Source organism: Salmo trutta, chromosome 36 (assembly GCF_901001165.1).
Source record: "Salmo trutta chromosome 36, fSalTru1.1, whole genome shotgun sequence".
NCBI lineage: Eukaryota > Metazoa > Chordata > Actinopteri > Salmoniformes > Salmonidae > Salmo > Salmo trutta.
Window position 1 is genome coordinate 24,554,841 of NC_042992.1, and position 69,995 is coordinate 24,624,835.

The 69,995-nt window shown below is 45.6% G+C and overlaps 3 protein-coding genes, 1 long non-coding RNA gene and 4 other non-coding genes across 19 annotated transcripts; 4 read left to right on the top strand and 4 right to left on the bottom strand.

The window, feature by feature from the left end:
* The first annotated feature begins 13,953 nt into the window (after positions 1-13,953).
* Positions 13,954-29,919, top strand: LOC115175706 (CTP synthase 1). 2 transcript variants are annotated; one of them, XM_029735152.1, is made up of 17 exons: positions 13,954-14,176; positions 15,052-15,240; positions 19,697-19,867; positions 20,227-20,327; positions 20,487-20,687; positions 20,827-20,907; positions 21,161-21,312; positions 25,444-25,576; positions 26,028-26,116; positions 26,420-26,514; positions 27,840-27,946; positions 28,029-28,125; positions 28,209-28,264; positions 28,361-28,457; positions 28,594-28,738; positions 28,997-29,092; positions 29,289-29,919. In XM_029735152.1, exons 2-16 carry the CDS (start codon positions 15,075-15,077, stop codon positions 29,070-29,072), a joined length of 1,767 nt encoding a protein of 588 aa, XP_029591012.1. In that variant the 5' UTR covers positions 13,954-14,176; positions 15,052-15,074; the 3' UTR covers positions 29,073-29,092; positions 29,289-29,919. The 2 variants fall into 2 exon arrangements, with proteins under 2 accessions (XP_029591012.1, XP_029591013.1); XM_029735153.1 differs by lacking the exons at positions 13,954-14,176; positions 15,052-15,240; positions 19,697-19,867 and adding an exon at positions 19,976-20,003.
* A 764-nt stretch (positions 29,920-30,683) lies between these two features.
* LOC115175707 (uncharacterized) lies at positions 30,684-33,704 on the bottom strand. Of its 2 annotated transcripts, XR_003872087.1 has the most exons (9): positions 33,657-33,704; positions 33,001-33,052; positions 32,675-32,733; positions 32,396-32,466; positions 32,153-32,210; positions 31,894-31,947; positions 31,558-31,618; positions 31,335-31,414; positions 30,684-31,144 (listed from the first exon to the last, which is right to left on the bottom strand). It is a non-coding gene; the product is annotated as an uncharacterized LOC115175707 (long non-coding RNA). The 2 variants fall into 2 exon arrangements; XR_003872088.1 differs by lacking the exon at positions 33,001-33,052 and having other exon boundaries at positions 33,657-33,703.
* On the bottom strand, positions 31,218-31,290 carry LOC115176333 (small nucleolar RNA SNORD99). The gene has a single exon (XR_003872228.1). It is a non-coding gene; the product is annotated as a small nucleolar RNA SNORD99 (small nucleolar RNA).
* Positions 32,553-32,630, bottom strand: LOC115176335 (small nucleolar RNA SNORD103/SNORD85). Its single transcript, XR_003872230.1, has one exon. It is a non-coding gene; the product is annotated as a small nucleolar RNA SNORD103/SNORD85 (small nucleolar RNA).
* On the bottom strand, positions 32,821-32,956 carry LOC115176336 (small nucleolar RNA SNORA16B/SNORA16A family). Its single transcript, XR_003872231.1, has one exon. It is a non-coding gene; the product is annotated as a small nucleolar RNA SNORA16B/SNORA16A family (small nucleolar RNA).
* A 1,175-nt stretch (positions 33,705-34,879) lies between the features above and the next one.
* LOC115175708 (ras-related protein Rab-39B) lies at positions 34,880-36,899 on the top strand. The gene is made up of 2 exons (XM_029735155.1): positions 34,880-35,209; positions 36,274-36,899. Exons 1-2 carry the CDS (start codon positions 34,995-34,997, stop codon positions 36,707-36,709), a joined length of 651 nt encoding a protein of 216 aa, XP_029591015.1. The 5' UTR covers positions 34,880-34,994; the 3' UTR covers positions 36,710-36,899.
* A 13,910-nt stretch (positions 36,900-50,809) lies between these two features.
* On the top strand, positions 50,810-58,478 carry LOC115175709 (glucocorticoid modulatory element-binding protein 1). Of its 10 annotated transcripts, none has more exons than XM_029735162.1 (10): positions 50,810-51,594; positions 52,405-52,561; positions 52,783-52,838; positions 52,940-53,058; positions 53,388-53,491; positions 53,777-53,925; positions 54,272-54,412; positions 54,816-54,953; positions 55,365-55,502; positions 55,848-58,478. In XM_029735162.1, exons 2-10 carry the CDS (start codon positions 52,431-52,433, stop codon positions 56,819-56,821), a joined length of 1,950 nt encoding a protein of 649 aa, XP_029591022.1. In that variant the 5' UTR covers positions 50,810-51,594; positions 52,405-52,430; the 3' UTR covers positions 56,822-58,478. The 10 variants fall into 10 exon arrangements, with proteins under 10 accessions (XP_029591022.1, XP_029591023.1, XP_029591020.1 ...); XM_029735163.1 differs by having other exon boundaries at positions 52,408-52,561; XM_029735160.1 differs by having other exon boundaries at positions 50,810-51,368.
* On the top strand, positions 50,827-50,962 carry LOC115176330 (U11 spliceosomal RNA). Its single transcript, XR_003872225.1, has one exon. It is a non-coding gene; the product is annotated as a U11 spliceosomal RNA (small nuclear RNA).
* Positions 58,479-69,995: the final 11,517 nt, after the last annotated feature.

The following is a 69,995-nucleotide window of genomic DNA, read 5'->3' on the forward strand; positions in this document are numbered from 1 at the left end:
TGCTAAATGACGTAAATGTAAAGAATTCCAAAGCTGTCATCAAGGTAAAGGGTGGCTACTTTGAAGAATCTCAAATATAAAATATACTTTCATTTGTTTAACACTTTTTTGGTTACTACATGATTCCAGATGTGTTATTTCATAGTTCTGATGTCTTCACTGTTATTCTACAATGTAGAAAATAGTACAAATAAAGAAAAACCCTGAAATGAGTAGGTGTGCCCAAACTTTTGACTGGCACTGTATATGAATGATAGGAATGGAATTCTCTCAGTCTGTACAATATCAGGGTGGAAGGAGGTGACAGGCGCAGACAGAGGAGGTAGAGGAAAACACAATAGACTGAATGGCTGAGGGTGTGTGTGTGTGTGTGTGTGTTCGTGCAGGCATCTGTGTTTGTGTCTGTGTGAACTTGCGTGCATGTGTGTGGGTGCGTTTGTAGTGCATGCCAGCGTATGTGTGTGTGTGTGTGTGTGCATCCCGCCCCCTCTCTTGAATCCATCATATTGTTGTGATGGGGCTGTCCTGAGCAGTGTGCCGTTGCTGTAGACCCACTCTTAATCGCTTCCCTGCATCGTATGTCCTTGCTGAAGGAAGGGGATGGAGAAAGATAGCATTTCCTTTCAACACAACCGTCGCCTGGTGGCTTTCTGTTTAGAAGTGTCTTTTCGGAGGTAGTTGCTGGGGGTTTGTTGTGTACTGTATGGATGTGGTCAGGGAGGGAGGGAGGGAGGGAGGGAGGGAGGGAGGGAGGGAGGGAGGGAGGGAGGGAGGGAGGATTAGTAACCTGAGAAGGAGGAGATGAGCAGTGGAACATCCCAAGGGTGTCTAGTTCAGGGAGAGGACAGACAATGAGATGGGGAGAGAGACAAATAGGATTAAGAGGTCGAATGTGAAGAGGGGTGAGAGAGGGAAGAGAGGTGAGAGGGGGGAGAGGGGAGAGGGGTGAGAGGGGTGAGAGGGAGAGAGGAGGGAGAGGGAGAGAGGAGTGAGAGGGGTGAGATGAGGGGGAGAGGGTGAGAGGGGGAAGAGAGGTGAGAGGGAGAGAGGAGTGAGAGGGGTGAGAGGGGGAAGAGAGGTGAGAGGGAGAGAGGAGTGAGAGGGGTGAGAGGGGGAAGAGAGGGGGAGAGAGGAGTGAGAGGGGAGAGAGGAGTGAGAGGGGTGAGAGGGGGAAGAGAGGGGAGAGGGGTGAGAGGGGGGAGAGGGGTGAGAGAGGGAAGAGAGGTGAGAGGGAGAGAGGAGTGAGGGGGGAGAGGAGTGAGAGGGGGAAGAGACGGGGAGAGGGGTGAGAGGGGGAAGAGAGGGGGGAGAGATGGCATATGATGATGGAGGATGACAGGTCTGGACGTTGTGTCCTTGTATCGAGGTTAACACAAGCTGTAGTTCTGACTGAAGCATGCAGAATGGAGATGTCTGTCTGTCTGTCTGTCTGCTTCTCTCTGTTTGAAGGGAACACACCGCACAACGGACATAGATTCAAATACAGTACTACAAATCTTTCAAAGAAACATGCGCTGTGCTTGATTGAGCTTGTCTGAACCAAAGGAGCCAATGGAATAGTACCAAAAGTGCAAACCCAGCTCATATGGCTCACCAGGGCAGGTTCAAGAAAACACGTCTTCCTTTCCCTGACACCCAAGATTAAGTAATTATGTAGCTTTGAGGGTTTCTCCCTTTGGGGATTCAAAACTCTTTCAATATCCTTTGAAAAGGACTTCACTTGCAGGATGAGAAGCAGACTGTGTGCATGTCTCTCCATCTTTCAGTTTCTCTCTGTTACATCTGAGCTGGGGTTTGACTGTTTGACAGGTTTGATCTTTGAAAGGGGTCATGGCTGTGTTTTGATGCTGCCTTCCTGCATGCAGCCTCACGCTGCTACGGCTTCAGACCATCACCAGTGAGACTCCTGCTGTATTTCTACAGCAGGCAGCTTTTCTGTTGGGGCCATTGAGCAGCCTAAAGCTGGAGATCTGCTGGTAGGAAAATAGCCTTGTAGAAAGCAGCACACTGAGGATGTTCAATGTGTGCCTTCCTTTCCTGTCTCTCTTTCTCTTGTGCAACAAGGTTAGCAGTAATTTCCTCCCCCCAATACCACAGAGCCTGGGGCTGAGACAGAGAATTTAGCAAAACGTTTTGCTCCATTTTTTCTTTCTTCAATATTTGCTTGCCCTACTGAACACAATCATGCTCTATTTGGTAGCAGGACTGAGGTAGAGCACCTTCAGCCTAACCCAGGTCTGAAGCGCATCAGTAATGACCTCCCTCCCTTCCTCAGCCTGGCCAAGGCCTGGCCCTGGAGCCTGGGGGAAGGGAGCTGGGAGCTGACTGAGGCAATCTGTCGCTTGTTTGTGCCTGTGACATCTGCTCCCATGGGGACCAGGATTAGTGTTCTCTCCCCGAGAGAGAGAGAGAGAGAGAGAGAGAGAGAGAGAGAGAGAGAGAGAGAGAGAGAGAGAGAGAGAGAGAGAGAGAGAGAGAGAGAGAATAAACAGGAATACAGAAACACTGGCATATGGATGCGTATGTGTTCATTTGGGAGGTTGATATTTTTATGGCCTCTGTAAAGGTCTTGTGGAGACCTGATCATTTATAACAAGGCACAACACCACACAGGGACAGTGCAGTGTGCCATGTATAGCAGCTCTGAGAGAGAGGAGTAGAGAGAAGTAGAGAGAGAGAAGGAGAAAGGGAGAGAATGAGAGGAGGAGAAGAGTGAGTTCCACAGGCAGGGGAAGATGCCATTTCCTGAGTGAAAAAAAGATAGCGTGCATATTGGTTTTTCAGTATTCATCACACGTCGACACAGCAGTTCTATGGCCTTAATCACGACTTACACACAGTCAGCTAACACACTCACGACTAACCATCCATAGAGAGAGAGGTGGAGAAAGTGGGGGGGAGAGACAGAGGGAGAAAGAGAGGAGGAGAGAGGGGGAGGGTTTGAGAGAGTAAGAGGAGGGAAGGAGAGAGGGAGAGAGAAAGAGATGGCTGGAGAGAGGGGGGGGTTTGAGAGAGTAAGAGGGGGGAAGGAGAGAGGGAGAGAGAAAGAGATGGCTGGAGAGGGGGAGGGTTTGAGAGAGTAAGAGGAGAGAGGGAGAGAGGGAGAGAGAAAGAGATGGCTGGAGAGAGGGGGAGGGTTTGAGAGAGTAAGAGGAGGGAGGGAGAGAGGGAGAGAGAAAGAGATGGCTGGAGAGAGGGGGAGGGTTTGAGAGAGTAAGAGGAGGGAGGGAGAGAGGGAGAGAGAAAGAGATGGCTGGAGAGAGGGGGAGGGTTTGAGAGAGTAAGAGGAGAGAGGGAGAGAGAAAGAGATGGCTGGAGAGAGGGGGAGGGTTTGAGAGAGTAAGAGGAGGGAGGGAGAGAGAAAGAGATGGCTGGAGAGAGGGGGGAGGGTTTGAGAGAGTAAGAGGAGAGAGGGAGAGAGGGAGAGAGAAAGAGATGGCTGGAGAGAGGGGGAGGGTTTGAGAGAGTAAGAGGAGGGAGGGAGAGAGGGAGAGAGAAAGAGATGGCTGGAGAGAGGGGGAGGGTTTGAGAGAGTAAGAGGAGAGAGGGAGAGAGGGAGAGAGAAAGAGATGGCTGGAGAGAGGGGGAGGGTTTGAGAGAGTAAAAGAGAAACAGGGGGCTTGAACAACATTGAGTCACTGAGGATTAAAACCAATTGTCTTATTCTCACCTAAGCAATGAAGACAAAATTAGAAGGAGAGAGAGAAAATGATAGAAATGAAAAAACAAGACAATGAGAGGGTTAGCCTATCCATTTTTTATATTTAATAGTTTTGTTGAAGTGTCATGCTATCATAGGACGACCCTACCCTACCGTTGCCTCACTTTCCATTGATGTGACACACATCAGCTCTCCAAACACACAGGCCAGTTCTGGAGCTCTCCAGTGTCCTGTGGCCTGCATGCTGAGTCCCAGCCTGCTGGGTGCATGCTATGCTGCTCAGAACAGCTCTGACAACAAAGAGATACAGGATTGTGTTATGGTGGTGAGGGGGAGTTGAGTAAGGAGCATGAGTAACTAATGTCTCTCTCACACGCACATACACACACACCCACACATACACATAAAGGACGTCACGCTGCTTGCTTAGCAAATACAACTTCCTCCTGGTTCAGCTCACATCGAGGCTCAAACCCAGGACCCCTGCTTTGCTAGCACACGTGACAGCCATCTTACCAGTTGCACCATGCGAAAAGCTAGCTACTTGCTGGCGCTAGTGGGGACACTTCAGGCTGAGGAGTAAGTCGCACACATCCCCATATGCAATACACACACACTTATCTCTCTCTCTCACCAGTTCTTGGAACGGAAACAAACAGACTTAGGACATAGATATCGTTGTTCTCCCTTCTTCCTCTCCTCCTCCCCTCCTCTCATTCTGTTTTCTCTTGCAGTGAGCTCTGAGAAAAACAGAACATTCCAAACGTTCTGATTGTACAGTGTGGACGTAGCTGGCCGCCCTTGAGCTGAGGTCACTGCCTTGGCCCTGGGACTCATTCACAACTATCGCCATCTTCATCTTCATCACAAGTATCATTATCATTTCCTGGACAGGACACCCTGAACTCAAAACACATGACTCAACTGAACACACCCTACTAACCATAGCGGGTCTGGAACTATAAACAATAACAGGTTGTTGTGTGTCTCAATGTCCTCAATAACCTTCACTGACCAGTTATTTTATTTGGAATATGACATTATAATAACGGAAAAAAGAGACTGCTAGGTGACAAAAAAAGTGAGTCACTGAATCTTTATTCCATGTACACAAAGGTCTACAGAAGGTTGACTTTTTCTTTGTCACAAACGAGATACAAGTTAGGCAACATGGCATACCCGTGAAGTGCATAGCCTACATGCTTACTAGGTACTACACCCCTGTCCCACACCGTCAACCGATTACTGTAGAAAGGCATGTGGGTTGTGAACTGCAACTAGCTTAGACCGTATGCAAGAACAAAGCATTCAATTAAATGTTTTGTGTTGTTACACATGTACTAAGGCGTAAAGTGTTAAAGAATCTGTCAGATAGTTCATGTTTCATGGGGCTTCTAAGGATTCATGTCACTTGTCCTTCAGCACAGTCGTGACTCATATTGTTACCATTGTGCCTACGCAAACATCCCTCCCTGTCTCTCCTGCCCACTCTTCCTAACACACACACACAGTGAAGCTAGAACACTCCCACCGCTGTGTGCCACCAATCCCCACTGCTGCCCTAGAACACTCCCATTGCTGTGCACCACCAATCCCCACTGCTGCCCTAGAACACTCCCATTGCTGTGCACCACCAATCCCCACTGCTGCCCTAGAACACTCCCACCGCTGTGCGCCACCAATCCCCACTGCTGCCCTAGAACACTCCCACCGCTGTGTGCCACCAATCCCCACTGCTGCCCTAGAACACTCCCACCGCTGTGTGCCACCAATCCCCACTGCTGCCCTAGAACACTCCCACCGCCGTGTGCCACCAATCCCCACTGCTGCCCTAGAACACTCCCACCGCTGTGCGCCACCAATCCCCACTGCTGCCCTAGAACACTCCCACCGCCGTGTGCCACCAATCCCCACTGCTCCCCTAGAACACTCCCACCGCCGTGTGCCACCAATCCCCACTGCTGCCCTAGAACACTCCCACCGCCGTGAGCCACCAATCCCCACTGCTGCCCTAGAACACTCCCACCGCCGTGTGCCACCAATCCCCACTGCTGCCCTAGAACACTCCCACCGCCGTGTGCCACCAATCCCCACTGCTGCCCTAGAACACTCCCACCGCCGTGCGCCACCAATCCCCACTGCTGCCCTAGAACACTCCCACCGCCGTGCGCCACCAATCCCCACTGCTGCCCTAGAACACTCCCACCGCCGTGCGCCACCAATCCCCACTGCTGCCCTAGAACACTCCCACCGCCGTGCGCCACCAATCCCCACTGCTGCCCTAGAACACTCCCACCGCCGTGCGCCACCAATCCCCACTGCTGCCCTAGAACACTCCCACCGCCGTGCGCCACCAATCCCCACTGCTGCCCTAGAACACTCCCACCGCCGTGTGCCACCAATCCCCACTGCTGCCCTAGAACACTCCCACCGCTGTGCGCCACCAATCCCCACTGCTGCCCTAGAACACTCCCACCGCCGTGTGCCACCAATCCCCACTGCTCCCCTAGAACACTCCCACCGCCGTGTGCCACCAATCCCCACTGCTGCCCTAGAACACTCCCACCGCCGTGAGCCACCAATCCCCACTGCTGCCCTAGAACACTCCCACCGCCGTGTGCCACCAATCCCCACTGCTGCCCTAGAACACTCCCACCGCCGTGTGCCACCAATCCCCACTGCTGCCCTAGAACACTCCCACCGCCGTGCGCCACCAATCCCCACTGCTGCCCTAGAACACTCCCACCGCCGTGCGCCACCAATCCCCACTGCTGCCCTAGAACACTCCCACCGCCGTGCGCCACCAATCCCCACTGCTGCCCTAGAACACTCCCACCGCCGTGTGCCACCAATCCCCACTGCTGCCCTAGAACACTCCCACCGCCGTGTGCCACCAATCCCCACTGCTGCCCTAGAACACTCCCACCGCCGTGCGCCACCAATCCCCACTGCTGCCCTAGAACACTCCCACCGCCGTGCGCCACCAATCCCCACTGCTGCCCTAGAACACTCCCACCGCCGTGCGCCACCAATCCCCACTGCTGCCCTAGAACACTCCCACCGCCGTGCGCCACCAATCCCCACTGCTGCCCTAGAAACACTCCCACCGCCGTGTGCCACCAATCCCCACTGCTGCCCTAGAACACTCCCACCGCCGTGCGCCACCAATCCCCACTGCTGCCCTAGAACACTCCCACCGCCGTGCGCCACCAATCCCCACTGCTGCCCTAGAACACTCCCACCGCCGTGCGCCACCAATCCCCACTGCTGCCCTAGAACACTCCCACCGCCCTGCGCCACCAATCCCCACTGCTGCCCCTAGAACACTCCCACCGCCGTGTGCCACCAATCCCCACTGCTGCCCTAGAACACTCCCACCGCCGTGCGCCACCAATCCCCACTGCTGCCCTAGAACACTCCCACCGCCGTGTGCCACCAATCCCCACTGCTGCCCTAGAACACTCCCACCGCCGTGCGCCACCAATCCCCACTGCTGCCCTAGAACACTCCCACCGCCGTGCGCCACCAATCCCCACTGCTGCCCTAGAACACTCCCACCGCCGTGTGCCACCAATCCCCACTGCTGCCCTAGAACACTCCCACCGCCGTGCGCCACCAATCCCCACTGCTGCCCTAGAACACTCCCACCGCCGTGTGCCACCAATCCCCACTGCTGCCATCGTATTAAACATATTTCCTGCTTAATTCACTGTTACATAAGAGACAATTATACAACAAATTCACTGGGCTCCTCAAAGACTGCGCCTGCCTGGCATCACAAGGGCACTTCAAACAGATAGAAGGGAAAGGAAGGGGGCAGGGGTGAGAGAGTGAGAGGAGGAGGAAGAGAGAGAGAGAGAGAGAGAGAGAGACAGGGAGGGCAGGAGAGAGAGAGAGAATGAGCAAGAGAGAGAGAGAGTGAGAGCAAGAGAGAGAGCAAGAGAGAGAGAGCAAGAGAGAGAGAGCAAAAGAGCAAGAGAGAGAGCAAAAGAGCAAGAGAGAGAGAGAGCAAAAGAGCAAGAGAGAGAGAGAGTGTGGGGTATAGCTACATTGAGAAAAAGATGGAGGGGAAAGGTGGTGATTAAATCCAGTAAAGAAGACGAATAGATCTTTTCCCTCACAGAGAAATGGGAATGAAGGGGGACAGAGAGAAGGGGGGAGAAGAAGGAGAGATAGGGTGCTTGACTAGTCACCATTAACCGTTACAGTCTGTGGAAGACCTTCTCTATTTATCTCACTGTTTCATTCCTCTCCTGCCCCTCCAGATAATAGTGTGGACATAGTGTGTTAAAACATGGCCAGCGATGCTGTGCATAAAAGCCATTTGCTTCCTCTTTGCAATTCTGTACACTGATGACTGTGTCCGGCCTTTTCACACCAGCCTAACATTCCAGTAAACATGTGACTGATCCTCCTCTCCATAGTACCCTCCTACACCAGACCACGTGACTTCAAGCCTCAACTAGCCATCGACAAAGTTGATAAGGTTTTGGATATAAGCAAGTTGGGACAGTGCCAAAGGTATTATAATGAATCATCACCATCACCATCACCCCCCCCTCCCCCACACACACACCATCCCCCAGGTGGACAGACATTGATTTGCATCTCTCTACCACTAAAGACAGCGAATCAAACACCTATTGAAGACTGCAGTGACTTCCAATCATCTGGCCTGGCCATCATGTCTAGGAAGATCACAAATACAGCCAGCGGTAGGAATTTACCCACACACACATCTGCCTCTCACAGAGAAATAATAGTCCTGTGTGGGTCAATTGGTAAAAGCGTGGCACATGGTTTCCATGTGTTTGATTCCATTCCAGCCATTATTATGAGCCAGTATGTCCAAGAGTGAATGATATAAAGGACACCTTGGGATAATACAATACGTGAAACCTGCAGCTTGTGAATGAACCATTATGCTGTACTGCCAAGGTCATAGAGGCATACATAGGTTAGGAAGACCCCACACAATGTAATGTCCTAGAAGATTTCATGGGATTTGTTAATCAGCATAAATATGTTTTGTCCCTCTCTCTTTTCCTTCCCCCTCACCAGCTGCATCATGTTGTTCTGTTGGGCCAGGAAGACACCCAACCAGCTGCATCATGTTGTTCTGTTGGGCCAGGAAGATACCCAACCAGCTGCATCATGTTGTTCTGTTAGGCCAGGAAGATACCCAACCAGCTGCATCATGTTGTTCTGTTGGGCCAGGAAGACACCCAACCAGCTGCATCATGTTGTTCTGTTGGGCCAGGAAGACACCCAACCTGCTGCATCATGTTGTTCTGTTGGGCCAGGAAGACACCCAACCAGCTGCATCATGTTGTTCTGTTAGGCCAGGAAGACACCCAACCAGCTGCATCATGTTGTTCTGTTAGGCCAGGAAGACACCCAACCAGCTGCATCATGTTGTTCTGTTGGGCCAGGAAGACACCCAACCGGCTGCATCATGTTGTTCTGTTGGGCCAGGAAGACACCCAACCAGCTGCATCATGTTGTTCTGTTGGGCCAGGAAGACACCCAACCGGCTGCATCATGTTGTTCTGTTGGGCCAGGAAGACACCCAACCGGCTGCATCATGTTGTTCTGTTGGGCCAGGAAGACACCCAACCGGCTGCATCATGTTGTTCTGTTGGGCCAGGAAGACACCCAACCGGCTGCATCATGTTGTTCTGTTGGGTCAGGAAGACACCCAACCGGCTGCATCATGTTGTTCTGTTGGGCCAGGAAGACACCCAACCAGCTGCATCATGTTGTTCTGTTGGGCCAGGAAGACACCCAACTGGCTGCATCATGGGATCTGTGGGGGGTGAGGCTAAATATGCTATCACTGTGTCCTTGTCCCCCCCCCCCCCCCCTCTATCCGTGGCAGCAGCAGTAGTTTGATTCATGGTTCGTGGTATCTGTTCTCCAGGAACCACCAAGCCCAGCTGTTCCAACAGTCACTGTGGAGCAGGGGGCTAAATGTAATTAGCCGATGGATGGGAGAGTGGGAAACGGGGGTTTGGCTGTGTGTTTGTTTGTGTGTCTGTCGTGTGTGTGTGTGTGTTTGTGTTTGTGTTTGTGTGTGTGATGCTCCAATGTGACAGTGTGATATCTCACCATGTACAAACCCCCTGGTCGAATGTCATCCTCTCAGAATAATGAAATTAAATAAAAGTCAAAGTGGGTGGAGGACAGCCCCACACACACACACACGCATGCACGCACGTCACACACACACGTGTGTGTGGATACATGTGGCCGTCCTCTGACTCGGGACCCTAGGGAGATAGCGTTGGATTAGAAAGTGAAAGAGAGAGAGCACCCAGTCCTCACTACCCATCCAGCATCACATACATACTCTTCCCATCAGCCTGGTCAGTGGTAGGCTCAGAGAATAGCATGTCAAGGTAATCCATACCACCATTAAAGGACCTTCGTTAGGTCTGACTCTTACCTTTATTACAACCCAGCCTGACCCAAAGTTATTACTCTCTGTTCCCATCCCCTATGTTATTACCTACACCTCCCAGCCTCCAGGCTCACAGATCAGGAAGGGAGGTTTTCATCATAAAGATTGAGAAAGGGATGAAACCCTGTTATTTTCTTTCATCACACAAGGCCTAGCGCACCATGTGCTTCATCAGCTGCTCTGGAACCTTTCCATTTCTAACCAGAGGAAATGGCTTGTGGAGGAGGCAGGCAGCCAATCAGGCAGTCCTACTGTGGGAGTTTAACGAGATCATCGCCATGGTCAGATATGAATTAAAATGGATTCATTAAGCGTTACGTCCCTGAGACAGCGGCCTGATGATAATATTCACTAGGGTGGTATGACTGTTTCCGGACTAAAGCAATTAGTTAGCCCTAGGAAGTGCTGTGGTTGTCATCCTCTCTGGTCCAGCTGTCAGTCAGTGACTCCAATCTCCAATACTCAATTACCAGGGTCTTGTTTATCCACAAAAACGTTCTGAAACGGGAAGGTATTACCTGAACACATCTTTTCATTGTCTGTTGCTACATTTTTCCGACTGTGTGTCCTATGGAATATTGAACATAACCCTGCTCACCTGAATAACAGCCTACTGCCGTTCTCACATCACACAAAACTGGATACAGAACACAAACATTGTCTGACGCACACACACACAGAGCCAGTGTGTTGGAGTGGAGGACATCATGTGAGTGTTGTGCTCCTATGAATTACCATACGTCAGAAGGAGCTCATGCTACACACACCCCTCTGTCCTGCACACACACACACACACACACCCCTCTGTCCTGCACACACACACACACACACACACACACACACACACCCCTCTGTCCTGCACACTAACATTCACACACACTAACACACACACACCCCTCTGTCCTGCACACTAACATTCACACACACACACACGCACCCCTCTGTCCTGCACACACACACAGACACACACACCCCTCTGTCCTGCACACTAACATTCACACACACTAACACACACACACCCCTCTGTCCTGCAGACTAACATTCACACACACTAACACACACCCCTCTGTCCTGCACACTAACATACACACACACTAACACACACACACACACCCCTCTGTCCTGCACACTAACATTCACACACACACACTAACACACACACACACCCCTCTGTCCTGCACACTAATATTCACACACACACACACACACACACACACACACACACACACACACACACACACACACACCTCTGTCCTGCACACTAATATTCACACACACAACTCTGTCCTGCACACTAACATTCACACACACACTACCCTCTGCCATGCCATTAACATTCACACACACACACACACACACACACACCCCTCTGTCCTGCCTACATAAGAGGGTGGCCTTACTACACTGAAGCTCACCCTTAAACATGTGCTTTTTGAGTGTGTGTGTGTGTGTGTGTGTGTGTGTGTGTGTGTGTGTGTGTGTGTGTGTGTGTGTGTGTTTACGTAAGCGGGTGTGTCAGCCCCACAGAGGAAAACTGGTTTCTACATCCGACCTCCCTCTAACTTTGTGTTGCAAAACAAACACACACACTGTGTTTACTGCACATGCCAATGATACTAGCTGACTTGTGAACAAGGAAGTAAGCGTTAGTGTACTGCTTGTGCTGTACCCTGATAAACTGCCTGCATGCTTGGAAGCACAGGGCACATGTCAACATCAACATGACAGCTAACATACCCCCGCCAGATAGAACAGATGAGTTTGAAGGTGGATGTGACAGTGTTTTTATGTAAACAGAATTATTAAGGCCTAGGTGCCAGGGGGAAAAGGCCTAGGTGCCAGGGAGAAAAAGCCTAGATGCCAGGGGGAAAAAGGCCTAGGTGCCAGGGGAAAAAGGCCTAGATGCCAGGGGGAAAAAGGCCTAGGTGCCAGGGGGCAAGTGAAGAGGCATTGCACCGCTACTGTACTCCCTCCACTGCAGAATATATAATATGCTTTTCCAAATATGTATATGGATTAAATACAAAGTTTATTGTTTCCTAATTTATTTATTGCCTTTTGCTGACATGTACAGCCTGTCAAAGCAAAAAGCAAGGATTTTAGATGGAGCAATACTGCCACCTACCGGTTGCCCAACTCATCATCAGCTGAAGACATAACCATTATGTGGACTGGTCGGCGTATGCTGGTTTGTCTTGGAAATCATTTGTCTACTTCACTCACTATCATGCAATTATTTTAGAAATTGTGGACATAACAGAAAAATGGCAATAGCAGTTGACATATTGATAGAGCTTTCACTCTGAAAAAGACAAATGGATACAATATTTACATTGTCCACCGATGACAGGAGGGAGTGGACAGAAGTGTCGGTGGAGGAAGTACGATGATGCGAACGCGTATGAATGGTGGTGGTAAGATCAGAGATTCGTCTCCTGAGTATACACCTTTGTTCGAGGTGTACATACCTACATCTCCTGATTACAAACCAACTAAAATGACTTCTAGGTCTTCATGCTCTCTTGAGAAATAGAGTCAGACGGCAGTGGTGAGCGCTCTGAGATTGAGCCAGTCCAGGATGAAGTGTGCATACCTGTGGTGACAGGTGTAGTGGAGACATCCAACATGTGCCCTGAGAATCCTACCAGAGATGATTTAGGACCGGTTGGAGTGCGATTTTTGGAAATAGTGGATTACAGCTTTTTGGCCTACCCATACTTTGTGTCGGGCTCGGTAAAGGACATTTTGTGTTTCCGCCTCCCAGAGGAAGCTGGCTCTTCAAGTCATATGGCTTGGGGCTCAATCTACGCTGTGCTTTGCTCTCCTGAGCAGGGTGCCGGTAAAAGGGGTGATCAGTGGGGTAGCATTGAGTGTAGACTTGTATCAAATGAAAAGGAATATTCCTAGTGTTTGTGACGCCCGCCGTTTGGTGAGACGTAGAACCGGTTGCAATGGCAAGACTGAGAATGCCCTGTCTGTCTTGTTGATCTTTGACACAGTGCATCTTCCTGATAAGGTCAGGTTAGGTTATATTTGCTACTACTCTGTGACAGCCTATGTTCCGAACCCATTTCGGTGCTTTAGGGGCCAAGGATTCGGACACAGCAGTACTGTAGAAGGGAGATCCCACAATGTGAGAAGTGGCCAGGAGGGCATAGCCAGAGGGAGTGTACAGCTGGTATAGAGAACTGTGAGGGGCCCATGCATCTCAAGATCCAAAGTGCCCTGTGAGAGAGATCGGTTGAGCCAGTGTTTGTGTGGCAGAAAGTTTCCTATGGTGAGGCAGTGAAGAGAGTAGAGGATAGCCCAAGGGTGAGTCGACTGGGAGGCTCCCATTGACTAGGCCTGAAGAGAGAAAGCCAGAGAGGATGAATTTTAGTAAGGTTGGATTTCTTCCATTTACAGCCATGGTGATCAACTGCACTGCATTGATGGAGCGGAAATCACAGAACATAGATGTGGTAGTTGCAGCAGCAGAGAAATATTTGGTTGTGAGATTTTAGTGCAGAAGAACTACAGAAAGTTTTGAGAGAAGTGGTTCCATTCCCCCCGGGATGACAGCCTGGTTTAGGATGATTTAGGGCCAAAGTAGTGGGGTAGGGGTGGTGGGTTTGGGGGATATTGCTTAGGTGCAGGGTTAGATGGTGGTGGAATTTAAGATGTTCCCATTCCTCTTTTCCCTTTTTGGGGGGGAGTGATCAAAATGGGCAATCCGCACTCCGACCTGCGAAAGGCAGCAATACCAACAAAGCGTCTAGTTTGCCACATGAAGAAGAAGAATATTTACGTTTCCAGCGTGGTGCATGCGCAGATTGTATGCAATCTTGGTGTCCTAGACCACCCCTACCCGTTTGTCTTTTCTGTACGGCTCTGGTAGTAGTATTAGATTGGCCAATCAACACGTGTTGGAGTGGATGGATGGTAGCTAGCTACATTCTACATCAATTACTTTTTTTATTCGAGATTTGAAGGAAAAATTCAATGTTCTACACATTGACAATTTAAAATCAAGTTCGAAGACTTACCGTTTGACCGCAGTGCACCATTTATTTTTGGTGAGTTGAAAAACATGCTTTGTGAACATAACTGCAGCCCTGATGTAGCCTACTGTTACCTTGCTAGCTCAGTTGACATGTGATGGTGTCCTTGGAGTCAGCATTTTATATATTTCTCGCACTGTGATCAGACGTAGGTTTGGGCGCGTGGTACATCAGTTCGTGCACTGGCCTATGATTCAGTTTAGATCGCAGGCCAGCTAGTGTGGCTCACAGCCATTGTCAATGGGATAGGATAGCTAGATGACTAGCTATTAAAGCTAACTGCCCAGTAACTAGCTAACGTGGCTTTATATGTTGCAAGACCTCTAGGTAACTCGTGTTACAACTGGTGATGTTTTTCAACGTTCAAAACAGTTATAACGCTACGTTGTTTCATTTACTGAAAGTAGCTAGATTAAAATATATATATATAAGTGAGCGAAAAAGTAAGGTGATTCCTCAGATGCGCGCGCCTTCTCTACCCGGTACCGGAGGACCTGTTTCAAATGATTACTTTTACACTCAACATAGCCACTTCATTATGCGCACTTGCTCTGGAATGCGAAAAATGTCCTTTCTTTTTTATTCAGCTAAGTTCAATAATATTCTTCTTACTATAAAATCATATAATATAAAATAATGCCACTGGACTTATAAACATATCTTGTCTGCTAACTGAGCAAGCCTACAGTCTACGGCATGGCACATAGCCAGATAACATACAGTAAGCCAACTTCTATTCTGTTCTTTTGAAAGGCAAGCATCAGTGGCTTGTATGCTCGGAAGGCCTGGAGATTCTAAATATGTTTATGTTCATTAATGGTCAGTTACTGTGAGACCGGCAGTCTTTTGCGTGACAATAACCGGCTGATAAAATTTCATGACCGCCACAGCCCTACTCCTACCCAGTGCCACAATGAAGTACATCCTGGTCACTGGTGGCGTCATCTCTGGCATCGGGAAGGGGATCATCGCCTCCAGCGTGGGAACCATCCTCAAGTCATGTGGTCTGCGCGTCACTGCCATCAAGATCGACCCCTACATCAACATAGACGCTGGGACCTTCTCTCCGTATGAGCACGGTGAGTCCAGGAAATGTTCTGTATCATAGAAATAGAATGAATTCTATGACAATGTCATTCTATTTCTATGTTCTGTATCCCATCAGTTTATGACATCTGTGTTGTGTATGCGGTGTAACTTTGTTCACAAAATAGTTTTATCTAATACAAGATCTGCACCAGTGCTTCTCAACAGTAAGTCCAGGATCATGAAACATAAGAAAATGCTAACTAACTAAAATAGGTTGAAAACTACACTGTCAAAGGTATTATATGCCATGAGGCCTCCCAAGTGCTATTCTTAGTTTGTTATGGAATGACTCCAAGCACAGTAGTCAGAATCATATAACGTTATTGCCATGCAATAACTGTTACTAGGGATTAATCTTGGTGTTGTGGGTGAACAGCAACAGCAATAATCTAAACTCAGCAACAACAAAAAAAAACATCCTCTCACTGTCACCTGTGTTTATTTTCAGCAAACTTAAAATGTGTAAATATTTGTATGAACATAACAAGATTCAACAACTGTGACATAAACTGAACAAGTTCCACAGACATGTGACTAACAGAAATGGAATAATATGTCCCTGAACAAAGGAGGGGTCAAAATCAAAAGTCAGTATCTGGTGTGGCCACCAGCTGCATTAAGTACTGCAGTGCATCTCTTCCTCATGGACTGCACCAGATTTGCCAGTTCTTGCTGTAAGATGTTACCCAACTCTTCCACCAAGGCACCTGCAAGTTCCCGGACATTTCTGGGGGGAATGGCCCTAGCCCTCACCCTCCGATCCAACATGTCCCAGACGTGCTCAATGGAATTGAGATCCGGGCTCTTCGCTGGCCATGGCAGAACACTGACATTTCCTGTCTTGCAGGAAATCACGCACAGAACGAGCAGTGTGGCTGGTGGCATTTTCAGGCTGGAGGGTCATGTCAGGATGAGCCTGCAGGAAGGGTACCACATGAGGGAGGAGGATGTCTTCCCTGTAACACACAACGTTGAGATTTCCTGCAATGACAATAAGCTCAGTCCAATGATGCTGTGACACACCGCCCCAGACCATGACGGACCCTCCACCTCCAAATCGATCCCACTCCAGAGTACAGGCCTCGGTGTAACGCTCATTCCTTCAATGATAAATGCGAATCCGACCATCACCCCTGGTGAGACAAAACTGCGACTCATCAGTGAAGAGCACTTTTTGCCAGTTCTGTCTGGTCCGGTGACCTTGTTGCCGGTGATGTCTGGTGAGGACCTGCCTTAGAACAGGCCTACAAGCCCTCAGTCCAGGCTCTCTCAGCCTATTGCGGACAGTCTGAGCACTGATGGAGGGATTGTGCATTCCTGGTGTAACTCAGGCAGTTGTTGCCATCCTGTACCTGTCCCGCAGGTGTGATGTTTGGATGTACTGATCCTGTGCAGGTGTTGTTACACGTGGTCTGCCACTGCGAGGATGATCAGCTGTCCGTCCTGTCTCCCTGTAGCGCTGGCTTAGGCGTCTCACAGTGCGGACATTGCAATTTATTGCCCTGGCCACATCTGCAGTCCTCATGCCTCCTTGCAGCATGCCTAACTTCTTGGGGCTATGTGGGACGCTAGCGTGCCACCCGTGGCGCACCCTATCAACAGCAGGTGCATTTCAAGAGCGGCAAATTTGAAACCAAATAAATGTCAAAATTCAAATTTTTCAAACATACAACTATCTTACACCCTTTGAAAGATAAACATCTCCTTAATCTAACCACGTTGTCCGATTTCAAAAAGGTTTTACGGCGAAAGCATAAAGTTAGATTATATTAGGAGAGTACATTGACAATAGCTGTGTGTAATGTATTGTCAATTCAAAGACAGGCGTCACCAAAACCATTAAATGAGCTAAAATTATGCACTAACCTTTTACAATCTCCATCAGATGACACTCCTAGGACATTATGTTAGACAATGCATGCATTTTTAGTTCTATCAAGTTCATATTTATATCCAAAAACAGCGTTTTACTATGGCGTTGATGTTCAGGAAATCGTTTCCCTCCAATAACCGGCAGTCAAGTCAGCACAACAAATTAAATAATTAATATTAGAAAACATTGGTAAAATATTATATTGTCATTCAAAGAATTATAGATTTACATCTCTTGAACGCAATCGACTTGCCAGATTTAAAAATAACCTTACTGGGAAATCACACTTTGCAATAATCTGAGCACTGCGCCCAGAAAAATACGCTTTGCGATACAGACTAACCGCCATGTTGGAGAGATCTAAAATCGAAAATACTAAGTAAATAATCCATTACCTTTGATTCTCTTCATCAGATGTCACTTCCAGGAATCCCAGGTCCATAACGAATGTAGTTTTGTTCAAAAAAGCTCATCATTTATGTCCAAAAAGCTCCGGGTTGTTAGCACATGATCTAAGCCAGCCGGACTTCACTTCATGAACGAGGGGAAAAAATATATTTCCGTTCGTTCAAACATGTCAAACGTTGTATAGCATAAATCATTAGTGCCTTTTTTAACCAGAACATGAATAAAATTCAAGGCGGACGATTGCGTTCTCTTTTAAAACGTATTGGAACAAGAGTACCCAACATGAACTCGCGCGCCAGAGTCTAATGGGCCATCACCGTTCCATGGCTCTTGTTCGGTCAGATCTCACAGTAGAAGACTCAAAACACTTTGTAAAGGCTGGTGACATCTAGTGGAAGCAATAGGAAGTGCCAAAACATTAATCAGCCCCTGTGTGTTTCAATGGCATAGGCTTAAAGGCAATTCAACACATCAGGTATCCACTTCCTGTCAGAATCTGTCTCAGGGTTTTGCCTGCCAAATGAGTTCTGTTATACTCACAGACACCATTCAAACAGTTTTAGAAACTTTAGGGTGTTTTCTATCCATATATAATAAGTATATGCATATTCCAGTTACTGGGTAGGATTAGTAACCAGATTAAATCGGGTAAGTTTTTTTATCCAGGCGTGAAAATACTGCCCCCTAGCCCTAACAGGCTAAGGCATGTTCACGCAGATGAGAAGGGACCCTGGGCATCTTTCTTTTGGTGTTTTTCAGAGTCAGTAGAAAGGCCTCTTTAGTGTCCTAAGTTTTCATAACTGTGACCTTAATTGCCTACCGTCTAAGCTGTTAGTGTCTTAATGACTGTTCCACAGGTGCATGTTCATTAATTGTTTATGGTTCATTGAACAAGCATGGGAAACAGTGTTTAAACCCTTTACACTGAAGATCTGTGAAGTTAATGGGTTTTTACGAATTGTCTTTGAAAGACAGGGTCCTGAAAAGGGGACGTTTCTTTTTTTGCTGAGTTCAGATCAACATCCATACAGATGGAGACATGAACATCAAATACAATTTTCAGAATCAGGTGTTTGTGTGTTGGGTTTTAACCATGCCACTCTACTTCTTTCAGGTGAGGAGTTTTAAACCTGTTCCTCTGGTCTCTCTACGGGTGAGGGGTTTTAAACCCGTTCCTCTAGTCTCTCTACAGGTGAGGGGTTTTAAACCCGTTCCTCTAGTCTCTCTACAGGTGAGGGGTTTTAACCCCGTTCCTCTAGTCTCTACAGGTGAGGGGTTTAACCCCGTTCCTCTAGTCTCTCTACAGGTGAGGGGTTTTAACCCTGTTCCTCTGGTGTCTCTACAGGTGAGGGGTTTTAACCCCGTTCCTCTGGTGTCTGTACAGGTGAGGGGTTTTAACCCCGTTCCTCTAGTCTCTCTACAGGTGAGGGGTTTTAACCCTGTTCCTCTGGTGTCTCTACAGGTGAGGGGTTTTTAACCCCGTTCCTCTGGTCTCTCTACAGGTGAGGGGTTTTTAACCCCGTTCCTCTAGTCTCTCTACAGGTGAGGGGTTTTAACCCTGTTCCTCTGGTGTCTCTACAGGTGTGGTGTTTTAACCCGTTCCTCTGGTCTCTCTCCAGGTGTGGTGTTTTAACCCCGTTCCTCTGGTCTCTCTACAGGTGAGGGGTTTTAACCCCGTTCCTCTAGTCTCTCTACAGCTGAGTGGTTTTAACCCCGTTCCTCTAGTCTTTTTACAGGTGAGGGGTTTTAACCCCGTTCCTCTAGTCTCTCTACAGGTGAGGGGTTTTAACCCCGTTCCTCTGGTGTCTGTACAGGTGAGGGGTTTTAACCCCGTTCCTCTAGTCTCTCTACAGGTGAGGGGTTTTAACCCCGTTCCTCTGGTGTCTCTACAGGGGAGGGGTTTTAACCCCGTTCCTCTGGTCTTGCTCCAGGTGTGGGGTTTTAACCCCGTTCCTCTGGTCTCTCTACAGGTGTGGGGTTTTAACCCCGTTCCTCTGGTTTCTCTACAGGTGTGGGGTTTAAACCCCGTTCCTCTGGTCTCTCTACAGGTGTGGGGTTTTAAACCCGTTCCTCTGGTCTCTCTACAGGTGTGGGGTTTTAACCCCGTTCCTCTGGTCTCTCTACAGGTGTGGGGTTTTAACCCCGTTCCTCTGGTCTCTCTACAGGGGAGGTGTTTGTGCTGGACGATGGGGGTGAGGTGGATCTGGACCTGGGGAACTACGAGAGGTTCCTGGACATCAGACTGACCAAAGACAACAACCTGACCACCGGCAAGATCTACCAGTCTGTCATCAACAAGGAGAGGAGAGGAGACTACCTGGGAAAGACTGTACAGGGTAAGACTACCTATAAGACGGTGTGGAATAAGGGCTGGGATGACTGGGGGAGAAACAGTATAACCAGGGGTTAGAGGAAGATCTATCAGTCTGTCATCAACAAGGAGAGGAGACTACCTGGGAAAGACTGTACAGGGTAAAACCAAGTCATGATGGGAGAGAGACTGGGCATATGGGAGTTCAGATCTTGGTTGAATAGTTGAGGTGAATTTGATTGAGATTTTCTGGCATGGCAGTTCTGACCTCCGTCCCATATCCTACGAGGAACCAAAGAGGAAGGATATGATATATCAAGTTCTCTTGTGTAATTTTCTATGCATCTCCAGACTAACTGTCCCTGTTTGGTGTGTCCTTTGCAGTGGTGCCCCACATCACTGATGCCATCCAGGAGTGGGTGATGCGTCAGGCCAGAGTACCTGTTGACGATGACGGTGTGGAGCCTCAGATCTGTGTCATCGAGGTAAAATATTATGATAAACGGGTAGATCAATGACTTCCTGATACCCTTTCTTGGTTTGATATTAGTGTGGCATATGTACTTGAGTCATTTCAGGCTGGGATGTTACTAGTTGTATTCCTGTGTAATTGTGTTTCCCGGTATGTCTGTTTATGTTTGCAGCTAGGAGGCACCGTGGGAGACATCGAGAGCATGCCTTTCATCGAAGCCTTCAGGCAGTTCCAGTTTAAGGTGAAGAGGGAGAACTTCTGTAACATCCACGTCAGCCTGGTCCCACAGCCCAGTGCCACAGGAGAGCAGAAGACCAAGCCCACTCAGAACAGTGTCAGAGAGCTTAGGGGACTTGGCCTGTCTCCTGATCTGGTGAGTTTAAATTTGACCAAGTTTCTACCATCTCTTAAGTGTGGCATGGTATGACAGTCATAACCACGTTTCTGTCCATTTTATAGATTTAGTGTTTAAGGATTGCCTGTTAGCTAATTGTGTTGTCAATTCCCTCCAGATCATGTGTCGCTGCTCCACTCCCCTGGAGAACTCTGTCAAAGAGAAGATCTCCATGTTCTGTCACGTAGAACCTGAACAAGTAAGACCTGATCCTACAGCCACACACTAGGATGAAACGTGACACTGGCTCAATAAGTCTTCCCAGCGATTCCTCACATCCTATCTCCTCGCCTCCTTCCCAACCGTATTGGAGGAAAATATCCAAGGTTCCTCCCCATTGACTTTTCCATCTGTGTTTTTGAGAAGGATGCGAGGAGAGATGAATGGAGGAAGATCCAGTGAAACATCTAGTTGTGCCTGAGTGTATGCTCTTTTCTCCTCTCCTCCCCCAGGTGATCTGCGTGGCAGACGTGTCGTCCATCTACAGAGTGCCTTTGCTACTGGAGGACCAGGGGGTGGTAGGCTACTTCTGTCAGAGACTAGACCTTCCTATAGAGACACGCCCCAGGAAAATGCTTACCAAGTGGAAGGAGATGTCTGACAGGTGTGCGGGCAGGCAGTCTCTGGGACTGGTAGCACTGAATTATTTAGACCCATTGAGCTCAATGGTTCTAATGATGAACTTGGCCTTAAGATGCTTTTGGGAAACTGGGCCCAGGGCTGTTCAATGTCGGTCCTTCAAATAAGGGACTAATTCAGAGCTGGGACACCAGGTGAGGGCAATTAACTACCAGGTAGGAAAAAAAACAGATGTTTCGACCCTCCAGGACCAGATTTGAACAGCCCTGATTTAGACCCACCGCATTTGAGTTTGAACCAGATGGCGCAGACAGAGATGGTCACTGCGCTTCGAGTCCTTAGGAAACTATGCAGTATTGTTTTTTTATGTATTATTTCTTAAATTGTTACCCCAGGAAATCTCAAGTATTATTACATACAGCCAGGATGAACTATTGGATATCAGAGCGATTTCAACTTACCAACATTACGACCAGAAATACGAATTTCCCGAAGCGGATCCTCTGTTTGGACCACCACCCAGGACAATGGACCTAATCCCAGAAGCCATCCCAAAACAACGGCGCCGCAGAAGGGCAGACGGGTCGGCCTCCTGGTCAGGCTCCGTAGACGTGCACATCGCCAACCGCCCCCGAGTATACTACTCGCCAATGTCCAGTCTCTCAACAAGGTAGATAAAATTCGAGCAAGGGTTGCCTTCCAGAGAGACATCAGAGATTGTAACATTCTCAGTTTCACGGAAACATGGCTTTCTCAGGATATGTTGTCGGAATCGGTTCAGCCACCGGGCTTCTCCATGCATCGCACCGACAAAGATAAACACCTCTCTGGGAAGAGGAAGGGCGGAGGTGTATGCTTCATGATTAACGACTCATGGTGTAATCATAACAACATACAGGAACTCAAGTCCTTCTGCTCACCCAACCTAGAATTCTTTACAATCAAATGCCGGCCATATTATCTCCCAAGAGAATTCTCGTCAGTTATCGCCACAGCTGTGTACATTCCCCCTCAAGCAGACATCAAGACGGCCCTAAAGGAATTTCACTGGACTCTATGTAAACTGGAAACCATATGTCCTGAGGCTGCATTTATTGTAGCTGGATTTTAACAAAGCAAATTTGAGAACAAGGCTACCTAAATTCTATCAGCATATTGATTGCACTACGCGTGGGTGTAATACACTCAATCACTGCTACTCTAACTTCCGCAATGCATACAAATACCTCCCCCGCCCTCCCTTCGGAAAATCCGACCATGACGCCATCTTGCTCCTACCGTCTTATAGGAAGAAACTCAAACAGGATGTACCAGTGACTAGCACCATTCAACGCTGGTCTGACCACTCGGAATATGTTTCAGTCAGCCTCAGATAACCACATCGATCTATACGCTGACTCGGTGAGTGAATTTATAAGGAAGTGCATTGGAGATGTTGGACCCTCTGTGACCATTAAAACCTACCCTAACCAGAAACCGTGGATGGATGGGGGCATTTGCGCAAAACTGAAAGCGTGAACCATCGCTTTTAACCATGGAAAGAGGTCTGGGAATATGGCTGAATATAAACAGTGTAGTTATTCCCTCCGCATGGCAATCAAACAAGCGAAATGCCGGTACAGAGACAAAGTGGAGTCGCAATTCAATGGCTCAGACACGAGACATTTGTGGCAGGGTCTACAGGAAATCAGACTACAAAAAGAAAACCAGCCACGTCACGGACACCGACGTCACGCTACCATTCAAACTAAACACCTTCTTTGCCCGCTTTGAGGATAATACAGTGCCACCATCGCGCCCCACTAACAAGGACTGCGTGCGCCCCCTCCCCCCCTCCGTGGCCGACGTGAGTAAAACATTTAAACGTGTCGACCCTCGCAAGGCTCCTGGCCCAGACGGCATACCTAGGCGCGTCCTCAGAGCATGCGCTGGTGTGTTTACGGACATATTCAATCGCTCCCTATCCCAGTCTGCTGTCTCCACATGCTTCAAGATGGCCACCATTGTTCCTGTACCCAAGAAGGAAAAGAAAACTGAACTAAATGACTACCGTCCGGTATCACTCACTTCTGTCATCATGAAGTGCTTTGAGAGACTAGTCAAGGACCATATCACCTCCACTCTACCTGCCACCCTAGACCCACTTCAGTTTGCATACCGCCCCAACAGGTCCACAGACGACGCAATCGCCATCACACTGCCCTATCCCATCTGGACAAGAGGAATACCTAATGTAAGAATGCTGTTCATTGACTACAGCTCAGCATTCAACACCATAGTACCCTCCAAGCTCATCATCAAGCTGGAAGCCCTGGGTCTCAACCCCGCCTGTGCAATTGGGTCCTGGACTTTCTGACGGGCCGCCCCCAGGTGGTGAAGGTAGGAAACAACATCTCCACTTCGCTGACCCTCAACACTGGGACCCCACAAGGGTGCATGCTCAGCCCCCTACCTGTTCTCCCTGTTCACCCACTACTACGTGGCCATGCATGCCCCCAACTCAATCATCAAGTTTGCAGATGACACAACAGTAGTGGGCTTGATTACCAACAACGACGAGACAGCCTACAGGGAGGAGGTGAGGGCACTCGGAGTGTGGTGTCAGGAAAACAACCTCTCACTCAACAAAACAAAGGAGATGATTGTAGACTTCAGGAAACAGCAGAGGGAGCAGCCCCCTATCCACATCGAAGGGACAGCAGTGGAAAAGGTGGAAAGTTTTAAGTTCCTCAGCGTACACATCACAGACAAACTGAGATGGTCCACCCACACAGACTGTGGTGAAGGTGCAACATTTTTTTACATTTACATTTTAGTCATTTAGCAGACGCTCTTATCCAGAGCGACTTACAGTAGTGAATGCATACATTTCATTTCATGCATTTGTTTTTACAAATGTTTTTGTACTGGCCCCCCGTGGGAATCGAACCCACAACCCTGGTGTTGCACACACCATGCTGGCGTTGCAAACACCATGCTCTACCAACTGAGCCACAGGGAAGACCTAACAGCAACAGCGCCCCTTCAACCTCAGGAGGTGCAGAAATTTGGCTTGTCACCTAAAACCCTGACAAACTTTTACAGATGCACAATCGAGAGCATCCTGTTGGGCTGTATCACAGCCTGATATGGCAACTGCACCGCTCTCAACCGCACCGCCCTCATCCGCAAGGCTCCCCAGAGGGTGATGCAGTCTGCACAACGCTTCACCGGGGGTAAACTACCTGCCCTCTGACACCTATAGCACCGGATGTCACAGGAAGGCCAAAAAGATCATCAAGGACAACAACCACCCGAGCCATTGCCTGTTCACACTGCTACCATCCAGAAGGCGAGGTCAGTACAGGTGCATCAAGCTGGGCCCGAGACTGAAAAACAGCTTCTATCTTAAGGCCATCAGACTGCTAAACAGCAGTCACTAACTCAGAGGTTGCTGCCTACATGGAGACCCAATCACTGGCCACTTTTAATAAATGGATCACTAGTCACTTTAAACAATGCCACTTTAAATAATGTTTACATATCTTACATTACTCACATGTATATACTGTATTTTATACCATCTATTGCACCTTGCCTATGCCGCTCGGCCATCGCTCATCCATATATTTATATGTACATATTCTCATTCACCCCTTTTAGATTTGTGTATTAGGTAGTTGTTGGGAAATTGTTAGATTACTTGTTAGATATTACTGCACTGTCAGAACTAGAAGCACAAGCGTTTCGCTACACTCGCATTAACATCTGCTAACCATGTGTTTGTGTCCAATAAAATGTCATTTGAACCCTTGATAAAGAACATGTCTGGGTGAGAAATAGAGATACTGTATGTAATGATGCTGTTTGGATACTGTGCCTATTCACCTGTTCTATTGCAGCACCATGGAGTGACCTGTATTCAGATTATTGGTGCTTTCAAGACAACTGGGTACTCGAAGAAAGAAACAAGGTCAAATCATGACATCAGTGATCTTCAGGTCAGAGCCCTAGAAAGATGTTGGATGACCGTTCAAAACAACGTTCCCCAGCCGGAGATAGTTTTTTCCCCCCGAGTTCCCTGTTGTCTTGAGTGCCCTGAAGTCGGAGATTTCTGTGTTCCCAGTTGTTTTGAAGCGGGATATAACCTTGCCTATGGTGTGTGTTTGAATCACAGGTCAGACAGGCTCCTAGAGCAGTGTTCTATAGCCCTGGTGGGGAAATACACCAAGTTCACAGACTCCTACGCGTCAGTCATCAAAGCTCTAGAACACTCGGCTCTAGCCATCAGCCACAAACTGGAGATCAAGGTAAACACGCACAAACTACACACTTGGAAGGCACTACAGGCCAGTTTCCTGGACATATAATAAGACTAGTCCTGGACTAAGAAACATCTTCAATGTAGAAAATGCATTCTAGTCCAAGATCACACTTAATCTGTGTCTGGGGAAACCAGCCGTAGAACCACAAGCACCTTGAAGATGCACTGCCGTGCGCAGGTTTTCTATTTTGTTTCTTATACAGCAAGGCTAAATTATACTGTTCCTCTGGCTTGGATGACCTCAGGAATAGGTTTTATTTTGGAGATAGAAGATTGCTGCTATACAGTGTGAATGCATGTTGAAGTCTTATTTGTTTGTGCAGTCATGTCATAACTAGGATAAGATATGTCCTATCATGTGTCTTGAGACGCCTAAAATAGCAACCCCTTGTCACTTCTCCCCCTTCTCTCTCTCCCCACATTTCTCTCTCTCTCAGTATATTGACTCAGCAGACCTGGAGCCAAACACACTGACGGAGGAGCCAGTGAAGTACCACGAGGCGTGGCAAAAACTCTGCAGTGCTGAGTGAGTATGGTAGAGACCAGGCACCTGCTATGGCATTGTTTTCCAATCTGCTTCTTGTACCCCCAGCCAGTTCTACTTGTTTTACCTACGGTAGTCCAGTACCAGCACATCTGATTTATCCAGTTGAATCAGGTACGCTTGAATTTAAATACATCAAGTAAGTAGAAGTGTCTGGGTACAAGAAGAGTTTTGTGAAACACTGAGTTATGGCATCACAGGGGATCAGTTGGACTCTGTTGTATTGGTAGTGAAGGGGGTCAGTATAGTGAGTCTATATGTTCATTATGGTGTTTCTCTCCACAGTGGCATCCTGGTACCTGGAGGGTTTGGAGTCAGAGGGACAGAAGGGAAGATTCAGGCTATCAACTGGGCACGCAAACAGAAGAAACCCTTCCTAGGTACCGAATGGGCTGTATCAGTGGCAGGCAGTCATGGTGATGCAATAATCTTTACAGCAAGGAAAACATTAAAGCTTTCTATTCCTATAATCCTTCATGTGCACTACATGGCCAAAAGTATGTGGACACCGGCTCGTCAAACATCTCATTCCAAAATCATGGGCATTATTAGGGAGTTGGTCCCCCCTTTGCTGCTATAACAGCCTCCACTCTTCTGGGAAGGCTTTCCACTAGATGTTGGAACATTGCTGCGGTGACTTTCTTCCATTCAGCCACAAGAGCATTTGTAAGGTCTGGCACTGATGTTGGGTGATTAGGTCTGGCTCGAAGTTGGCGTTCCAATTCATCCCAAAGGTGTTCGATGGGGTGGAGGTCAGGGCAGGGCGCTGTACAGGCCAATCAAGTTATTCCAAACCATTTCTGTATGGACCTCGCACGGGGGCATTGTCATGCTAAAACAGGAAAGGGCCTTCCCAAACTGTTGCTTCAAAGTTGGAAGCACAGAATCATCTAGAATGTCATTGTAGGATGTAGCTTTAAGATTTCCCTTCACTGTAACTAAGGGGCCTATCCCGAACCGTGAAAAACAGCCCCAGACCAGTATTTTTACTCCACCAAACTTTACAGTTGGCAACACACATTGGGGCAGATAGCGTTCTCTTGGCATCTGCCAAACTGGATTCGTCCGTTGGACTGCCAGATGGTGAAGCGTTATTCATCACTCCAGAGAATGCATTTCCACTGCTCCAAAGTCCAACGGCGGCGAGCTTTACACCACTCCTGCCGACACTTGGCATTGCGCATGGTGATCTTAGGCTTGTGTGCGGCTGCTCGGCCATGGAAACGCATTTCATGAAGCTCCCAACGAGCAGTTATTGTGCTGACGTTGCTTCCAGAGGCAGTTTGGAACTCGGTAGTGAGTGTTGCAACCGAGGACAGAATATTTTTACGCGCTTCAGCACTCGGCGGTCCCGTTCTGTGAGCTTGTGTGGCCTACCACTTCGTGGCTGAGCCGTTGTTTCTCCTAGACGTTTCCACTTCACAATAACAGCACTTACAATTGATTGGGGCAGCTCTAGCAGGGCCGAAATTTGCCAAAATGACTGAAAAGGTGGCATCCTATGACGATTTCACATTGAAAGTCACTGAGCTCTTCAGTAACGCCATTCTACTGCCAATGTGTGTCTATGGAGATTGCATGACTGTGTGCTTAATTTTATACACCTGTCAGCAACTGGTGTTGCTGAAATAGCCAAATCCACAAATTTGAATGAGTGTCCCCATACTTTATGTGCCGTGTTAACCTGACTGGTATGTGTTTGCAGGTGTGTGTCTAGGGATGCAGCTGGCTGTGTGTGAGTTTGCCAGGAACATGCTAGGATGGGAAGACGCCAACTCAACAGAGTTTGATCCTGAATCAAAGCATCCTGTGGTAGGTTCCCCTTCCATAAGATCTCTTCCCCTTTACTGGTCATAAAGGCCAACAAATATATTCCTTTATTGCTTCGTTCTAGGTGATTGACATGCCAGAACACAATCCTGGGCAAATGGGCGGGACCATGAGGCTGGGAAAGAGACGGACCATTTTCAAGACCACCAACAGTATTCTAAGTAAGAGACTGAACTTTAAGAGTAAAGTCACCGTCATAATCACACCATATACCTGCTCTGAGCTTATAGTTGTTTCATTGCAGGAAGACTTTACGGAGATGTTGAGTATGTGGATGAGAGACACAGACATCGCTTTGAGGTTTGTCAGGTTTACTTTCTCTCTATGTATATCCCCTCTACATGTCAATAGTGGTGTGGTTCAGTGTGCTTAACTTGTTTCCTATTCCTGTCTCAGGTGAACCCAGAGTTGAAGGAGCACTTTGAGGGGAAAGGCTTTCACTTTGTGGGTCAAGACGTAGAAGGAGAGCGAATGGAAGTCATCGAGCTAGACGGTAAGAGCGAGTCAGGGATCATGTGTATGGGTGGACAAAAGATTAGCTCTGTGGTTGTTGGTCAGGTTTGCTCGTGCCTTTTTACCCAGACCTCACATGAACTACAGCACCGTCTCCTTTTCTGCTGGATTTCCAGATCATCCATATTTCGTAGGGGTGCAGTATCATCCAGAGTTCACCTCTCGCCCCATCAAACCATCGCCTCCCTACTTTGGCCTCCTGCTGGCATCAGCCGGGAAACTACAGAGCTACCTGCACAAGGGCTGCCGTCTGTCTCCACGGTAACCACCGAACATTGCCTTAGAAATCAGTATGATTCCATACAAGTATCAATGAGCCGTAAGCCTGTGTTAAATGTAGCAGTAGGGCTGTAGAAAGACTGCAGCCATGCTGGCAATGGACAGCCATAGTTACAAGAACCGCCTCAATTTAATATTGTGCTGTGAAACTTAAGACATTTTATAGCAACTGTATGCCGTTCTAATACAAAATATTGTGTTGAAGAGGTTGGTGTAAGTATATGAATCCCATTTCCGTAGGGACACGTACAGTGATCGGAGCGGTAGCAGCACCCCAGACTCCGAAATAGCTGAGTGCTCCATCTCACAGGAATGAATGTGACTGCGGAACACAAGGTAGGCTACAAACACTCTGCATTCACTCATCGGGCACCATTTTATTCTTTGACATGTTTTTTTTTTCAGAAGCCTGGAATTCAAACTGATTGTGAAATGGAGCATATCAGTATGGTTTCCAGGCTACTTAACTTAATCAAGGCTATATTTGGCTGGAACCATTTATCTGCCCACACAAACGTTTCCTTTCTTGCAGGGGGAAAGAAACAATGAAGAGCTGAAACATTTTGCAATGTTTTAGTGGAGGATCATCACAAGGCAAGGGATGGAATGGCTTTTTTGTTGTTGAAGACATTTTTCCTTACCTCCATGAACGGAAAGGGATTTAGTATTTTTCTATATGCTCGTGACAACGATCATGAAATTGAACTCTTTGTACTGTTTGACAATCATAGAACATTGAGTACGTGACTTTCATTTATGTGCAGTCTTGAATATGTATAATTATCTTGGTGTGAGAAGGAAGTGACTGCTGTTTCTTCAACCTTTATTTATCCAGAATAAAATCCCTTGATAACCTCAAGGTAGAATTGTATGCATTTTAGTGACAAACATACAGGACTGGACTGTAAGAAAGATAACCAAACCAATGGATTGTATCTAATCTCTGGAATTGTATTATGCAGTATTCAGAGGGACTGGGTCTTTTGGTTTCATTGAATTAAGAACTTGCAACCTGTTTATATTGATGTGATAGTGTTACTCAGCCACTTATTTGCTTTGTGAAATATTACAATGGATGTTGAACCCTTTTGTCAGTAAGATTGCATGTGATGTTGCCTCAGTCCAATCCAGTGGTTTATAAATATCTAGGATTACTGAAATGAAGAGCAAGATGATCCTCCTTTACATACCTGCTCATTTGGGTTGAATTCAAACAGGAAAAACCCTGTTCCAGGCAAACTGGGTACTTAAACTCATTACATTTAGCAGCGGTGTCCTCAGGTTTGTGGACTGGCACTAGCCAACACTGCCAGGCAGTGTTACAACCAACCCCTATGAAAGGGTGACACTAAGCTAGTGATATGGTCTTAACTCTAGAAAGAGGCTTGAGTTCCCAATTGAGTTGGATGAAAGCTGAAGACATTTGCCGTTGTAGCTTATTCTCTTCCCCCCAGTTGTATTGAACTTGGATTTTGCCGTTCCGAGGTCATTTAAACATGGCCAATGTGGGGTTTTATTTTAAAACTACATTGCAATGCTTGGTTAGCCATTGTCTGTCCAAACAAATGAAGTTACGATTTTCAACTTGTAATGTTTAATGGCCTATTACAATTTCTCATGGCAAATATCAAAAAGGATTTGCCAGTAGATTGCCAGCTTTAATTGTGACATGGTCAGTCCAGTCAAAGCTACATAACATCACTGTGGCCAATGACCTTGGACATCTATGTAAGTCCATGGCAGCAGCCAGCCAAGTAGCTAGAATTTGAGCACCAACCTTAGACTTCATGATGAGTGTCCATGACAGAACACTGAGCCAATCACGGTACAACGTTCTGTATTTTCTGCTGGCCTGGCCCGCCACAGAAAGCACTGAGCTAGGCTGAAACACCTGCATTTCAGCACTTCCTTACTCAAGAACAAAGACCATGTTTGTAGCTTTATTTACATTGTTTGAAAACTGATGACATGTATTAGTGGCAACATATCTCACTGAAAGTGTGGGGCTCTGCCCTGAATGACAGCTGACTTAGTTTTGCCAGTCCAAAAACTTGCATGAGCACCTCAAGTTTGACATAATGACCATAGATTAAGTATATGGCCCTTACTTGTAATTTGTCAACTGTCCTCTTGGTCCCAGTTAAACCGGAATCTAATAAGATTTGACTAAATGTGATTGTTTTATTTATTGATGAAATGTAGGACATTTGTTAAAGGTAGAGACAAAGTCCCACACAATTGAACAGTTGGTCAACCAATGACTACACACATGCTTTAAGAGGTCTCCTAATAATGTCTTGATGCAACCAATAGGCAGTAAGTGACAAGCCAGAGAAACACCTATGTACAGAATAGGGGCCTCATCCACCTTGGTTGGTGTACCAAGACCTGAGAATGAAAAGGAAAATATTGTTTTAGTGGCTTAAACACTGTATCATATATATAGACATTGAAGGTGACATTCTGATCTCAGTCCCATATCCGCATGTTTCATCCAACAGTCACATTTTAAAAGGTTTCAATCATTGATCAGAACACACCAGGGCCTACGAAGAGGCAAAGCATCATTTAGACATACCTTAAAACCATGGAATAGGGCCATATCAACGTGGAATTGGTCAGTGCTTGTCACATCACCCAGAGAGCCAGTTGCAAGAACTGCAAATAAAGTTTGATAAATACATACTTCCAAGGACTGGCTTTAATCCAAGTCTGACAGCCACACGAGTCATAAGATGTATCATTGATCAAAACACCATGCCCTCCAAAGAATATCCAGAACTACAATACTCAGTACATACCAATCAGAACCTGGAATGGTGCATTTCAATGCAGTGAGGCGGCACACCTGTACCTCCATACCTGCAGAAAGATGTGAGAAACTCATCAGTGCACAAGTTTCAGTAGCCATTTAAAAGCAGGATTTAGTGAAACTAGGCAATATTACTAGAGCTCAAAGTCACAATTTAATCTGTATGACAGTAGAGTGACCAACTCAGGCACAGAGAGGCCAGGACAGTCAAAGACTGCCCATTTATCTGGCATACACTTGGAGAACCAGAGGCTACAGACAAAGCCCGGGTCCTTAGGATAGCATGCTGCCACGGGGACCAGACAACATTGAACACAAGGCTTACCAGCCATTCAATCCCAAGCTGATGGGGTCATCACACCTCCAATAGGCACAAGAACTGATGAGAAACAAAGTGATGTTAGATGGACATTCAAGCTTGGCTCAAGTCAGTGACAAAGCAGTGTGGATGTTTATAGCAAAACACATCACGGTTAATAGACACAGGCTCACAAGTTGAGTACTAAGGCGTTCTCATTATCGAGTCACTCCTCTGTGAGAGCAAGTGTCATCACAGCCAGAATGAAAGGGGAACATTGAATTACCTTTAGAATGTCCAGTGGTTAATTCTCAATCCCACTGGTCTGTTCAGAGGTTGTACACCTGAAGAGCATTGGCAAATAGGTAAGGTAAAAACTACAGATTTTCAGCATTGTCAAAACCCATATTACAGCAAATGACATACAAATCAAAGTCTTGCTCAGACAAGTACTATAAGCTCTCATCGAGGTACTCTTAAGTGAGGGCAAGAGTCACGCCAAAAAGACATTGAAAGTCTTCCGATTTACCTCCAATCAGAATGTTCACTACTTCATTCTCATCTCAGCCTATGAATCCCCTGTAGACTGGCATTTTAATCCTGTAGGGCGCATTAGAAAATTACAATCAGGTAAAAATGGTTAAGTCTACATCATTTACATTAACTTGAGTTTAGTCAACACCAAATCTGGGCTCAGACGAGTACTAAATTCTCAGCATAGAGGCACTCCTCTAAGTGAGGGCAAGTGTGTCATCACAGCCAGACTGAGGGTCGATGGGTGAATCTTGAAATCATTCTGAGAATGTACCATCTGCATATCCATTTGTTCATCATCCACGTCTAGGATTTGCTCAGAAGATAGATGACCTGTAGAGCAAAGGGAAGCAATCCAGTTAGAAGTCTCATCTTAATCATCGTGACAACAATAACATTTTCTAGGAACAATTGTACATGGAATGTCCTTCCCCTTAATGTTGCGGTGTCAGTTATTGTCGAACTGCACAGCGACCGTCGGTGAAAGTAATGTTTTTGGCATCCTGTTGACCGAGTCTGCTACAAATGAGCAGGAACGGCTTCGATAGGTGCCTGTGTATAGACTAGTTGAACAGATTCCAACTCTGTGATGAAGCTCACCTGTGCTGCATTAGCCATATTGGTTGGGATGATCATATGACTTGAGGTCTACCTATAAAAATAAAATGTTTTCAATTGTTCGGTATGCTCAGTAACGTTAAGCCTACCGTTAACGTAAGCCTACACCGCTGGCTGTACAAAATGGAACATTACAGCCAGCATAACTAAAATAAAGTCAATATTCCACCCACAAAAAGTTACTGATAATGTACAACTTATAGGCCGCCGGTCAAATATTTGTCTCTGAAAGATTCAGCCGGAAAAGTGAAGAATCTGCATCGTTAAGGGCCGCGTGCAGCAGTGCCACGTGGAAACTGGAATAGTCAGCCAACAATAAAACTTCTCGCACGAGTAGGTAAGCATTTGATTGAAACAGCACAACTTCACGATTAACATAAGCTTTACCACAAGGTTGACAAATACATAGTTGCCAACTTAACCAGCTAGCTATATAACCAACTAGGTCACAAGAAAGTGCAGGTCCCGCCGGAAGTTAGCTAGTTAGCCTAGCTAGGTACCGGTGGCAAAATAAACTGTTTTCTAACATTCACGTAGCTACGCGCTTCTCTCAAAACATGTGATATTAGCAAATAAAACAACCTTCACTTAAATATAAACAGACACGCCGAGTGATGATTCGTTCGAGTGTGGCTTACCATTGCTGCTACTTGGCTTGAACTGAAGAGATTGAAAAGGCGTCGTCGGTTGCTTTATATAGTGTGGGACAATCTGGCGATTGGTCCACATATGTCACATGGACGAGATGTATGATGGGATATGAGGTTCCCTCTCAACGATAGACCGCTATCTAAGCTATTTAATGTGGCATAAATTAGATAGCTAATGCATGCATTGGCTACTGATAAAACGTTTGAACAAATAATGAACAAATAATACAACGAAGATAGACGGATTAAAAAAAAAAGAAAAGTGAGGTTTGAAGAGAGGCAAACAAAAACATTTTCACTTGAAGCTTTTGATAATGTATTGCGCCTGGCCAATGCAGTTCTGACCAAGACAAGATAGGTTTATTGTAGAGTGAATGTAGGCCTAATAGAGCAACATGGATTGCTGGCAGTGTCAACACTTGTGATCTTTGGATTAGGGCACTTGAGGTTGATTGTATTAGTTTAGGTCAGTGGGATAGACGTCTCTTTTTCAAGGATTTGCAAATAGATATGTAGGCCTTGTGGGCCATATATGCAATCGAGGCGTATATTTTTTTGGTAGGCGAATAGTGTTGAAAGTAGTTGCTTTAATCAATGCTGTAAGGAAAGCCTAAGTGAGAACTAGATTTCAACTGAGCAAAGTCAACAACACAACAAGCTGATGTGCCAACGGCAAAAAACGGTCTCAGCATTTCAGCACCATGGACAGTTCCATGATTGCTGCGACCACTGTTTAATTGAAAAGCCAGGAATGAATAGACTTTCGAGCGAACATATACAACACATGCAAGAGTCTACCATGTAATACATATCACAATTCGTGCACAGCGCATGAAATGGTTTAGCCTACAGCTCATGCTATGCCGTCATGGTTATGTCAAGTCAATAAGCAATTTATAGATGGACCAGGCATAGGCTCCATGGCATTTCACACCAGTTTGAGAGTCGGATAACAGTGTGCCTATCTAACTATATTTTTACGCTTTATAGACCTCATCATGCACGTTTTCTTTATCGAAATTACGCTTCGTAGCATTGGCCCATAGGCTAGACTAAATTAAAATAAAGCAATAGAATTGTCATAACACAAAGTGACGTTGTTTTCTTTTTATGGTGGTGTTCTGAAGCAATAGGCCCTATAATAAATCCCGTGCATAGGTAGCCTATCACATGACTGCAGCACTATTGCCCTTTGCTCGCTGGCACTCTCATCTCTGTCTGACCAGAAGGCAGTAGGCAGCAGCAGTCACTGGCTTTGTAAACACAACGTGCTGCGCTGCTTTGTTTCGGAACCACCACCATTGTGGGTCTATCTCTAGCCATGCCATGGATATTTTGTGGCAATATCAATTCAGGATAATTTTGCTAGGAGACTCGACGGTAGGGAAATCATCTTTACTGAAGCGGTTTACAGATGGAATTTACAGCGATGTAGCGGATCCAACGGTCGGTGTTGATTTTTATGCCCGTTCGCTAGACATCGAGCCAGGGATTAAAATCAAGCTTCAACTGTGGGACACGGCTGGACAGGAACGATTTAGGTGAGATGTAGACAATTCATGTTATTCATGTTACAATTCTGTTGACAAGATCACCTGATTCATTATTTCCATCAGTATAAATTAGCCTATATGGATCAAATAACTAAAACGCCTCAACCTTTACAATATCTATTGTGGTCGGTTTACCATTTTGGCGAATAACAGTTGAGAAAAATAATAGTTTTTTTTACCCACAGAGAAACGAGGTCAGTCATCGTCAGTCATTTTTTTACCCTACGACTGCAATAACGGAGGCCGTTACTCCAGTCTCCATCATAAAAACAGTCATTAAATTGTGTCGCATCATCAGTTGGATTCATTCACTGATGATGGGCAACAACCTCGCCTTGATACCGTTTTGTGTAATACACAAATATCCTTTTTTAATGCAATAATAAGAAGGTTTTGATGTCTGTCTTTGGATGGATGACAGTCAAATCCGGTTATTCTGCAAGCGTGGTTTGTTACTGCTGAGATGGCCTGTGAATCAGCGAGGCATGGCTCTCTCTGTTACATACATGTAGTAATGTGCCTTTATGTAGCCTATTCTGCAATGTCTAGGCACACACAGTATCCATCCAGGAGCCAGTGTAGCTTGTAGTTGAAAAAAATATGTTAACAACATAATTCATTCCCCAGTCTCAGATACAATTCTTCTAAGAGCATTAGAACTGTGTTTGTAGACTCTGCTCTCAGACCTCCTTTTCCTCTTGAAGCTGAACCTGGATGTCTCTGACAGAATATTATGGAAGAAAGACTGTTTTCCCATAGGAGGTTCACAGTACACACCTAAAAGAGATTCTCAGTGGCATGAAAGAACTGTCTCTACAGGTCTGTACAGTTACCATTCCTTAGTTTGTAAGCCACAATGGATGTTTTTCCCTGGACCTGCAAGGAGTCGCGGATCTTGTTATGCTGTTTTGCCAACTACTATATGTTTGTTGTCATGCCATTAATGTAGTTTGGTTCAGGGTTACACTGTGATTCAAGTCAGCACTGTTTAAATTCACATTTTACTATGGATCAGAGCTGAATTGTAACATCTCCTATTCTCCATCTTCCAGGTCCATCACCACTTCCTACTACCGTAACTCAGTGGGCGGGCTCCTTGTGTTCGACCTGACCAATCACAAGACCTTCGAACACGTGAGGGAGTGGCACAAGGAAGTGAGCGAGCACATCCTGCCGCACAACATGGTCTACATCCTGATTGGCCACAAAAGCGACCTAAACAAGGACCGGAAGGTGACGCGGGACGAGGCTGAGCAGCTGGCGGCGGAGATGGGGATACGCTATGTGGAGACGTCGGCTAAGTGCAACAGCAACGTGGAACGTGCCTTCCAGCTGCTCAGCAGGGACATCTATGAGCTGATGAAGATGGGGCAGATCACCACGAGGGACGGATGGGATGGGGTGAAGAGTGGCCTCACTACCAGGGTCCTTTACCCGGGTGATGAGGACATTGAGGTGGAGCCGAGGGAGAAGAGTTGCAACTGCTGAGAGACTGACCCTCGATCCCTGACCTCATCATTGGTAATGTTCATTACGCACCAAACGGAAGAAAACGGATTGAAACGGAGAGGGACTACCAGGAATTGTCCAATAAGAAACGCAAATGTATCTTTTCCGTTGCGAATCGTTCTAGAACGTGTTCCGATGCGTTCCCTAATAAACACGACTCATGTCTCCACTGTTGTTCCCCCTCTCTTATCTCCACAAGTATCTCACATCATCTCACAGTTTAGTCAGTTTCCCATTGAAACTAAGCCATGGTCTAAAGTAAGGCCCTTGTCCTGTGACATCACGTGTGCACGTGTCACCATATGCCTAGTGTAGCTAGCCTGCCATTCCTCTCTGTATCAGTTCCTCCAGAGGTCAGGATGGGGCTGTTTTCTGATGGGATTACGTGATACACAACCTGTAGTACACATCTTGATGTGACAAAAGCTTCTCCACAAACACAAAAGTCTGAGTCTTTAGGCCAAACACCAGTGTAAATCCTTGCAGTGGAATAGCATCATACATGTACATGCTAAACCTACACAGTTGAACATCACCTGGGTAGCTTTGGGCCCAGTTAGGTAAGGCAGACACAGAGGCTGCATTTACAGAGGCAGCCCAATCCTGATATTTTGCACAATTATTGTTCTTTTGACCATTGAGAAGAGGCCTTTTGACAATAATTGGGCAAAATATCAGATATGGGCTGCTTGTGTAAATGCAGCCAGAGACACCTGTGTGACAGTGATCAGGCCTTGGGGTATTCCAGTACGTATTCTATTCCTTCCTGGCAGCATCCTTTTCCTTCCTGGATGCCCTTTGCTGCCGCAGGAGTTATTGGATTCTTAAGCAGGCAAGGTCTTGACTGGTGGACAATGCATTATTGTGGTCTGGCATCACTCCCATTACGTTGTTGTGGGTTGACTCCTGTCTGGCTAAGTGTGTGTGTGTGTGCGTGCGTGTGTGTGTGTGTTTGCATGTGTGTGCCGTTGCTCTGCCTGCAGTCCCCTGAGACTGTACATCATGTCCGGTATGGGCAGTGGTGTAAAAAGTACCCAATCATCATACTTGAGTAAAAGTAAAAATATCTTAATAGAAAATGACTCAAGTAAAAGTGAAAGTCACCCAGTAAAATACTACTTGAGTAAAAGTCTAAAAGTATTTTGTTTTAAATATACGTAAGTATCGAAAGTAAAGGTAATTGCAAAAATATACTTAAATATCAAAAGTAAAAGTAAAACTATTAATAATTTGAAATTGCTTATATTAAGCAAACCAGGTGACACACGACAGCACGCAGACATAATTTACAAACAAAGAATTTATGTTTAGTGAGTTTAGTGTCCAGGGATGCTCTCTTAATAAGTGTGTGAATTAGACAATTTTCCTGTACTGCTAAGCATTCAAAATGTAACCAGTACTTTTCTGTGTCAGGGAAAATGTATGGACTAAAAAAGTACATTATTTTCTTTAGGAATGCAGTAAAGTAAAAGTAGTCAAAAATATAAATAGTAAAGTAAAGTACAGATCCCCCCAAAAAACGACTTAAGTAGTACTTTAAAGTATTTTTACTTAAGTACTTTACATTACACCACTGGGTATGGTTAACTTGGCATTAAAAGGTCACTGATAATAGGCAGGGAGAATAAACTGTACTCTATATGTGTCACCACCACCACCCATCCCCTCCTGCAGACTGCTAATCTATGTAATTGCACACAAACCAAATCTTGTTCATGTTGCATCATGTTGTGGACTTCCTACATCAGAGCAGATGAGCAATGTTTTCTATTATACTTTTTTACAGATCTATCATTTGTAGAACATCGCTGAAGCCACAAACCCTTTTAATGGTAGCCACTCATTGCATTTGTATATGGCATATTAAAAAACAAAAACAAACCTTCCAAGGTGGGCCTTCAAGGGGGAAAACAACCCCAAACAACATTCCTTTAACTGGAAAGAGGTACTGGCTGATGGGAAACTGTGTGTTATTACATTGTCTGGTTGAAGACATGACATTTCGGACCCTAATGGCTTCCATGCTCCATCAGAATGGTTCCAATATCAAGACAGCCAGAATCTTGCCATGCCTATAGGCCCTTTTGGTCTGCAGAGAGGCACAGGAAGATAACTCTCTAGTTTCCCTAGACTACTACCTCTATACTGCAAACCTCAGTGCAGATAACAGTTGACCTGAGACTTGGCTGTAGACTGGTGTTACCATGGCTCAGGGTCTAGATAACAGCTCACTTTGACTGGTCCCTCCTCCCTTCCTTCCCCTCAGCTCACCTTGTCCACCTCCACACCCTGCACACACTGTAGATGGCAGGAGAGACATTGTGCATTCAGCAAATGTGACTTTCTGTGATATTGTGTTCTATGTTGGTTTTGTGTCCAGTGGTTATTGGGCAAGGCACAGGAGCATATGGGCAGTATCATGGTCATGCGACTTGACTTGTTGAAAGGAATGTCTAACTAACTCATCTTTTGGGAGCTGTTCCATACATACTGGTAAACAAACACCTTACAAAGCCTCAGCATACAATTTCTTGACAAAAATGATGTCTTGCCTCTTGCTTTACAAAGTCTGATGCAAACGTAGTTTAGTTGTTCCCGTTGTTCCTACACTCATCAATGTTTACCCTGTTTATAGTTATGTCGTGGTCAATTTTTAAGCTCTACTGACCATTCACAGACTGATTAAACCTCTGTTATCACAGGTCATAGCCCCGTTACAACATGTCTCGTTTCTTTCAAAGTTAAATCAGTTGGCTAACCAATATGTATGACAATCAGATGTCTGTATTGACCTATGTTCTTGTTACGGTAAGAAAGGACACATCCACAAAGAGATGGCAATACCGATGCCAAGGGATGGGAGACATACCCTTTAAATGAACTAAAACAGTCTTGCCTGGGAATGTATAGAAATGGAGAATGACCTTTTTCAGACATGGTTTCAGTGGGATGATAATGTAGGCCACTGTCTGTTTGATCATCACAATTCAACTCCTTTTGAAAAGCAGCAAATATTTTCATTCTAAGCCACAAAGGGAGTTAGAGACAAACCATGTTCCTTACAGTATGTACTGCTTTCTTTTTTCAGCTTCCTGTGTCATTTCTAACAGGGTTTATTTTGTACAGCTGGATTTTCTATGCTTATAATGATGATAAAATGTGCTGTGATATAGCTGCTTGTCATTGAATGCAACCTATTCCTGAGCACTGACTTTGATAAGGATTCTTATTGACTGTATTGTTACATCAGATTGGAAGAAAACAGGAATTAGGAAGCTGTGGTGCTGATGATGCCCAATGATGGTCTATGAACAAGGTGTATCTAGAGAAAGGCCCCTGTCACTGAGATGGAGCACCAGCTATATTCAACAGCCTATTCAGGCCAAATTGACATGAAAGAAGAAATTGAGCTTGGATCTTGACACGTTGCCAGTAGAACTAGAAAAGTTTAGATTTTAGAGCAGAAAAATGGAAAAGAATTTATGCTTTTAGAAAGTGTTCAGTTGATTATAAATGGTAAGTGGCCATTTTCATTGTGATTATAGTTATATCATAATAGTGTAATCTGAATACCAATCGACAAAACAATCTAATTAAATCTGTAGTATCAAACAGGTCCTTGATAGTACAACAACATATGACAAATCACTAATGCATTAGCAGCACAGCAGCACCATTGATACTTCTATTTTGCCTCTGACCGAGTCCAATCACAGATCACAGGTTGACAAATTAAATGTTATTTATTTTCTATTCTAAATGTTCTGTGCAAGGTACTCTACTGTTAACGGGTATTCAATCAAGAAACAATATTATGTCCATGGTGCCATATTGATTGACCATCTCCATGCTAGGGTTGTGGCGCCCTCTTTGGGTAACAACAGAACTGCATACCTGACCCACTTATCTGAATCACAGTGCAAATAAAATACTAAACTTCAACTAATAAACATACAACTGTGTATGGTAATAATATTGGTGTGCTTTCATTTTCATAAGCCTCTGTTGAAAATCACAACTGTTAGTTGGCATAACTGATCAATAACTAATCAATAACAGATTAATCACTTGTGAAAATGAAGCTGTTTACTTATATTGCTTTCACTTGTACCCTCCGCTCCTGTCCAAGCTCACCTATAGAAACCATATATAGATTTATGGTAGAAACATCTGTGGTCCTTAACGACTCATCTGGAGGGAAGAAACGCAGATACACACACGCTAAATGCGCAAATTCATTGAAATGATTGTGCTTATTTTATATGTGGTGAAAAAGAAAATAAATGTTACATTAAATGAAAGAAAGACTTGATGGATTTATATGATCAGATCTTTTTAAAGATCTTTAATGAAAGTGACAGTGAAGGTACATTTTGTAAGGCAGGGGTCGGATTGTACACTGTTACCAGGAGGAAAATGTGCAAGGGTCATGCTTTTACAATTTCAGTCAGGGGAGGGTTTAGTATTTTGTAATCGATTAGATGTCATATTGCTCACTGTTTGAGAATGAGTTTCTTATTATATCTTGATGTGTGCTTGATGCTGCCCCTCATCCCTGATTCTCTGCTGGGCGTGCAATATCAAGTGCGCCTAGTATGGTCTCAATCAAATGATCCATAGCATACCGTGCCTTTAGAAAGTATTCATACTTATTCCACATTTTGTTGTGTTACAGCCTGATTTCAAAATGGATAAAAAAAATATATATCTCACCCATCTATACACAATACCCCATAATAACAAACTGGAAACATGTTTTTAGAAATTTTAGCAAATTTATTGGATAGAAAATACAGAAATCTCTAATTTAAATAAGTATTTACACCCCTGGGTCAATACTTTGTAGAAGCACCTTTGGCAGCGATTACGGCTGTGAGTATTTGTGGGTAAGTCTCTAAGAGCTTTCCACACCTGCCCATTATTCTTTTAAAAATTATTCAAGCTCTGTCAAATTGTTTTTTGATCATTGCTAGACAACTATTTTCAGTTACGCCATAGATTTTCAAGTAGATTTAAGTCAAAACTGTAAATTGTCCACTCAGCAACTCCAGTGTAGATTTGGCCATGTGTTTTAGGTTATTGTCCTGCCGAAAGGTGAATTAATCTCCCAGTGTCTGGTGGAAAGCAGACAAAGCAAGTTTTCCTCTAGAATTTTGCCTGTGCTTAGCTCCATTACGTTTCTTTTTATCCTGAAAAACTCCCTAGTCCTTAACGATTACAAGCATACCCATAACATGATGCAGCCACCACTATGCTTGAAAATATGGAGAGTGGTACTCAGTAATGTGTTGTATTGAATTTGCCCCAAACATAACACTTTGTATTCAGGACAAAAAGTGAATTTCTTTGCCAATTTTTTTGCAGTTGTAAACTATAGAAAGCAGGTGCAGAAGGTGAGTTTAATGATAAGAAAGGCAGATAAACAAAACAGGAGACCTGTACTGAATGTGACCAAAACCAATACTCCTGATGACTAAGGCTACTGAGGGCTAAATAAAGGGAGATTAATCAAGGCGATGATGAGGTCCAGGTGTGCGTATTGATGGTTGCCAGGACCAGTGGTCAGTATACCAGCGACGTCAAGCACTAGAGCGGGGGAGTGGGAGTAGGCGTGACAGCAGTATTGCTTAAGTGCCTTGTCGCAAACAGGATGCATGTTTCGGAATATTTTTTATTACATTTACATTTACGTCATTTAGCAGACGCTCTTATCCAGAGCGACTTACAAATTTGTGCATTCACCTTATGATATCCAGTGGAACAACCACTTTACAATAGTACATGTATATATTTTTGGGGGGGAGGGTAGGGGGGGAGGGTTAGAAGGATTACTTAATCTCATCCCAGGTATTCCTTAAAGAGGTGGGGTTTCAGGTGTCTCCGGAAGGTGGTGATTGACTCCGCTGTCCTGGCGTCGTGAGGGAGCTTGTTCCACCATTGGGGTGCCAGAGCAGCGAACAGTTTTGACTGGGCTGAGCGGGAACTGTGCTTCCGCAGAGGTAGGGAGGCGAGCAGGCCAGAGGTGGATGAACGCAGTGCCCTTCTTTGGGTGTAGGGACTGATCAGAGCCTGAATGTACGGAGGTGCCGTTCCCCTCACAGCTCCGTAGGCAAGCACCATGGTCTTGTAGCAGATGCGAGCTTCAACTGGAAGCCAGTGGAGTGTGCGGAGGAGCGGGGTGACGTGAGAGAACTTGGGAAGGTTGAACACCAGACGGGCTGCGGCATTCTGGATGAGTTGTAGGGGTTTAATGGCACAGGCAGGGAGCCCCGCCAACAGCGAGTTGCAGCAAATCCAGACGGGAGATGACAAGTGCCTGGATTAGGACCTGCGCCGCTTCCTGTGTGAGGCAGGGTCGTACTCTGCGAATGTTGTGGAGCATGAACCTACAGGATCGGGTCACCGCCTTCATGTTAGCGGAGAACGACAGGGTGTTGTCCAGGGTCACGCCAAGGCTCTTAGCACTGTGGGAGGAGGACACAATGGAGTTGTCAACCGTGATGGCGAGATCATGGAACGGGCAGTCCTTCCCCGGGAGGAAGAGCAGCTCCGTCTTGCCGAGGTTCAGCTTGAGGTGGTGATCCGTCATCCACACTGATATGTCTGCCAGACATGCAGAGATGCGATTCGCCACCTGGTTATCAGAAGGGGGAAAGGAGAAGATTAATTGTGTGTCGTCTGCGTAGCAATGATAGGAGAGACCATGTGAGGATATGACAGAGCCAAGTGACTTGGTGTATAGCGAGAATAGGAGAGGGCCTAGAACTGAGCCCTGGGGGACACCAGTGGTGAGAGCACGTGGTGCGGAGACGGATTCTCGCCACGCCATCTGGTAGGAGCGACCTGTCAGGTAGGACGCAATCCAAGAGTGAGCCGCACCGGAGATGCCCAACTCAGAGAGGGTGGAGAGGAGGATCTGATGGTTCACAGTATCAAAGGCAGCAGATAGGTCTAGAAGGATGAGAGCAGAGGAGAGAGAGTTAGCAGTTTAGCAGTGCGGAGAGCCTCCGTGACACAGAGAAGAGCGGTCTCAGTTGAATGACCAGTCTTGAAACCTGACTGATTTGGATCAATAAGGTCATTCTGAGAGAGATAGCAAGAGAGCTGGCCAAGGACGGCACGCTCAAGAGTTTTGGAGAGAAAAGAAAGAAGGGATACTGGTCTGTAGTTGTTGACATTGGAGGGATCAAGTGTAGGTTTTTTGAGAAGGGGTGCATCTCTCGCTCTCTTGAAGACGGAACGGGCGTAGCCAGCGGTCAAGGATGAGTTGATGAGCGAGGTGAGGTAGGGGAGAAGGTCTCCGGAAATGGTCTGGAGAAGAGAGGAGGGGATAGGGTCAAGCGGGCAGGTTGTTGGGCGGCCGGCCGTCACAAGTCGCAAGATTTCATCTGGAGAGAGAGGGGAGAAAGAGGTCAAAGCATAGGGTAGGGCAATGTGAGCAGGACCAGCGGTGTCGTTTGACTTAACAAACGAGGATCGGATGTCGTCAACCTTCTTTTCAAAATGGTTGACAAAGTCATCCGCAGAGAGGGGGGGGGAGGATTCAGGAGGGAGGAGAAGGTGGCAAAGAGCTTCCTAGGGTTAGAGGCAGATGCTTGGAATTTAGAGTGGTAGAAAGTGGCTTTAGCAGCAGAAACAGAGGAAGAAAATGTGGAGAGGAGGGAGTGAAAAGATGCCAGGTCCGCAGGGAGGCTAGTTTTCCTCCAAACCACGGAGCAGGAGGGGAGGACCGAGCCGGCCGGGAGTATAGGGGACATAGAGAGTCAAAGGATGCAGAAAGGGAGGAGAGGAGGGTTGAGGAGGCAGAATCAGGAGATTGGTTGGAGAAGGATTGAGCAGAGGGAAGAGATGATAGGATGGAAGAGGAGAGAGTAGCAGGAGAGAGAGAGCGAAGGTTGCGACGGCGCAATACCATCTGAGTAGGGGCAGAGTGAGTAGTGTTGGAGGAGAGCGAGAGGGAAAAGGATACAAGGTAGTGGTCGGAGACTTGGAGGGGAGTTGCAGTGAGATTAGTAGAAGAACAGCATCTAGTAAAGATGAGGTCAAGTGTATTGCCTGCCTTGTGAGTAGGGGGGGACGGTGAGAGGGTGAGGTCAAAAGAGGAGAGGAGTGGAAAGAAGGAGGCAGAGAGAAATGAGTCAAAGGTAGACGTAGGGAGGTTAAAGTCACCCAGAATTGTGAGGGGTGAGCCATCCTCAGGAAAGGAACTTATCAAGGCGTCAAGCTCATTGATGAACTCTCCAAGGGAACCTGGAGGGCGATAAATGATAAGGATGTTAAGCTTGAATGGGCTAGTGACTGTGACAGCATGGAATTCAAAGGAGGAGATAAACAGATGGGTCAGGGGAGAAAGAGAGAATGTCCACTTGGGAGAGATGAGGATTCCAGTGCCACCACCCCGCTGACCAGATGCTCTCGGGGTATGCGAGAACACGTGGTCAGACGAGGAGAGAGCAGTAGGAGTAGCAGTGTTTTCTGTGGTAATCCATGTTTCCGTCAGCACCAAGAAGTCGAGGGACTGGAGGGTAGCATAGGCTGAGATGAACTCTGCCTTGTTGGCCGCAGACTGGCAGTTCCAGAGGCTGCCGAAGACCTGGAATTCCACATGGGTCGTGCGCGCTGGGACCACCACGTTAGAGTGGCAGCGGCCACGCGGTGTGAGGCGTTTGTGTGGCCTGTGCAGAGAGGAGAGAACAGGGATAGACAGACACATAGTTGACAGGCTACTGGAGAGGCTACGCTAATGCAAAGGAGATTGGAATGAAAATTAACTAAACAACTGGGGAAGCGAGAGAGCAGGGCCTCCCTCACTAACCATTCACTGAAACACTCAAATATAACTTTTCCAACTTCCACTTTAGAAATTATAATTGATATAAACTACAGTGGTTCAATGTTTCCAGGAATAAGCTCAAAGTTAGTTTATTCAGCTAGATAACTTGGTACAGTATTCTTCCGTGAAACCCACCCAGTGCACCGTGTCCTATGACCCGTAGCTAACTAGCATGCTAGCATCCAATAACACACGGTTAGCACCAATACACAATGTTAGCACCAATACTTGGTTACAACAAACTACCAATGGATCATTCTGAACAGGCTTCCTTCTTTTCACTCTATCAATTAAGTTAGTATTGTGGAGTAACTACAATGTTGTTGATCCATCCTCAGTTTTCTCCTATCACAGCCATTACACTCTGTAACTGTTTTAAAGTCACCATTGGCCTCATGGTGAAATCCCTGAGTGGTCTCTTTCCTCTCTGGCAACTGAGTTAGGAAGGACGTCTGTATATTTGCAGTGACTGGGTGTGTTGAGACACCATCCAAAGTTGAATTAATAACTTCACCATGCTCAAAGGGATATTGTCTGGGTTTTTTTAATGTTTTTTTTTACACATCTACCAATCAGTGCCCTTCTTTGCGAGACATTGGAAAACCTCCCTGGTCTTTGTGGTCGAATCTGTGTTTGAAATTCACTGCTCGACTGAGGGATCTTACAGATAATTGTATGTGTGGGGTACAGAGACGAGGTAGTCATTCAAAAATCATGTTAAACACAATTATTGCACACAGAGTGATACCATGCGGCTTATTATGTGAATTGTTAAGCACATTCTTACTCCTGAACTTATTTAGGCTTGCCATAACAAAGGGGTTGAATACTTATTGACTCAAGACACTTCCAATGTCCTTTTTAATTCATTTATAAAAATTCCAAAAAACATAATTCCACTTTGACATTATGGGGTATTGTGTGGCAACAAAAAATATATATAATTTTAATCCATTTTAAATAAATTGTGTATATAAACCTAGGCTACACTGCATTACACACTGCAATGGATAGGCTATCCCAATCATGAGGCCTGGCCTGCTCTGCTCTTGCTGATGTAAACCCTTTTGTGCTGCCTAACCAATGGATGTGCTGTGTACGGTGGCACTTCAGTAGGCGAGTCAAAGGCTTCTTCTGAAAATATTATTTTATATGTCAAAAAATGCAATATCTGTGTAAGCAGACTAGGCCTACTGATGTCCTGTTCAGTTTGAGAGAGAGAGAGCGCAAAGATGAGAAAGAGGACCAGAGGTAAGCTTGCTACTGCTATAATTGATTTGAGTAAAAAAATATATATTTATTTGCCCATAACGAAGCTATTTATCACGGTTATTGACCTCACAATAAGCCATTTAACTTAATTTATATACTTCGAAGTGGCAGCTGTGAAAATGGACAGCACATGGCTGCTGAAAGTAGACTAATTGGAGAAGGTCTAATTCGGATAAACTGTCTTCCTTTTAATTAGACTTTAGGCCTTGTAGGGTGTGAGAGTGAGGGTGTGAGAGTATTGTGGCTCTCAAAAATTGACATGATTATATACTGCTCCAAAAAATAAAGGGAACACTTAAACAACACATCCTAGATCTGAATGAAATAAATAATCTTATTAAATACTTTTTTCTTTACATAGTTGAATGTGCTGACAACAAAATCACACAAAAATAATCAATGGAAATCCAATTTATCAACCCATGGAGGTCTGGATTTGGAGTCACACTCAAAATTAAAGTGGACAACCACACTACAGGCTGATCCAACTTTGATGTAATGTCCTTAAAACAAGTCAAAATGAGGCTCAGTAGTGTGTGTGGCCTCCACGTGCCTGTATGACCTCCTTACAACGCCTGGGCATGCTCCTGATGAGGTGGCGCCAACTCCTGGACAGTCTGTGGTGCAACGTGGCGTTGGTGGATGGAGCGAGACATGATGTCCCAGATGTGCTCAATTGGATTCAGGTCTGGGGAACGGGCGGGCCAGTCCATAGCATCAATGCCTTCCTCTTGCAGGAACTGCTGACACACTCCAGCCACATGAGGTCTAGCATTGTCTTGCATTAGGAGGAACCCAGGGCCAACCGCACCAGCATATGGTCTCACAAGGGGTCTGAGGATATCATCTCGGTACATAATGGCAGTCAGGCTACCTCTGGCGAGCACATGGAGGGCTGTGCGGCCCCCCAAAGAAATGTCACCCTACACCATAACTGACCCACAGCCAAACCGGTCATGCTGGTGGATGTTGCAGGCAGCAGAACGTTCTCCACGGCGTCTCCAGACTCTGTCACGTCTGTCACGTGCTCAGTGTGAACCTGCTTTCATCTGTGAAGAGCACAGGGCGCCAGTGGCGAATTTGCCAATCTTGGTGTTCTCTGGCAAATGCCAAACGTCCTGCACGGTGTTGGGCTGTAAGCACAACCCCCACCTGTGGACGTCGGGCCCTCATACCACCCTCATGGAGTCTGTTTCTGACCCTTTGAGCAGACACATGCACATTTGTGGCCTGCTGGAGGTCATTTTACAGGGCTCTGGCAGTGCTCCTCCTTGCACAAAGGCGGAGGTAGCGGTCCTGCTGCTGGGTTCTTGCCCTCCTACGGCCTCCTCCACGTCTCCTGATGTACTGGCCTGTCTCCTGGTAGCGCCTCCATGCTCTGGACACTACTCTGACAGACACAGCAAACCTTCTTGCCACAGCTCGCATTGATGTGCCATCCTGGATGAGCTGCACTACCTGAGCCAGTTGTGTGGGTTGTAGACTCCGTCTCATGCTACCACTAGAGTGAAAGCACCGCCAGCATTCAAAAGAACTGAGAAGTGGTCTGTGGTCCCCACCTGCAGAACCACTCCTTTATTGGGGGTGTCTTGCTAATTGCCTATAATTTCCACCTGTTGTCTATTCCATTTGCACATCAGCATGTGAAATTTATTGTCAATCAGTGTTGCTTCCTAAGTGGACAGTTTGATTTCACAGAAGTGTGATTGACTTGGAGTTACATTGTGTTGTTTAAGTGTTTTGAGCAGTGTATAAAGCAATCTATAATGCCGCTTTAGTCTGCAATGCTTTGTGCTAGAAACAAGCTGTAACATGCCGGGAAAAACTCTGATGCATATGGGATTTTTTTTTTTTGACATTCATAGGCTGCAGTACAACATACTATCGCCGAGGAGACAAAAAAAATGTATCACACCCTGATCTGTTTTCCTGTCCTTGTGATTGTCTCCACCCCCTCCAGGTGTTGCTTGTTATCCCCGGTGTATATATCCCTGTGTTTCCTGTCTCTCTGTGCCAGTTTGTCTTGTTTGCCAAGTCAACCAGTGGTTTTCCTTGCTCCTATTTTTCCCCAGTCTCTGTTTGTTTCTAGTCCCCCTGGTTTCGACCCTTATCTGTCCTGACTCCGAACCCGCCTGCCTGACCACTCTGCCTGTTCTGACTACCAGCCCGCCTATCCCTTGTACTGTTTTGTACTCGGATGTCAAGACTGCCTATCATCTGGTACTGTTTGGACTCTCACTTGGTTTATGAACTGTCCCTGACCTGCCTTTGCCTGCTCCCTTTGTTATAATAAATATCAGAGCTCTACCATCTGCCTCCGGTGTCTGCATTTCTGTCACTTTCATTTAAAGTTCAACATTTCAACAGGCTATTAAACTACATACTAAGTCAGTCAGGAGCAAGCCAGGTAGCCTAAGAAGGAACAAAAATGAATTATTTAGGCTATATTATTATTATTTCAAGGCTATAGCCTGCCATTTAAGAAACAAATTGTGACTTATTTGTGACATGCCACAGGCTGGCAGGAGCAATCAGCATTTCAAAAACAAAACAACAGCACTTCAACAACATGCCTACAAATTTCGCATTTAGGCTGAATAAAAGGAAAATATGCCTTATTAAGCTACACAGTCATTCTACAGTGCATTGGAATTCACTTTCAGAAACACGAGTTTGGCCAGTCTTTGGTTTGAGGATCATGCAGTAAACTATGCATGCCTAGTTTGTTAATTTAGCCTAGCATATGCTCTTATATTCCCATGCACTAATCACAGTAAACACATCTATTCTGTAACAACAATATCATTGAATAAAATAGAATACATTTGAAAATGATAATTTCCCCCAAAACATGTTTTATAAGTGCATATACGCAAAGTACTGAGTAAAGTGTCTGAATAATTATACAATTCTGATATTAGGATTATTATGATATTTCCGTTAATTTGTAACAAATTAGCAAAGAAAACTGTTTTTGCGCTCGTTGGTTGTCAGGCTCAGTTGTCGTATAAAAAAAAGATTCTGCTTTTCTCCAGTCATGTTAAATGACATAGAAGTGCATGAATTGCATTTATAAAAAGCATTTTTTTTATCTAACGGAAATAAGATGATAGATGTATGCAGTGCTTTTATTATAATGGGGATCTTATCCCCCCTACCCTTGTCCGTGGTGATATGCGAATCCACAACCTTCTGGCTACTTTGTCATGTAACTACAAAACGGAGAACAGTTTCTTAAAACTGCATGTCTAGGGCTCTGGTCTGTCCTATGAGAGGATAAACAGTAGGAATGTTATGTGCTTATCCACTTTGTTTGAATTATTGTTTTTGGTATAGTGGAGGGACACTTTTTTACACCAGGTTTGGGGGGGTCGGGTAAACATATATTTTACTGAAGGGAGGGCCATTCATTATTTCAGAGGGGTCCGATTGTTAGCAGTATTTACGCAGCAGGTTAGGATAATTAGGTTACGTTTAGGAAAAGGGTTAGCTAAAATGCACGAAAAACAACAACTTTTGATGTTAATTTGACAAATGCTGGATACCTTTTAGCGATTACCCTAGCCCTACGTCCCAATAATCTCAAACTTCTCCTGAAGTGTGCACTTGTTGCCTTCATTAATTTGAAATGAAATGAATGGTATCTCGAAACGCTAGTACACAAGCCAATATTGTTTGATTTGCAGGGAGTAGTGAACGAGCACACACCTCAGGACTGAGACGCAATCCGGGAAGAGGGGACCAATCAGAATCTAAAATGCTCAACCTATCTATCCCATGATGCTTTGCGTTATGACAAATTACGGATAAATGCATCGAATTCCATTTGATTCATTAATATTATTCGTTGTTTTGTCAACTAAAATATCATTTAAGTTTTTCATACAATGGAAAATCACTAACAGAATAAAATACATTTAATGTTTTTCCCTACCCTGACTGAAGTCCCTGTGTCCAAAGAACACATTGTAAAAACTGTAACCTGAATGTTAAAAAGGGCTTCTGCTATGTTTAGCACAGGAAGGGTGGGGATTCACCACTCTTCTTGCGGAATCGATATCAAGAGATTTCGGAAGCATAATTTTTACTGCCCGGAGCTGCGAATGATCGTGAATCTTTGCGCTCCAAAATTTTGTACAAAGATAACAATCTTTCATAAAGCAAGAATTGATTAATTCTAGTGCGACCCCCATACATACAGACTTGTGCTACTGGTCCACAAAACATGCATTAGCAAAAGCAGGTCATAATCCAATTGTCCTAATGCTGTGAAATAAGTGATGATTGCAGTCATAAAACATTTAACAGCGACTTGTCAACAGGCTTGTTTTTATTTTTGACCTATTTTTGAGGATGCAGCATGCATGACTGGCGAGCCGCGCTATATGAGGAAGTGTGACTGCTCTAAGTGCGCATGCCCAGCAGCTTGAAGGGATGTGTTCGACTTCATAAAAACGGTAAGGAAAATCTAAACGATGGCTTTGTACTGTTAGGTGTATTCGGTTCATAAAGGCTAACTGATTTATATGCGAGGTAATGTCTATCTCTACGTAGATTTGGTCATTTTAAAGGGGTAACACCCCGTGCTCGCTCCGAATGGCGGGGCAACGCCGTCGCCGCGTTGTTGTTTGGTGTACGTGCTGCCGCACAGGGACGTAATTTTGAAGGGGAGCGGAGAAAAGAAAAAGTAGAACGAACGGACGCACGCTATCGTCTGAAACAAGCGGCACGTAACCGCCGCCACGCTGTAAATCTCAAGGTGGCTAGTAACATCCCGGCCACAGGTTGCGTGAGCGCCAAATCTCTGCCCAAAGTCCATTACTTTAGTTAGCTTAGCCATCTTGCTAGCTACAAGCCGCCCCCTTGCTAGCAAGATAGCCGGACTAGTACAATGCACGGGTGTAGGCCGTTAGCCGTTCAGCTATACAGATCAGTGGGAAAGGCTATTCGGGCAAATGGCGCTTTAGCAGCTAGTTAGCTATGTTCCACTTGATCTCCTGATTGTAACTAGTGCACTACACTGCCCATACCCACAGACACGTTGCGAGGAGAAGAACTGAGTGCAAACTTGCTGTACATTACTTTTAACTAGTACGTTAGTTAGCTAGCTAACGCAACGTTTCTGTGGATATGGGCAATGTAGTGCACTTAGTTACAGCCAGGATACCAGGTGTAACGATAGCTAGCTACTAGTTAAAAGTTATGCAAAGAAAGTTTTCAGTCAGGTTTTTCTCCTCGCCTTTTAAATGTGTAGGGACCAAGTAGGAAAGATAGCTATGTAGTAACCGTGGCTTTCAATGAGCCCCATGCAGTGCCCCCCTTTCTAACTATGACAGAATAACTGAATAACACTTTGGAGGTTTAAATTAAACCATACAGCCATTGGCTGAAACTGAGAGGCAACTGAACTGAATCTGTTTATGGGCATGGTCTGCCCTGAGAGCATCTTATCCATATTCTACCTTGTCCTATCTGTCCTCCTGTATGTGACTAGTCTTTCACACACACATTCTTGTAATCTTGCCTATTTGTCACCATTGTGCTCTTAATCTTTACCTGGGGCTTTCAGTAGGTTACACTGGGAGAGGAGTCAGGATGGCACAAACCGAGGTGACGACAGTCTCCGTGGGGGACTTGATGGTGATGAGGGCTGCTGAGGAAGATGATGGTGATGACAATGAAAGCAAGACACAGGTCATCCTCCAGCTACAACCAATCACAGCAAGGTAGGTACACACTGATGCTTACTTGAGCCTGATGGGGGGGGGAAAAGAGGACAAGACTAGTGTAACAGAGTTGGTTCGGTGAACCACGCTCACATGATGGCTCCCCAAGCTGTTTGCCTAGGCTTTAGGTTAGTGAGCTAACACAGTCTTGTGGCAAGCAGACCCTGATTTGTTTTTTTAGCCAAAGTTTTAATTTGTTTTGTATTCACTTTCCGTTGCAGTATGGATGAGTCGGGAGAGGCAGACACAGCTGTTGTGGCTGTGGAGTCACACCCAGGTAAGTAACACACACACAGACACACACACAGTCCCACACAAACAAAGTATATCATAAAACATGTGCGTGTGTGTGTGTGTGTGTGTGTGTTCCTTGGGAAGAAACAACAGTTGACGGGGAGGACGTAGAGTTGGGCTATCCCATCACATGTGGAGAGTGTAAAGCTGTGCTACTGGTCAAGAAGTTTGTCTGTCCTGGAATAAACGTCAAATGTGTCAAGGTTAGTATTGTCATGGTCACTATTCTCTACAGAAATCATAAAGATTTTCAAATGCTAGTGTGCAGAGAAGGAACAGCTCAGACTGCCAGCTTTGGTATACTTTTTAAGAGTTTTAGTCTTGTTTGTACATTGTCAACAGAAGGGATTGTGAGAATGTCACATACCGTTTGCCTCAACAATGCCTTAGACATCAGTTGAAGGTTTCTCATTGGCCAGTTGTTTCTTTGCTGTCTCCTTTATGATAAGGTGGTATAGGTATCTGTTTTGTAATCCCAGTGAACAGATGGTTCCTTTCTAAACTCTCTACCTATAATGTCTGCACTATACAGTATGAAGACCAGCTGATCAGTCCCAAGCAGTTTGTCCACATGTCTGGGAAGGCTACACTGAAAGACTGGAAGAGAGCTATCCGGATGGGCGGGGTCATGCTCAGGTCAGGAGTAGAGTCGACCGGTCCCAAATCAACCCCTAGCCTCTAGCCCCTACCCCCTATGCACTTGTGGAGAGATCTGAGATCGTTAGATAGGCATTTTGCCTGTCTCTTAGGCATCAGAGGTAGTCAAGAAGTTAGAGATGTGGGCCAGAAACTGGAGGGTTGCAAGTTAGAATCCCAGGTCTGAGTGGAAAATCAACCCGAGGTGATTGATGCACATGGTGTGTCCCTTCCCGCTCTCTTTCCTCACTCTTAACCTTTTATCTAATCATCTCTCTCCTTCAGGAAGATGATGGACTCGGGGCAGCTAGACTTCTATGAACACAGCACTCTGTGCACCAACACGTGTCGTAGCACCAAGTTTGACCTGCTGATCAACAACACGCGCTTCCCCCCTGACGGCAGCGGCCTCACCACACCCACCTCCTCACAAGGTGAGACCAGACACGCCCCTCCCTGGGGGCTGTTAAGATCTCAGATTGTCTGTGGCAAAACAATTTAAAAGTTTGTCTGGCAGTTATTTTTTTGTCTAGCAGTTATTTTTGGTAAAGAACCTTTTAATCCAATTTTCTCCCATTTACCTCCTTTTGAATTTGTGATATTCTAAGGCATGTCAATTAACTTTACATTTTCATTGGCATATATATATAACACACACACATGTTTGGAATACGTTATCAGTCAATAAGCATGCGGGACCAGAATCATCCGTTTTATGTTGTGTATTGAATATTGTAAGTAGTGTAGCTAACCATGTCTCTCCCCTTTTTGGACATGTAGCCCAGGTGGTGATTGGTAATGGTGGCCAGGCTGCCATGACAACAGAGGAGAGGTCAGAGGTTCTGACCGGAACAGTGGATTGGAGTTCTGGGGCCGTAGCAGTGGAGACAACAGAGAGGAAGGAAACCAGTGAGATATCAGGTGAGTTCTTCACCTAAACAGTTCCCACTCGTGACTGTTTACTGTATTTATACTCTCAACTCTGAAGTCAAGTAGTTGTCTGGGCATTAGTCTTGTATTAATCTTAGTGCATTTGACCCAGGTATGAAGCTATGTCAAGTACTTGCTGTTGGGTGCGATTGATTTAGCTCGCCCGGTAAAATGAAACTAATAGAATAATCCCCAAAGTGCAAACCCCACCGACCCTACATGCCTGTCAAGCTAAACCAACCACATCTCAAGTATGTGACACGTATTTGACTTTAGGTCTGCTTGGCATGTGACTGGATGAATTCTTCCTCACCTTTTTCACATAACTGTGACTCAAATGACATATACCCTACTTTGAATTTGAACTCTGCTGTGTCCTTTATGTTCCCCCCAGAGGAGACGTTGAACTTCTGGAGAGGCATAGCTGATGTTGGCCTGATGGGGGAGGTGGTGGACAACATCAGGACAGAGCTGCTGGAGATGCTGAGAGGAGTGCAGCTACGCAGCGAGCAGGCTGCCATGCAGGACGCAGGTGGGTACTGGTAGCTAGGCCTAGGACACAGGGGATAGGGTACAGGTCATAAATGCTGAGAGGAGTGCAGCTACGCAGCGAGCAGGCTGCCATGCAGGACGCTGGTGGATACTGGTAGCTAGGCCTAGGACACAGGGGATAGGGTACAGGTCAATTCTAAGGGTATATGCATGGTGCCACACAGGTGCAATGTTGGTTTCTGTTGATCAGGGTATGAAATAAAATGAGAAGTAACGTTGACTTCTCAGGAGTAACATAAAGAAAATACTAGATTATGGGGGCAACCAAAAAATAAGGTACACATATGTCTTGTTGAAACACATTTCATGTCTTTGATTAATTGATTGACTGACTGACTGATGGATGTGTTATTACTGACCATGTGATCGATTACCCACTGATGGACCTCAGATTCCTGTCTGGTAGAGGTGGCAGTGTTGAGTAACCTGGCCCAGGTGTTCGGCCTGCTGGACTCGGTCAAACACATCCTGAGCGTAAGGAGAGAACAGACTGACCCTGGAGAGGAGCAGGTCATTAGCACACTGACCAGTGAGTAATGATCAATTCCGTTTTCAATTCAGTAACTTCAGGCAGAGGAAGGGAGATTGAGATATGTAGCCTATGATGTTTTGGATCATTTCAATTTTAGTCATATCATTTAATGTGAATGGTCGGGAACAAAAAATGTAATTGAAAGGGGGATACCTAGTCAGTTGTACAACTGAATGCATTCAACTGAAATGTGTATTCCGCATTGAAGTCTACATTTAATTGCAAAGATAGACCTGTATTGGATATTGCCTCAAACAAAAACTATTCACTTGCTAATTGATACGGTTGATTACTGTAGAGCACCATCTGAGTCATTTCTAACCTCTGACCTGATCTCTGCAGACCTGGAGCTGCAGCTGGAGGAACAGAGACGACAGCAGCACGTCAGAGCTCAGCTCTGCCACCCTCAGCCCCTCAACAACATCAGCCACACCCCAGGAGGCAAATCCACCAAGCCCAAGGCCAAACGCCCCCGTCTGCAGCGGCCAGCCTCCACCACCACCCTCCTCACCTCATCCCTCTCCCAGCCCCAGACAGCCACCCTGCAGCCCCAGCAGTTCACTATCCTCTCCCCCATTTCATTCTCCTCCATGGGCCAGCCCTTCTCCCTGTCAGGCCTCCCAATGGCTACGCTGGGTCAACAGAACAACACGGTAACCCTTCACACTCTGCCCGCCGGCGCTCAGACCTTCACCCGATACATCACCACCATGGTGGGGGCCGACGGCAAGACGGAGACCCTGACGCTGCACCCTTCCCAGGGGCTGACGCTAGTGGGCACCACCCTCCAGGACCCCAGTCAGCTGGGAGGAACCGTAATGAGTCCCGTGGAGCTGGTCCAACTCACCCAGGGAGGGGTGACCGACGGTGGGGAGATGATGGTGGAGCAGCCCATGGGCCAGGTTGTGGAGATGGGGATGGTACAGGAGGGATTGGTGGAGGGGGTTGAGGACAAGAGCCAGGCACTCACCACCGTGATTGAGATCGACCCCGCGCCGGGCGACCATGACCAGACCATGGGGGCGGTGATGGAGCTACAGCTGGCCCAAGAAGGAGAGGCCGAGACTGGGGAGGAGGGCTCTGCCGTAGTGGTCCATGCTGGGATGGAGATGACCATGGTCTCGGAGGGGGTTGAGGGGGAGGGAGGGGAGGAGATGGTGATGCAGGGGGAGTCGGATGATGCCCAGGGGGAGGTGCTTGAGGCTGGGCAGCAGAGCCAGGTAGAGGGGGTACAGCTGGATGCTAATGGGCAGATCTCAGGCCTAAGGATAATGGTGATCGAGGAGGAGACTCAGGAAGAGGACAAGGACAAATGATCCAGCTCAGCTCTGCAGACAAAGACAATACCCACTCCTCCCCCTGGAGCCATGTGAGACAGTAGGGATGGACTAGCCTGCTCCCAGATCTGTTTGTGCTGTCTTTCCATCTTGCTGTGACAATTATCGTAGGAGCTGGCAAGATGGCACAAACAGATCTGGGACCAGGCTAGGGATGGACTCATGAACAGAACATAGACGGGAATACGCAGGCAGACTTGTGGTGTGATCAAGTGTGTGGAGTGTACACAGAAAGCTGCCAAAGACCTAGCCTTTTTAGAGTAGCTGTGGTCCTTAGCAGCTAGGCCAAGGTGTCCCTTATTTTCATTGTTGTTTCGTTAGTTTTTATTAAAACAAAATTACAACATAGGCAGACACCGTATCTTATATTGTTTGTTTTTGTAACGCATTTGAATGACTTCAACTTGAAGAAGACACCCAAATAGAATTTTCAGAAGACGTCCCAGGATATTGGCTTGAGGTTGGTATGAATAACAGTCTGGTGTTGTATTCAAGGTGTGTTACCCTTTTGGTGTGTGTGGAGCTAGAGGTCTATGTGGGATGATAGTAACAGTTCTAAAACAAAGTCTGCTCTATGTTACACATTTCTTTCAAAAATAGAAAGCATACCACTTTCTCTTCGCAGCTTTTGGGATGAAGTCTTTTCTGCAGTTTTTGTCAAACAAAACAAAGATAGTATCTTGTTGAGCTCACCATTGTCAGATCAAAGCTTTTTTGGCTTTTTCTTTGCAAGATTTGCATTATATTTCACCCTGATTCTCTGTATGGTGACAAATGCAGTAGATGTATTGTATATGCAAGCTCCATAGAGAACAACACATTTGCATTTTTTCCCCCTCTGTGTATGATTTTTAGCATGTGGTTATTTTAGTAACAAGGTTTTGTATAGATGGAAATGGACCTAAAGTTAAAGTATGACCAAGATGGTTATGTAAGTCAAAGAATAATGACAGGGACTCGTATGTCAAGCTGAACAAAATGCTCTAACACTTTAGGAAGGAAGTATACATACGGCATTCATAACACCTTTCATAACCATTCACTAGTCTACGGATATTGTTGCATTCGCTTTGTCTAGGGGTCCTAGGCCTAGTTACATGGTCTGTAACCTGAATGAATGGGTGCATTTATGTGACAAATCAGCGTTTGAGGTGGCAGGTAGCCTAGCGCTTAATAGCGTTGGGTCAGTAACAGAAAGGACGCTGGTTCGAATCCCTGAGCCGACTAGGTGAACAATCTGTCGATTTGCCATTGAGCAAGGCACTTAACCGTAATTGCTCCTGTAAGTCGCTCTGGATAAGAGCGTCTGCTAAAAGACTGAAATGTAATAGTACCTATATTAACACATTTATTCAACATCAGCCTCATGTACACCCCCTTCAAGCAAAGTGTTTCTCAAACTGCTGCCCGGCCTAGAACAAATAAAAGTTCTTACTCAGTTAATTTTACTCATAATAACAGACACAGAAGTGCAGTGCTGAGACCAAAGTGAATAAATCCATTCAATTATTTTGGTCAATGAATGTGAACAAAGTTGCAGGGTACATTTTAAGTTATCTGTAATGACCTGTTCTGTATTTCCATAATTACTTTGTAATGTGTTTTAATATTATTAAAATAAAAGACATCAATTGGTGTGGTTTGGTGGTGTGATGTGGTTTGGTGGTGTGGTTTGGTTTGGTGGTGTGGTTGATGGTTTGGTAGTGTTGGTTGGTGGTGTGGTTGGGAGTGTGGTTTGGTGATGGGGTTGGTACTTGGTGGTTTGGTGGTGTGGTTGGTGGTGTGGTTGGTGGTTGGGAGTGCGCTAGTCATGTTCTGTGGAGGAGATCCAAAGGAGGAGATGGAGACGGATGGATTGGCCACACCCTCTAAAAGCCCCCTTCCAACATCACCAGGCAAGCTCTATTCTGGAACCCGCAAGGCTACTCAAACTCAACTATGGACCTCGAAGCCAGTTCCACTGTGTTTTTTCATTGTTCCCCTCTAATCGGACTGATTTATACCTGGGACACACCACCTCACAAACTTTTACAGATGCACAATTGAGAGCATTCTGTCAGGCTGTATCACCGCCTGGTACGGCAACTGCACTGCCCACAACTGCAGGCTCTCCAGAGGGTAGTGAGGTCTGCACAACGCATCACCGGGGGGAAAACTACCTGCCCTCCAGGACACCTACAGCACCCGATGTCACAGGAAGGCCAAAAAGGTCAACAAGGACAACAACCACCTGAGCCACAGCCTGTTCACCCCGCTAACATCCAGATGGCGAGGTCAGTACAGGTGCATCAAAGCTGGGACCTAGAGACTGAAAAACAGCTTCTATCTCAAGGCCATCAGATTGATAAACAGCCATCACTAACACAGGCTGCTACCTACATACAGACTTGAAGTCATTGGCCACTTTAATAAATTGATCACTAATCACTTTAATAATGCCACTTGAATAATGTTTACATATCTTACATTACTCATCTCATATGTTTATACTGCATTTCATACCATCTATTGCATCTTGCCTATGCCACTCGGTCATCGTTCATCCAAATATTTATATGTATATATTCTTATTCCATCCCTTAGTTAGATTTGTGTGTATTAGGTAGTTGTTGTGGAATTGTTAGATTACTTGTTAGATATTACTGCACTGTCGGAACTAGAAGCACAAGCACTTCGCTACACTCGCAATAACATCTGCTAACCATGTGTATGTGACCAATACAATTTGATTTGATTTGAGGTGGGTCCAATTAATTATCTGGTAGAACAGAAAACCAGGGCCTATGAGGTCCAGAGCCTGCTGGTTTTATGCTCTACCTGACAATGAATTGCACCCACCTGGTTTCCCTGCTCTAAATCAGTCCCTGATTAGGGGGAACAATGAAAAAATGCACTGGCACTGGCTTCGAGGTCCAGAGTTGAGTTTGAGGGGCCTACTTTATGTCAAAGTCACTGAAGGTGGAGACATATCTCCCTCACTAACTATAAGCATCAGTTGTCAGAGCAGATTACCGATCACTGCACCTGTACACAGCCCATCTGTAAGTAGCCCACCCAACTACCTCATCCCCATATTATTCTTTCGCTCTTTTGCACCCCAGTATCTCTACTTGCACATCATCATCTGCACATCTATCACTCCAGTGTTAATGCTAAATTGTAATTATTTCGCCACTATGGCCTATTTATTGTCTTACCTCCCTAATCTTACTATATTTGCACACACTGTATATAGATGTTTCTTTTGTGTTATTGACTGTACGTTTGTTTATCCCATGTGTAGCTCTGTGTTGTTGTTTATGTCGCACTGCTTTGCTTTCTCTTGACCAGGTCGCAGCTGTAAATGAGAACTTGTTCTCGACTGGCCTACCTGGTTAAATAAAGGTGAAATAAATACAAATAATTAAAAAAATGCTCCTAAACAAAGAAAGTAAATCATGTCATTATTTTACCACCAGAGAGCAGTAAAGGTCTATTTCATTGCAGGTTGCAGCGCTTGATTCAAGAAGGATTGCTTCTTCCTTGTCCTGCATTAAAACCTAGATGTAAAGTCCCCTGTTTTGGAGACCTGCGTGGTTCTGGTACCGGTTCCTGGCCGACACCACTTGAAGCTGTCCCTCCTACCACTTCATTCGCTCTTCCGACTGTCCATCAACTACTGGGATAACCCAACATCACAGTCACTAACAACACACATGCGTGGAATCCTTACATCATAGTGCAGCAGGAGAGAGTGGCTTTGTCACTAGCACATTCAGAGATCGATTTATAATTAAAATGATGAATAAATTTTAAACAAAAAACACTTTCTGTTTGTCATAGAGGGACAAGATTAATATGAGATGAAAGTTGAGTTGCTAACGAGTCCAGGAAGCCAAGCTAGAGCTCTGTTAGACAACTAGAGCTCCGTGAGAAGTTCACCGTGATGGGGCTGACGTTTTGATCAAGAGAGACCTTTACAAAATATGCACATTTTCTCTAACACTAAACATACAAATATGTATTTTACAGTTATAAGGAGTGTGAAATCTTAAAGTTAGTCATTTTATAATTGGATTACAGTATATTTAGAAAGCATAAGTCATGTCAAGCCTTATTCATACAGTTTTGTTGAATAGGAAATACATAATATCAAATATGTCATGTTTTTATCATATTTGTACTGTGGACTTGAGCTTGTGTCGTCAAATTGTCTACACCTCAGCCATGTATAACCATTTTTTTTTTTTACCAGAAATGTGAGATTTTTGCATTTCTTGGAGTATGCAGCATTACTAGTAATTCTTTATGGCCCTTTCATGATAAATCATTAATTTTGAGGTTTAGGTAACTGGTTTTAATATAGACAGCACGAATAGAGTGTCTGGCCTCTGCCATGGCACACAGACACACACACACCCCATTAATCTCCATGTCTCTGTCACCCTCACTGTTCTGTGTGGTTTAATCCCTCCTGTCATGGAATGTATCCCTGAAGGGTGTGGGGCTTGTCGCTGTGCAACGCTGACATGGCACCTGGGTCCCGCTGGTTATTATATGAGATGTCTTCCTTGCTCTGAACTGTCAGAGTGTCTGAGGGGCGGGCAGGGGAGAGGATCTGGTGTCATGTAGGCAAGAGGAGTAGTGGTGCACTGGTCAGCTGTTTGTTCACCCGCACCTGCCTGCAATTGCTAATAATCCATTCGTAACCACCTGACTATGCGATGAAGTGAAAATCTGAGGCCGCACCAGATTCTAACTCGCTAATATAGAAAATGTGCTGTAAGATACAGTCAGAGACTGTTTTTTTGACAGGATGTGCAGAGTTTTTGTTGTTGCCTGACTTAGATATGTTTCTGCTTATAATTATATGCTATTTGTTTGCCAACTTGTCTATAATAAGATACATGCAGCTTTTCTTCTGTCATATGTTGCCCTAGAAGACTGTTAAATAAACTTTGCTCACCAGAATAATGATGGGAGAAAATACAATAACTATTTTTTAAAAAACGGGAACGATTTTCTGTAAAAAAAATCCAAATGACATCAGTTTGACCGGTTATACGGAAATAGAAAGCTGTGAACATGTTTCTGATAAGATTTCAGTTCTGCTTGGATGTATATTTTATGTGGTTTAATTGAAATACTATTACTGGCAGAATGCTGGCCAAACCTCCCGTTTTGCGTGCACGAGCGTTGCAAAAATAAATGTACACATACATGTTATTCAATCATATCAACCAAACTGCTCGTGCACGTTAACGGCATCTGCATCGCCAGGCACAAAAAAGGTTTGACGCGTGAGGCGTTGGAAGTCCCGCCTCTCCCATCTACTCATTGTTTTTTATGAGCATATAACCATGTGGGTGATTTGAAAGATGAAAGAGGTCCACACTCCAGTCCAGTTGGTGGCGGTAATGCACCTTAAAGTTGGTTTCCAATCTCCATATAAAATCTACAGATGATGAAGAATAAGAAAGATGTTAGAGAAGAGATTAATCAGAGAAAACTAACTGCGGGTTATGAGTCAACCTGCACATCACTAAAGAGGAGCCAGACCTGTTTGTGCCTTCTAGCTATAGGAGTTATAGGGGAGAGTGGGGTAAGTTGAGCTTTTTTTTTTACATTCAGCATCACTCCGTCAAGGATATCTACATATATTTCAGGATGATGTATCCCTGGAAATAATCAAAATTAATGTAAAAATTACTGTTTTGAAAACATAGCTTGTTCAAAAAAAGCGGTGTCTTGGCACAACTTACCCCACATTTCCGTACGGAATGAAATATTTCCACTACCTTTTTTCCCCAAACACAATTCAACACAACACTTTTTTGTCTTTTAATCATTTGAATAATCTTTTGTCATAGGCTTAACATCTAATAAACTCTTTGCACTTTTTTTTTTACACAACAATAGGCCAGGCTCTGTCGCTAGCCTTCCCTGTAGCTCAGTTGGTAGAGCATGGTGTTTGCAACACCAGGGTTGTGGGTTTGATTCCCACGGGGGGCCAGCACAGGAAAAAAAAAATGTATGAAATTGTATGAAATGTATGCATTCACTACTGTAAGTCGCTCTGGATAAGAGCGTCTGCTAAATGATGTAAATGTAAATGTTATCTCATATCCCAGCGATAATGCATTGCATTACGCCTGGTAACAAAACACTTCAATTTGCTAAACTTTCCAGTGGCTCAACCATTGGCTCAACCTACGCCAAGGTGATTGGCTCAACTTACACCAAGGAGAATATTTTTGACTATATTAGACCACACAGATACAAGGATGCACTTTCATACTCGGTTTCAGACCTCATGTTGAAGCTTATCGAGACCCCACTATCATCCTCGTGCCCAAGACAGGGAAAGTAACTGAACTAAATGACTACCGACACGTAACACTAGCTTCTGTCATCATGAAGTGCTTCGAAAGTCTAGTCAAAGACCACTTCACCTCCTCCCTCCCCGACACACTCAACCCTCTCCAATTCGCCTACCACCCTGACAGATCCACCTGGACAAAAGTAGTGCATATGTGAGGATGCTGTTCATCGACTATAGCTCTGCCTTCAATACCATAGTGCCATCTAAGATCACCTCAAAGCTCAGGGCCCTGGGACTGAACTCCTCCCTGTGCAACTGAGTCCTGGACTTTCTTATGGGTAGGCAACCTTACCTCTTCCACACTGATTTTAAATACAGGGGCCCCACATGTGTGAGTCCTCAGTCCCCTCCTGTACTCCCTGTATACCCATGACTGCGTGGCCTTACACAGTTCCAACTCCATCATCGCTGACGACACAACGAGACAGCCTACAGTGAGGAGGTAGGCACTCTGACGGCATTGTGCTAAGTAAACAAACTCACCCTCAACGTAAAAAAAGCAAAGGAGCTGATTGTGGACCAGGCTGGGCACGCCCCCATCCTCATCAATAAAGGGGACCACAGGAGACGTTCGAAAACTTCAAGTTCCTTGGCGTATACATCTCAGAGGAGCTGAAATGGTCAAACCACACAGACACCATGGTGAAGAAGGCAGTGACTCTTCAACCTCAGGATGCTGAAGAAATCCGGCCTCGGGCCCCGAGGTCCCTCACAGTATTCTACAGGAGCACCATCGAGAGCATACTGTCTGGCTGCAGCACAGCCTGTTATGGCAACTCAACCACCACGGACCGCAAGGTGCTACAAAGGGTGGTACACTCAGCCGAACGCAGCATTGGGTGCACACTGCCTGTGTCACAGGAAGGCCAAGAAGATCACCAGGGACCCCGAGCCATCCAAGCCATGGCCTGTTCTCCCTGTTTCCATCCCTCAGATGCGGGCAGTATAGGAGCATCATGGCAAAAACTGTGAGACTGGCCAGGAGCTTCTAATCCCAGACCATCTTGCTGCTGAATAGCCCCCCCCCCCCCCCCAGGTTCTTTATCACACCATTGAAGTGGCCAAGCAGGTGGGACTGGTGTGAACCAATCACAGAGGATCCTGTCATGAGATGTCCGGCAACAACGGCACCTGAGGGGACGTGATGTGTCCGTCTCACCTGTGTCAGGTGAGTTACAGAAGTGTGTGTGTTAACTCTCCATTTTCTAGCGTGTCAACAGGAGGATGATGCTAACGCTAAACTAGCGACAATGCGATCATTTGGAAAGCACACACACACACACCTGTGTCAAGGGGAAAAGCTGTGGACAGGTGTGTTACAGAGGTGTTTAATTGGTGTCTGGATAGTGTTACCTTTCCACGCAAGATCAAAAAGAGAAGAAAGACCTGTAATTGTAGTGTCCTTTTCCAGCTTGGATGGAAGGTGAGTATTTTCAGTGTTGTGGCTATTCAGAGGGTTCTGACAACACGGTTGACACTTTGTGAGTAATATAGATGGGTACATGTAATCTCGTCACGTATGCAGTGGATGGCTGCTCGCACCCCCTCTCTCTTATCCCTTTTTCTCTCTCTCTCTCTCTCTCTCTCTCTCTCTCTTTTCTCTCTCTCTCCTTCTCTTGCTCTCTCTTTATTTCCACCTCTCTCTCTCTCTCTCTCTCTCTCTCTCTCTCTCTCTCTCTCTCTCTCTGTGCTGCTGGTGTGGGCTTGGCTCACACTGGAGCATGTATATAGGGGGCTGTATATAGGGGGCTTCTATGTACAAAGGACGCAGGACAGGGGCTTGGTTCTAACTGTTAAAATGAAGTAAAGTTTGTGTTTTTAATTATGTAACTATTGGGCTAAATCTAAATTTAAATTCATGAGCCACCTTTAAAACTATCTCAATGTCATGTATGTAAATTACATAATATAAAGTAAGGAAGGCTTAAAGTATACTGAATAATATGTTTATTTTATATGTTGGCGTGCACAGAGAAGACAGTGGGGAGTAAGGCAATTACATATTCAGAGGATCATTTGCATTTTTTTGCTCTTAGATCATCTACTTTACTTTTAAATCCAACTTACTGCACATTTTAGTCAAATTAATCTCCATTTTTAAAAGCTTAACCTGGCTGTCTGTCAAATGCACTTCACAGTTAGGTGACACTCTCCACAATCTGTTCCTCTCAGAGGAAGCAAGTGGGAAAATGTTTCTACATGATTTTAAGCCAAAGGAAAGGATGATAGTACCTCATATTTCATTCCTAATTGGTGCTTCTCACCTTCCACAAGGATCAAGTTCAAACATGGTACACATCACACTTTTTAGCTGAGTCACTGTCATCAGAGTATGCATATTGCTTCCAAGTTTATATGAAGCAACCAAGAATGAATCTAAAAGAGAGGTACTTTATGAGATATCCTCCATTCATCCTCTGAGTAGACTCAGTATTATGAAGAAAAGTGTACTTAAGCGGGTGAGACCATGCAGAGTGACCTTGTCGGCATGACTGCCAGAGCATGTGTGAGTGTTTGTGTGTGTGGTGGTTGTGCTGTGCAGTGTGGAAGACAACAGATACCACCATGGCAGCTGTCAGTGCCACTCGCACCACCCTGGTTCCACTTGCATGCCAGCCATGTCTTATTGTGTGTGTGTGTGTGTGTGTGTGTGTGTGTGTGCGTGTGTGTGTGTGTGTGTGTGTGTGTGTGTGCGTGCGTGCGTGTGTGCGTGCGTGTGTGCGTGTGTGTGTGTGTGTGTGTGTGTGTGTGTGTGTGTGTGTGTGTGTGTGTCATCCTGTCAACCCCTCTGGGCCAGCCATGTTGTCAGCCACAGGAGACACAGCTACCTCAGTCAGCAGGTGTGACTTCCCTGTTGGACTATGACAAGGAGAGAAAGAATGACAGGGAGGGAAGTAAGGAAGGAAGGAGAGAGAGAGGAAAGGAAGGAGATAGGGAGAGAGGGCAGGTAAGGGAGGAGAGAAAGAAGTATAGGGAGAGAAGGAGGGAAGGAAGAAAGGACGGAGAGAGGATGGGAAGGAGAGAGGGAGGGGGGGCAGGAGAGAGGGAGAGAGGGGGGAGGGGAGGTAAGGTAAGGGAGGAGAGAAAGAAGGATAAGGAGGGAGGGAGGGTAGTAAAAGAGCAAGGGAGGGAGATGGATGAGGGAGGTGAAGGAGGGGAGGTAAGAAGTGAGAGAATGAGGGAGATAGACAGAGGTGTGAACTCCCATAATTCTTAGAGAAAGAAGAGGAAGAAGTACAAGAAGGGGGTGAAGAGAAGCATAGGGATGAATGGAGGGAGGGAAAATGCTAGGGAGAAAGAGGGCGTGAGATGGACAGAGGTGGGAACTCCTAGCATCCTTCGAGGAGACAGGAGCGTTCTTGTTTACACACAGTCTGGTTTGATCTGTGAGAGATTGAGGGTTGGGTTGTTACCCTGCCTGTCATGCCGGCCCTAGCTCTCCCACCCTCTTATCTTTCTCAAGTCTGTGTGTGTGTGACCTTCACCCTGCCTGTCATGCTGACCCTTTCTCCTTCCCCTTATCTCTGTCTGAGACAGCAGGGTTAGGCTGAACTGTGAGAGAGACACCAGAGCTGTCTATGTCTCTGACTCTCATCACCATCAATCATCATTCTCTCCTAACCTCCTTTCCCATTTCTTTCTCTCCTTTCTTGTCTAAATATTTTATTCTGTCACTGCTCCTCTGTCCTCAGATAATAGCTTGTTTTTCTAGACTTGGCAGGTTGTGGTTGGGTAGAGTTTAACCCCATGACCCTATAACTCTTTGTTGACTGAACTGATAAAAACAGCATCTCCTCCATATTGAAGCTCAAGCAGGAATACCTTGCACTTAGACTGAATGGCCTTGTAAAATGGGGGCCTTGTAGGAACCTGGTGTACCCTAACTCAGGTTGGGATATATACCAAGCTCACCACAGCTTCCTTTCACATACCAAAACTAATCTGACAAAAAATCCCAAAACACAATATACACATAGCCGCTCCTTGGGTTATACCAATGTCAAATTGACAATTAAACACATAACTATTCAAATGTGAAAGACATATTCCATAGTCCTTCATTACATTGTACAATAATAGTCATAATCAGAGCCAGTTCATAAAGCAGTTCACTTAATTCACTATTCACAGTTCACTCAGTCCCAGAAGGCCACTGTAACTATTGGAACGCGCCAGCGCGTACATACAACTTTCTAAGGTAGCCTACCGGACACTTGACAAACTACGAGCTCCAAGTAATAAACGCAAATACAGTTGATGGAAATAACTGAAACTTCTACCTCATCAGTCTTGTGAACATTTTTCTGCACTATAAACATCGCGTCCACTCAGAGGACAGGGAATGGTACATGAAATGAAACAATATATTGTACCAAACATGAAACAAAAATGTCTACAATCATGTAGCAAATATGGATTTTAACATGGGAAAACAACATCAAACATTTTCAAAACGGAAACAAAACGCTCTCAATTGGTGGCAGATACTTGTGGAGTGACATGCCTAGTGGATCACAGGCCTCCATGAAATGTGACTATATCTACAAACAAATGGGAGCCTATTCATCATGCAAATGAAATATTAAAATGGCCAATGTATTGTGATGGTAAGGAAAGGTTACACGAGGACTTCATAAAGATGAACACAGGAACATTCTATTTGAGAAAAGGAATTGAATGAACACTATTGTATCACTGGCAGAATGATAGAACAGACAAATTGGCACAACTAGCTATTTGTTGTATCTTAATAACATGGCCATCAATTGAAATGTCAGATGAGTCTATTGGTGAGAAACAGCAGGAGTCACATCGTATGCTGCTTACAATAAATGTGTGTGTGTGTGTTTGTGTGTGTTTGTGAGGTGAGAGGGAGAGAAAGAGAGGCGCGACTGGAAGTTTTTCACCAATTGATAACCACTATTGCAGGGCACTTAGAAAAGTAATGATAATGACTGATGAGGATTTCATAAGACATGCTCTCTCTCTCTCTCTTGCTCTCTCTCTCTCTCTCTCTCTCTCTCTCTTGCTCTCTCTCTCTCTCTCTCTGTATATCTCTCTCTCTCTCTCTGTCTCTCTCTCTCTCTCTCCCTCTGTCTCTCTGTCTCTCTGTGTCTCATTAGAATGCCAAAGATAAAGTGTTATCAGCCTTTAAAGAGGGATTTCCTATTTGAATAGGAAATTATAATTGAAATGTGTGTGCTTCTTGGAGGTTGGAGAGATAAGGCAAACATGCAGGGAGATAGGGATAGAAGGAGTGAGAACGAGTGAGATGGAGGGGGAGTGAACGAGAGAGAAGGGGGAGACGGGTTGTAATAAGCCGAGTGAAAGAGAAAGTATAGTTGATTTTCACAGGTTGGCTTTGTGTGTGTGTCTGTGTTACTATAACTAAACACTTGAATTACTTTCACACTTATAATAATTAATTTTAAATGTCACAGTTGTGTTTACTCACCGCTCCACTGATTTAGCACTCAATTAACAGACGTGTGTGAATACATGTCTGTGTATTCCGTGCTTAAAATATCTATGCATTCTCATCTACACACAGCGACTTTATTCCCCAATAACACCCACTTTACAAATTAAATATTCTTGGGCACCCAAATTCATTAGCCCAAGGGAGATGACTTACTTGACTGAAGCCTTTGGCTCCTGTAGGCCAATGTAGTACATATCCTCTCTAACATGCCCTCTCTCACAGTTCAACAAGCTGACAAACTTCCTCTCTTTCCCTTTCCAGATCCTAAGAAACAGAGCCTGGCCGAACTGCGAGGAGAAGAGAGGAGCTGATCTGAGAGCTGAGGGTAGGTGCTCTGATCAGTATTGTGATCCACAGTTCTGTGGCCTGGTCTCCTGTTAAATCTAATCCTGATGCAGCCAGTCTCCAACACCTGGTAGTGCAGGGTTCATTCTCCGCTCTGCATGTTTTTTTACCCCCACCCCCGGGGCTCTGTGTAATTGCTTTGTGCTGATGAGAAGCAACAATGTTCAAAGTACCATCTTGTACTGCAATTACGCCCATAAAAGTGAAGTGTGTGTATGTGTGTGTGTGTGTGTGTGTGTGTGTGTGTGTGTGTGTGTGTGTGTGTGTGTGTGTGTGTGTGTGTGTGTGTGTGTGTGTGTGTGTGTGTGTGTGTGTGTGTGTGAATCGAAATAAAGAACTATCCTGCTTTTCTAAGGGAGGGAGAGATGTGGGTCTCTGGCCCTGGTCGATATCGTGCTCCTACCAGCTTAGTCCAGTCTGATACTGCCAAAGGTCAATGAGTAGCCATAAGCTCTTTATCCTCCAAGTCATAGGATGATGCACGTGATGTTTGAAAATGTACTATGGCTGGAATAATATGGTTATACATGTTTCCTGTGTGTGTGTCTGTGTGATAGAGAGTGAAGGAGTTGTCCTTTGTGTGTGCATTTGTGTGTTTGTCTGTGCACATGTGTCTGTGTGTGTTTGTTGTCCCTGTCTGTGTGTGTGTTTGTTGTCCTCTGTGTGTGTGTTTGTTGTCCTCTGTGTGTGTGTTTGTTGTCCCCTGTCTGTGTGTGTTTTTGTTGTCCTATGTGTGTGTGTGTGTGTGTGTGTGTGTGTGTGTGTGTGTGTGTGTGTGTGTGTGTGTGTGTGTGTGTGTGTGTGTGTGTGTGTGTGTGTGTGTGTGTGTGTGTGTGTGTGTGTGTGTGCATGTCCTGGCACAGGAAGGGGAGTGTGACTCTGGGTGGTACTGGTTGCCTGGGCACTGACAGCTTGCCGCTCCTGTGCTTATGAAAATAAATGCTGATGAGGGTTGAACTGACAGT

What these genes read in the sequence shown, in the direction of transcription:
- LOC115175706 (XM_029735152.1), top strand. Translation starts at nt 15,075, where the DNA reads ATGAAGTACATCCTGGTCACTGGTGGCGTCATCTCTGGCATCGGGAAG. An exon ending in CCTGGGAAAGACTGTACAGG is followed by an intron (nt 19,868 to 20,226) that starts GTAAGACTACCT and finishes TGTCCTTTGCAG; the next exon opens with TGGTGCCCCACATCACTGAT. An exon ending in TTGGCCTGTCTCCTGATCTG is followed by an intron (nt 20,688 to 20,826) that starts GTGAGTTTAAAT and finishes AATTCCCTCCAG; the next exon opens with ATCATGTGTCGCTGCTCCAC.
- LOC115175709 (XM_029735156.1), top strand. Translation starts at nt 51,250, where the DNA reads ATGCCCAGCAGCTTGAAGGGATGTGTTCGACTTCATAAAAACG. An exon ending in TGTTCGACTTCATAAAAACG is followed by an intron (nt 51,293 to 52,404) that starts GTAAGGAAAATC and finishes TGGGGCTTTCAG; the next exon opens with TAGGTTACACTGGGAGAGGA. An exon ending in CACACCCACCTCCTCACAAG is followed by an intron (nt 53,926 to 54,271) that starts GTGAGACCAGAC and finishes TTGGACATGTAG; the next exon opens with CCCAGGTGGTGATTGGTAAT.
- LOC115175708 (XM_029735155.1), top strand. Translation starts at nt 34,995, where the DNA reads ATGGATATTTTGTGGCAATATCAATTCAGGATAATTTTGCTAGGAGAC. An exon ending in GCTGGACAGGAACGATTTAG is followed by an intron (nt 35,210 to 36,273) that starts GTGAGATGTAGA and finishes TCCATCTTCCAG; the next exon opens with GTCCATCACCACTTCCTACT.